The sequence below is a fragment of the Cynocephalus volans genome, chromosome 9 (assembly GCF_027409185.1).
Source record: "Cynocephalus volans isolate mCynVol1 chromosome 9, mCynVol1.pri, whole genome shotgun sequence".
NCBI classification, from domain to species: domain Eukaryota; kingdom Metazoa; phylum Chordata; class Mammalia; order Dermoptera; family Cynocephalidae; genus Cynocephalus; species Cynocephalus volans.
Genome location: NC_084468.1, coordinates 147,762,105 through 147,823,069, shown reverse-complemented (window position 1 = coordinate 147,823,069; position 60,965 = coordinate 147,762,105). Strand labels below are relative to the sequence as shown.

General features: G+C 43.6%; 2 protein-coding genes across 2 annotated transcripts; both read right to left on the bottom strand.

Annotated features, from left to right (window-relative positions):
- Positions 1-4,866: 4,866 nt before the first annotated feature.
- Positions 4,867-41,064, bottom strand: LOC134385842 (putative tripartite motif-containing protein 61). Its single transcript, XM_063107516.1, has 2 exons — positions 40,547-41,064; positions 4,867-5,002 (listed from the first exon to the last, which is right to left on the bottom strand). The coding sequence occupies exons 1-2, from the start codon at positions 41,062-41,064 to the stop codon at positions 4,867-4,869; spliced, it is 654 nt and encodes a 217-aa protein (XP_062963586.1).
- An 11,332-nt stretch (positions 41,065-52,396) lies between these two features.
- On the bottom strand, positions 52,397-52,912 carry LOC134385841 (putative tripartite motif-containing protein 61). The gene has a single exon (XM_063107515.1). The coding sequence runs from the start codon at positions 52,910-52,912 to the stop codon at positions 52,397-52,399; it is 516 nt and encodes a 171-aa protein (XP_062963585.1).
- Between the last annotated feature and the right edge of the window lie 8,053 nt (positions 52,913-60,965).

Here is a 60,965-nt window from a genome sequence, read left to right as displayed (position 1 = left end):
AGCACCATTCTTTCAATTCTTTCTGCTGCTCACCTTTCCCTTATAATGAGGCTTGAAGGTAGTAGAATTGGCATGATTTTGACATGTGATGCTGACTTTGTCTTTGACCTAGAGGAATTTGCCTCACTGTGATTCATCCACTGCAAGCTACCTCCTTTTCAGAATTATTCAAATGGTCACTCATCTGAGTACTGATGAAACAGGTCCTATGTAGCTGTCACACATTTTAACATCCCCTCCTCGCTCATTTCAATCCAACACACTTTAGCAGAACATAGAACTACATACATCAGGCTTAGGGTCCTGCAGGAACTTGAAAAGAAAGCCACTTGAACTGAATTTGGCTTTCCTTTCTAGATACACATGCAAGTAATCTGAGTCTATAGGTCAATTCATTCCTTTTTCCCAGACACTAAGGCATACCTTGACTCTAAATTACATTCCAGATCTTCTGGTCTCTCTCCTCCCTGTGAATGTTTCAAATACCTGTGTTTAAATCACTGCATGGGGTCGGTAGAAATGGGCTGGTAGAAGGTACATTCTCAAACATCCACAGCTCTGATCTTCCTCTGTTCTACTAGGGTTAGGGATTTTTTGACCACTCTATGTTAATCTTCCATCTTTGCAAACTTTACTTTGCAAACATTCACTTTGCCTAGTTCTGTTCCTCACTTTTTCCCTAAGATTGATTTTTGATGCTGTTCAGAGACATTTCAAAAATCACCTTCTATGGTAAGATTTACTATGTGTCAGGCACAGTGGGAAATGCGTTCCATACAGTCACAGATCTTCTTAATGAAATCTTAACAACTGCCTGAATTCATGTTGAGGGAGTCAATCTACCATCGGCTCCAAGTGTCCCTGTTTGTCTCTTAGATATGCCAAGAATCTAAGAGGGCCCTGTGACTACTCCTTATCCAGGACAATTCTCAGGGTTGTGTCTGCAGCAAGCATCCTTGAAAGATGAGGTAAAGTGTCATTTTGGGACAAAGAACAGGCTTGCTATTAAAATGGATTCCCAAGCTCAGGGTTCATTGGCTGTGATACAAAACCTTCTTGTGCACAGCATCTGCTAGGGTCCCTCCACATCACCTCTGTGGGACTTGGGAAGTATGGGAAACTGACACAAACATGATTGATGCTCATGCTGCTGGCTGTGCCAGGAGTAATCAAGTTCTTTGTCTCTGATTCAGGAGTGTTGTGTCTTCTGGTAGTATACAAAAATACTAACAGGCTAATTTATTAGCTTGTAAGTAGGATGAAATCCCAAACTCTGAGAATTTGGAGTTATTATCTTCAATTTATAAGTGTGAAATTTAAATTTACAAAAATTTAGGCCGGCCCGTGGCTCACTCAGTAGAGTGCGGGGTTGATAACACCAAGGCCACGGGTTCGGATCCTGTATAGGGATGGCCGGTTTGCTCACTGGCTGAGCGTGGTGCTGACATCACCAAGCCAAGGGTTGAGATCCCCTTACCGGTCATCTTTTTTTAAAAAAAAATAAATAAATAAATTTACAAAAATTTGATACATTTATCCAAAGTTGTAATACTAACTGGTATAACAACTGGTACGATATTAATTCATTAAGCACACTATCCTTTCTTGGTACTCATATAACACAGTGTACAGCCTTCTAAACCTATATTAAAGAGCTTCACAGTGTTCTATTCAACCCATCCAGATGGACATTCCACAACTCAATATATCCAAATAATCTAACAATGAGAAAATTAATATATATATATATATATATATATATATTCTTTTACATTTTTTCATGCTATATAAGATGGTATAAAAGGATACTACTCAAATTATTAGGTAGTGGTCTCCTACTGAATGAGTGTTTTGTCCCAGTACTGCCACTTAACAAGCTATACATCATCGATCAACTAACTTAATTTCTCTGAGCTATTTCAGAAAGTCAGAAGCAATAACTGAGAAAATATTTAAGGATGTTACAGTGCCTAACCCAGTACAGATGCTCAATAAGTGGTATTGTGCAGAAAAGAGTTAACATTAGCAGGTCCAAGCCTGCTACCCTTAAGAAGGCTCCTTGCAAGAATGGCACTTAGCTCGTGTCTGGGAACTTTGATTTCCTAAGGGTCTCACCATTCCTAAGGGTCTGCTTTCCTTCTAAAAATCTGGAATTTTGATATGAGCTAGGTAGATGTGTCTGCATGACCTGCTCCCAATAAAAAACACCTTGGGCAACAAGTCTCTAAGGAGCTCCCCTGGTATGCAATATTCCACTTGTATGGTCACAACCTGTTACAGAAAGAATTAAGCAGGACCTATGTGATTCCATTGAGAGAGGACTTCTGGAAGCTTGTGCTCTGTTTCCTCCAGACTTCATTCTGTACACTTTTCCTTTTGCTGATTTTGCTTGGTATCTGTTCACTATAAAAAACCATAACTGCGGGTAACACTTTCTGCTGGGTCCTGTAGTCACTTTAGTGACTCACCAAACCTGGGGGTGTTCTTGGGGAAAACAACAACACACATATTATTAGAAAATCCAGTAAAATTTCTAAGTGAAAAGCACACTTAGAAATTTAGCTCAACTGCCTACATTTACATTATGGCACACATTGTTCTATTGTAGTATATACAATAGTACTATTTTAGCCTAAAGCTTCCATATCTCTCATCACTCCTGACTCTTTAATGATAAGAAAAGTTGTTAACTGCTCATGGCAGTGATTTGGCAGAAAAAGTCATGGACATTCTAATTTCCAAGGGGTGATAAGACATCATGTTTTTAAAATTTTAATGTTTTTCAATAGGCTGGCCCATTAGTTCACTTGCTGTGGTGCTGACAAAACCAAGGTCACGAGTTTGTATTCCATATTGGCCAGACACAAAAAAAGAAAACAAAACAAAAATATTTTTCAATACTGAGGAATTTAAAACAAAAATGATAATGTGTCTTTCAATTCTTCCCACTTTCCAATCTAACTTTCCATAAATACCAATGCCATTCCATGAGCTCCTAAACTTGTTTTACTTTTATTATTATTTTTTAAAGATGACCGGTAAGGGGATCTTAACCCTTGACTTGGTGTTATCAGCACCACGCTCTCCCAAGTGAGCCAAGGGCCGGCCCCTAAATTTGTTTTAAAATATCATGTTTAATGGGTACATTTGGGCTGGGTTAATATGAAGAGGAAGTTTTAAGAATTTTGCACAAAGCTGTACAGCCAGTACATTGCAAAATATGACTGGAATTGTTGAAAATAGAAGGAACAACTATATCTCTGTTAAAAAAAGGATATTTCATTTAAAATAAAAAGAGGGGGGAGGAGGATTTCTGCACAGACCCTGGTACCTCCCCTCCCCACATACTCTAATTTCTTCTAACAGCTTCCAGACTCAGGCCATGAAGTGAAAAGAACAGCTCTGTAAGCCATTTTCCTTGTCCAGGATGTAAAAGTTGCCTTCTATTGCAACTAAATCCTTGCACTCGACAAAGACTCTTTTTTAACCAACTCTAGCCAGGCCCTTCTGAGCCCTCTTCTCAACCAGGCCTCAATTTTGGTCTGTAAAGATTTTATCAAAATACTAACATAGATCTAACAATTCAAGGCTGCATCCCTAGGGTGATGCTAGCCCTCATAAAGTTCCTTCTAGAGAAAACCCATGGCTGCCAAAAGAATTTACTGTTTATTCCAATCAACACCTGGAAGAGCAAACCCAGATGTGTTTCACATAGACCAACTACCACTTTCCCATTATTTGTAATTTTTCATTTCTCTGACTCGACTGTCCCCCCCATTCAACACCCACCATTCCCACTTTAAAAAGTCACCTCTGTAAACAAAAAAGTTGAGTTCTGCTCATGGTGAATTCTTTTTCCTATTGCAATAGTGTATTACTGATTAAAATCCATCCTTCCATTTTACCAAATGACCAGCTTTATTTATCTTTGACACCCTCCACCCCCTCAATCGATTCCATAACTCTGTAGCTTTTCAAACACAAATCTAAGCCTATTAGTTTCCAATTTCCAACGCTGCAATAACTTTTCCATACTCAAACAACAAGACTTAGAGAACCTCAATATTAGGAACTCTACTCTCTTTTCATGGCTCCAAATACCTATCATACCTCAGTTGAGAGACAAAAATAAAAGTCAAATCTCAACTATGATCTGCGTTGACTTTTACTTTTGTCAACCTTTGGTTAAGGACACTGGAGGTGTACTGTTCTTGGTCTGAATTCTTCCCTATATTCCTCAAAATTGTACTACCTCCTCTTATTCTTGTGGCTGGTGCATAGTGTGGGCTACTGTGAGATGCAGAAATACTAGGCTGATAAATCTGTGGTAGATTCTGTCCTCTGAAGATTCAATCTCTATTGCTTTAGATAATACTTAACATAACTGAGCCTAAACTTTCTCATCTGTACAATTTAAGTAGTAATTTCCTACCTGCAAGATCCCTGTAAGGACTGAAGGGTGATGAAATCCGCCACAGCGGTGCTGGTACTGCAGGGTGGTAGATCGTCCCTAACCCTCCACCATAATTCTTTGGGGATCGTGTGGCCAGTACCCCAACAGGCCTACAGATCACAACCTCATTGAAAGTTCGATTAACGTGCTCCCACCATCCCCGTTACGACTACATGCGTCTGAACTGAGGCCCGGGATCCTGTATTTCTTAAAAGAGGCTCCACAGAGTCTGAGGAGACCCAGCCGTGGACCAGCCACGACCCCGAGGTTTGGGCACAGCAGATGCTCAGGAAGCCCCCGCCCAGTCAAGCCTCCCTCCAGGCCGTGCTGGGCCTTTCTTGCGGCCCTCCCAGCTTACCCGGGGCAGGTGGACCAGCGGCTCAGGCCCGAGGCTGTCTAGGACCCACAGAGCCTCACGGGGCGCAGGACGGAAACCCCCACACGACCCTGAGCTGGGGGTTCCCGCCTCCGAGGCGCACACTCTGCGGCGCGGTGATTGGCTGGTCCCCGGAAGTGGGTAGGGAAGCGGTCTGCGCATGCTCAATGACCCTGGGTAGGGGGTGGGGGGACCCAGAGTGCGAGGATCCTTGTAAGAGCTGGGGCCCGCTGGCTTCAACTGATCGTTTAAATTCCATTAGCTGCCATTTCAGATTCTTACTATTATTATTCCTATGAATAACTTTAGGTTCAAAGGCCAGTCCACTCTGATTCTAGGCTTGTTTTAAAAACTTTACCACCACATCCTTCTGCCTTGCACAGAGTCGCTCGCATCTCGGTGGGTAACTGGGTGGCTCGGTCCCACTCTGTAGATTATGCCCCACCCTCCCACCTCAGGCTCTCCAAGTCTCTCCTGAAGAAGTGACATTTAAGGTGGATTTTATGGGGAAATTTGAGTTCCTTGGATAAACTTAAGGGTAAAATCTTCAAGGCTGAAGGTCAGTAATTGAGAATTGAGAACTAATGAGAACGAGGAATTAAATGACAATTAAGAGTAATTGCCTCTTAATTCTTATAACTTGGTACATCAGATAATGCAAGAGGCCAAAGTTTGCAAAAGAATAATGGAATCAGCATATCACTTTCCTATGGAGAACTCAGAACCAGCTTCCCTGAAGACTAGTCTATTGTAACGAGGTCTGGGATCTGATGGGTGAGAAGGAAGTCAAATCTTCCTACAATAAGTCAAATCTTCCAAACCCTTGGTGCAGAAGTTGCAAGCTAGATGGTGATGGGTCTACGGTCAGGAGTCTGCCATTTCCAAGATGCTGATTGCATCTAGATTCTGTTCAATGGGACAAAGGAAAGGAAACTAAAGGCATAAGGCTGAATGAGGCGAGATTTGGCCACAAGAATGAACCGAGAATTTGGGTTGTATTGTGCTCTTGACCCTGATTGAGGAAAACGCATCTGCTCTGCAAGGACGAGAGGAGCAGACAGTCTCCAGTTACCCCCGACTGTTGGATACAGGCAGCTGTCTACCAGCACCGAGCCTCTATTGGGAGCAGAATATCCCAGTGAGGATAACGCCAGGGGCCACAGGTTAGCAGCAGTACTCAAGGGACTGGAATCTTTGGCTGGACATAAGCTAGAGGAAGGTACTTTGCTGGCTCATGTATTTTATTTCTAAACTATCAATTATGTACTTTAGAAGCATATATATTTTAAGGTATATTTAACATTATAATATATTTAATTATAAACATTTTACTCTATTATATTAAATGATTTGTATATATTATATATGAATATATATTACAGGCTTCTTATTGAAGAGAGGATGAAGAAAAACTACTGGAAACAAAAGCTAAATCTTAGACTATATTTTTACATTAGAAAATCTGCTTTTGGGGCCGGCCCATGGCTCACCTGGGAGAGCGTGGTACTGACAACACAAAGTCAAGGGTTAAGATCCCCTTACCGGTTATCTTTAAAAAAAAAAAAGAAAAGAAAAGAAAATCTGCTTTTGTTACCAAAACCCCAAAGGTCCATTTGCTCACCGCTCAATAGCCAATAATTGAGAGACAAGTATTGGTGTAAGGAAAGGTAGCCTTTGATCAGGAAGCTGGAAGCCTGGGGAAATGATGGGCTCATGTTCAAAGACCATCTCTGCTTTTCCCAGACTTGCCAAAGAGTTTTATAGGGACAGGTGGTAGGGGGGCTAATTCACAGTGATCTAAGCAGGGACATGCAGGCATAATCATAAAACTGCAGATAAACATCTAAGAACTTCTCGGGTGGGAGCTGATTCATGGTGACCGTCCTCCATGAAGTCAAGTCCCAGATTCAGTCCTTGTTAACCTCAAAAAGATCTAGTTAATAAACTAGTAAAGAATGGCTATCTGGGTTAATAATTTCTTCTATAATTATTCTGTGTACAGTATGAGCAAAAATGATTATGTTCCAGCAATCATGTGAACAAGAATCATTGTATTTTTATTTATTTATTTAATTTTTAAAAGATGACTGGTAAGGGGATCTTAACCCTTGACTTGGTGTTGTCAACACCACGCTCTCCCAAGTGAGCCATGGGCTGGCCCTAAGAATCATTGTATTCTAATGTCCAGCTGCAAGGTATGTGTTCAGGTTATAAGAGTAAGAAAAAAAACCCTTTTTTAATTTAGAAGTTTAACAAAGTGGAGTCACTTCTGTTCGGCCTGTTACACTTTGTGACATAACAGAAATGTTTGCAGGCTGACCTGGAGTCAGGTATTGAAAGTATTCGCAAGAGATATGTAAACTTGAAAATCACAGCAGCGTGTTCACAGGAATTAAACAAAGATAGGTGCAGTCTCCATCACCTTCTCCAGTATGTAGGCCTGCCAAAAATGATCAGCTTATTTGAGGCAGATTTGACACTAGATCATAGACCTTCCACCCCAAACATATTATTCCCTGAAATAGAAAAAGTGTACTATTAGCAATGAGGAATTTCACCTGTCCTCATAATTTGAAGCTGTTTATTTTTTACAGTTTTGGTCTGAGGGATTGAATACTGGTGGGTACTTTTGGCAGGTAGAATAAGAGGCACAGGTGCATGGTCCTCTTGAAACAGAGTAAGGCTAGGCCTGGGAACCAAACTGACTCCATTTTCCCTGCAGAGTACACTTTGTTACTTTTCCACTCCTCAGTCATGATACCCCCAGGGCAAATGATTACCCCCTGGGCTGCCCTGACAAAACAGACTGAGGTAAGAGAAGAAACAGATATTTACTGAGTTGCAAAACCCCTCCCCAAGGCTTGTTTTACCATAATTGTAAAAGTTAGAGATTAACCTTAAGCCCCCTTTAGGAATTAACTTTAAGCCCCCTTTAGGAATTCTCACCTATGCACAAAGCATCCAGGTGACTGCTACAATGACCCTCCTGGGGTGACAATGATGAACATGACAGTGATGAACACCACTGCCATCTTGGATCTACTGAGCAGGCACCCATGATGCAACCAGGAAGAACAGAATGGACCACCTCTAGTGACGCTGGCCTGTACCCCTTAACTCCTTTCTTTAATAAAAGACCCTGAACAGCTCCCCTCGGGGGGCTAGCTTTACTGTCACTACCCCCATTATGCATAAGTCTATCTCCTCTTTTAATAAAGCATTGCTTGCTTTACTGCTGGGTACATTGTTCATTTCTATGACTTTAAAATCCGAGAGCCTAATTTAATCACTGGTGAAAATTGGAAAGCTTTGGGCACCAGAGAAGACTCCAGCTGCAAGAGGCAAGTAGCTACTGGGACTATTTTGCTCCCAAGTCTCTGTTGCTGGTAGATCTCTCCTGGAGTCCCTGGCCTAAATTCTGACAAGACAATATTCTATGCTCTTTACCTTCCTCTGATTTTCTGAGCCCTCTTCTGCTGTTTGGTTGGATTGTATCCACTACTATGCAGGTGCACCCTGGAGGACTCCCGGCTATGCTTTGTTTCTGTTTTTCTGAGCCCTCTTCTGCTATTCTGTGTAGGTGCACCCTGGAGGGCTCCTGGCTATGCTTTGTTTCTCTGATTTAAATCTAGTCAGTACTTTGTTTCTTTATGCCAACAACAGTGAGGAGAACTGCTCTTATCAATTACCGTCAGTGGAATAGGTTGGTCCTGCTGATTGGGACTAGGATAAACTGGACCCCACTGCTCCTCTTTTCTCTTTGTTTGTTTGCTTGGTTAGACGTCTAGTTGAGTACCGGTAATCTGAATAAACCTTCCAATCTTTGCACCAACTCTTGGACTTTCATTTGTTTAATGCAAGAGGGCAACCTGACCCTGGTCTGTAGGTAACACTCTGTATGTAAAGAATCTTTCCCCAGAGATGTTCATACACCACCACCCCGAGGAATGAATATTGGCAATTCCAGCAATGGACTGATATGTCACTATATGGGATTTAGTCCCAGGTGAGTGGATTGGCCATTTTCTGGGCTATGAATTGGAAGTTTTATTTCACAGTTTGAATGGTGGGTCATATTTGTTTACATTGACTGATAACATTTACAGAAAAACTTATGCCTCATTTGTTTTAGACCTTTTGCAAAATTTCTTGCAATCAAACTAGACAAAGCTGAATGATATTCTTCCTGGAAGACTGTTGTGCACAATATACTTTCTTACTATATTCTTGGAGGGTACTTCTAATAAAAAGTTTGTCTCCATTTTTGATATTTGACTGCTGATATCTTTTCATCCTCACCCTTCTCTCTTTCCCTTCTGCCCCACATTGAGGAAAGCTGATAAGTAAGCCAGTATCTCTCCCTTCTTTGGCACAGAGGAGAGAAAAAACGCAGAACAATACACATAGCTCTGTTTAACCAGTAGTGTAAAAACAAACTACAAAGGGATTCTTTGCTTGTATACTTAGTTACATGTGGGTAAGATGTTCCTGAAAGGATACAGAAGAAAGTCATGAATGGTAACACTGGAGAGAAGCCAGGGGACTGGTGGTCTAGGATGAGAGCAGTTTGCTTTTTAGTGTGTCCTACAGTAACGCTGTGAATTTTTACCAAGTTTTTCTGTCCATCGAAATAGAATCTGGATCCATTCTTTGATGTGTGACTGCTGTCTGCTTTTAAACCTCACCCCTGTCTCTTTTCCTTCTGTTCCATATCTGGGCACAATGTCAGGAAAGTCCAGGTGCTCCCTCTTGACCTAGGTGGGAGATTCAACCCACACAAGCCCCTTCATACTCACTCCCACCCCCACCCTGTAATTAAAATAAAACCACAAGCCAGTCTCTCCTTGCTCTAAGGCCATTGTGAAACAGCTTGAGAAAGCTGTCCTGCTGTCCCCCAAAACCCTCATTATGCAATGAATTATGTTTTCATACCCCCTTGGTATGTATGTGGTATCATCTGTCTTTATCTAAACCAGACGTTAGGTGCGAATCTATTCTATCTCTGCAGGGTTATGTTCACTGGAATCCCAATTTTAGTATTGCTGATTAGAAAAAAAACACTTTCTTATTCCTGATTTGACAACAATACACTGATTGTAAGTCCAAAAACTATACAGTTCGCTTACCTCTTGATTCTTTGGACTGAGTTATCTGATGGCAGAGACTCCAGATGGGATCTTGGCACTCCAACTGTCTGGTCAGGACTATTGTCAGAATCCTGCCAACTTAGCTAATTGTATTGCTAGGGCTAGCGCCCACAGACTCTTCAAACCCATTATACAGACTGGGTCACAAACCCCTCGCATGCCTGGCTAGGTCAGCAGACCCATTTTTTTTTCTTTTTAAAGATGACCGGTAAGGGGATCTTAACCCTTGACTTGGTGTTGTGAGCACCACGCTCAGCCAGTGAGTGATCCGGCCATCCGTATATGGGATCCGAACCCGGGGCCTTGGTGTTCTCAGCACCACACTCTCCCGAGTGAGCCACGAGCCGGCCCAGCAGACCCCTTACATGCAGGTCCATTCTAGGTAACTGGGAAATATCCCAGGAGCCACTGGCAGATGACACAAGCTCAGTTTTCAGCAACAGTGGCAGCAGCGGTGGCCTCCCGGAACGTCCTGGTGGCCCTAGCAGCAATAGCTTGCAGCAACAGCCTCCAGTACTAGTAGAGGCCTTCCCGTGCTGCGCCCCCTACAAGGGCATCCCGGGGGTGGGGAGACTGAGGGCCAGAGCCACTTGTCCCTTATACTTAAGTGTGATAACCCAGGACACCTGGGCACACGTGCATATTGACATCAAATGCTCAGCAAGATTCTGAACATCTGAGGGAGCTCTGCCATTTTCCTATATTTTCCCTACACCAACCTTCTCCTTCAGTGCCTCATATCTAGTGAGAGCTCAATGAGTAATTAAATGAGATGCCTAGCTGGGATTCATGAGATCAGGAAGGGGACCTGGCTTAGAACTGCAGATCTGACAGTGTTCAGCCTCTGTGAAAAAGGGGATACCAGGAGCAATGGGTATAACTTATCAGTTCCCAGCCTATCCCAACCCCAAGGTTTTCCTATGAAGCCCCTCGGGAAGCCTAGATCTGCTGTCCCCTTGAATATTAGTGCAGTGTAATGGAGGGTGTGACTGCCTGGTGGAGCCTGTTCTGCCTAGAAGACTTGGGATGAAGAATGATTGGTGTCATCTGAGAGGAAGGCCAGGAAGACACCTGGGAATCACTCACATGTGAGGGTGTTTAGAGGGGAAAAGATCTAAATGCCTCTGACATTTTGTGTGTTTCTCAGTGATCCTGTATCCCCACATCCAGATTTGATCTTTCTTAGGATCTTTATATTAATATATTTAACATCTTAAAAAATATATATTGAACATCTATTTCACATTTCACTTCTTGATGGCTCATTCACTTATATATCCCTCCAACAAAGCGGCGGGGTGCTCACTGTCTATGCACTCTGATTAGAAGCCTGGAACACCAGGATAACAGCACATTCCCCACCAGCAGGGAGCTGCAGTGCAGAGGGCAGTTGCAGTGCATAAGGGCTTTCCTTGTGTCAGGAGCACAAGAGCCCACGCTGTAGAACCAGCTGCTATGAAAGCTTTCAGGGAGTAAAATGAAATGCTGTTTGAAAAGAAAAGCTTCCCATAGTATAATGGATACATGATGCCTTTTCTCTATTTACCTCTGTAGAGGAAATCTTCCTCAATGGACTTTTAATGAACCTTCCTGCTACTTCTGCTGGAGGCAGTCACTCCAAGCTGTTCCTGCCAGGACCTCCGAGACCCTCTGGGAGGCCACCAACACTGCTGCTGGAGGCTGAGCTCACGATGTCTGCCAATGGCTCCCGGGATTTTTCCCAATTATCCAGCATGGACCTGTGTGTGAGGGGTCTAGTGACCCAGCCTGGCATGTGAGGGGTCTGGTGACCTAGCCAGACATGTGAGGGGCTGGTGACCCAGTGTGCCCCTAGGGCTAGGGTTCACAGACCCCTCAAGCCCATTATACAGACTGGGTCACAAACCCTTCACATGCAGGTCCATGAGCTAGATAATAGGAAAAGATCCTGGGAGCCATGGGTAAAAAATTAATAGGCTTTATTTAGAGCTAGGAGCAGCTGCCCTAGTGGCCTCCCCGAGTGTCCCGAGAAACACTGTGGATCAGAGCCATTGGTCCTTTATACTTAAGTCCTTAACCCAGAACACCTGGGCACATATGCGCAATTACATTAGACCATAACCAAGGAAGACCTGGGTTCACATGCATGTTTACATCAGATGCCCAGCAAGATTCTGATCATCTGAGGGGCCCTAACCATTTTCCTATATTTTCCTAACACCCAGCTTGTACAACGGGTTTGTAAGATCTGTGGGTCTAAGCCCTAGCCCTAGCTTACAATTGACTATGTTGGCAGTATTCTGACACTGGCCTTGTTGGGTGCACATTCCCATTCCAAAAGGGAGGAATAGAAAGGAAAAACGGGCCCCAAACAAATCCAAACCCAACGAGGCAAACATTAAGCACACTGGGGCATCTGGGCCCCCAAAGCATTGGGCAGCCTCGCTCCTACAGCTCTGCCAGGTGCAGCCCATTGAGCTGCCCTGGTGCCTGTGGCTTTTCTAGCCTGGCTCTGCACTCTGCCAGCAGCCCCACAGTTTTGGGCTCCTGGCGGCAACCCCACTGCCCTGACTCCACTAGACGTTCCCCCAGTGGGGGCTCTCTGTGGGGGCTCTGACCCCACTCCTCTGTTCCACGTTGCTCCACAGATGACCTCCACAGTGGTTCCACCCCTGCAGCAGGTCTCTGCCTGCATTCCACAGCTTTTTCATACATCTCCTGAAATCTGGGTGGAGGCTGCCTCACGTCTGCTGTACTTAACGTTCTGCTGGCCTGCAAACTCAACATGACATAGACGCCACCAAGGGTTCCGGCTTGTGCTCTCCAGAGCTGCTGAGGCAGGGTTACTCCAGCCAGAGCAGCCAGAGTGCAGAGAGCAGTTTGCTGAGGGCAACAGCACCCCTGGTCTGCCCTCCCAAAAAACACAGTTCTCTTAGGTCTCAGGGTCTGTGATGGGAAGGGCACTCTTCCAAACTTCTGAAATGCCTTCAGGGCCTTTCTCCCATTGTCTTAGCTATAAACATCTAGCTGCCCCCTCCCTGGCTCCTGAATTACTTAAATCAGCTTATGTTTGCCATTTACTCACAGCCTCGGGCAGTTCTCTAGCATTTGCCCACACAGTTCAAACAGCTGCATTCACCCAGTCCATCCAGGAGTGACTGCCCTGCCCCTGTGTATATTTGGGGCTATCCTGTAACTGCTGCCACAGAGACAGGTACATAGTAATGGAGGTTAACTTTTCCACCTTTTTACCAGGTGAAAACATACTTGAAATTCTGCAGGGGCACCCGTCCTCGGGTCATCTGCCCATCTGCCTATGGCACTCTTTTCTTGGGTTTATAGGGCACCCCGCAAGCCATCTGCTTTCTCAGGTTTCTACAGCACCAGGAGAGTCATTGGGTTTAAGTGGCACCCAGCGAGCCATTTGCCTTCAGACAAATGCAACATGCATTTACTACATCTTCTCCAGAACACATCACACCATCCACCCCTAGGTCCCATAACTGCAGCAGCCAGGGGCTCTCCCTGTTTCTGCCACTTTTCCCCAAACCAACCAATTCAACCTGAGTAGATGGGACATAGGCAGTGAATTGGGTCACCTGTGGGTTGCCTACCAGTCCACCCGTTCTCATAGGCTGCTTGTGCTTCACTTTCTGATGAGCAGCAGGTCGTTCCAGGAGACGCACAGTCTCCCCCAGTGAACCATTGCGTCATCGTCCCTGGTGTTGGAAACAGGAGTAACTTCAGCCTCCAGGGCATGTACTTGTGTTTCCAACCCATCTGCTTTCTGCTGCAAATCTCAAAACTGTGCTGCTTCATGGGGTTTTGGTCCATGTTGGCTTGCAGTACAGCAAGCAACAGCCAGACCCCATTCAACAGGAAAGTGGCCACCAGGCACCACATACCCAAGGGTAGCCACATTTCCTCCCCCTCCCAAGGGATTAATGGCTCCTTTACCTGCGTGGCATCCTACCCATGACACCAACTGCTGGGCTCTTTTAGCTGCCCAGAATCCTGCCATGACTATGCCAGTTGTATTGCTAAGTGTCTCTGCCAATTTTACGGCTACACCAATTGTATTGTTAAAGCAATTCATAACTAAAGCCAAAATGTTTCATTATTTTAGTTTCACTAAGTTTTCCAACTGTATTTCTAGGGCTAGGGCTTACACCCTTCAAACCTGTTGTACAGACTGGGTCACAAACCCCTCACCTGCAGGTCCACAAGCTAGGTAACAGGAAAAGATCCTGAGAGCTGTGGGTAAAAAATTAATAAGCTTTATTCAGATACAAGCTCAGGTAGCTAGCAGCAGCCGCCCTAGTGGCCTCCTGGGGCATCCCAAAGGCACTGGCAGCAGCAACAACAGCTTGCAGCAGCAACAACAGCTTGCAGCAACAGCCTCCAGCAGCAGGGGCACTGTGGATCGGAGCCACTCGTCCTTTATGCTTAAGTCCATAATCAAGGACACCTGGGTGCACATGTGCAGCAATTACATTGTCTAATAACAATGTAATTGTTATTAGACAAATGTAATTGTCTAATAACCAAGAACACCTGGGTGCATGTGCATATTTACATCAAATGCTCAGCAAGATTCTGAATATCTGAGGAGCCCTGTCCATTTTCCTTCACTTTCCCTACAAAAAGACTGCAGAAAATGTTTCTACTGTGGAACAAATCAAAATCTTGCAGGGCCCTGGGATAACAGTGAAGATGAGAACAGAAACCAGACAAAGTCTTGGCGAAAACTTGTACCTGACCCATAGTCACGGACTCCTTGTAGCTCATGTACCCTTCTCTCCTCCTTGTCACCTCCCACGTTCCATTCCCTCAACCCTTCCTTTAAAAACCCCTCAGTAAACGTAAATCTTCGAGATGGGATGGCCTACCATCTCCTTCAGCTGAATACATCTGCTTTTCTAACACCAACCATTTGACTTCTGAGTTTTTTTTTCTTTTCAAGGGGGCAGGCAGCCAGACCTGAATTTGGTAACACAAATAATGATCTAAACACTGTCCAGTATTCAACTGACTTCCCCTTCTCCAACATCGCAGATATCTGAAGACTTCTACCTAAATACATCTCTTTCAACCATTGTCAAACATGGACTTTACAAGACACTTAAGAAACTGGTGTTCTTATAAGACACATGTAGACACAGTAGGCAAATGTAATAAAATGCATTTATTGGTGCTGATGAAAAACAAGTGGTACATAACACATTCATTCGGAAATCTTTCCTTTTAGAATCACAAATTATAATTCTTCATTTATTCCATGTTATTCCTGTGAAACACAAATTTTACATTATCATTACATATAGAACTAGAAGTAATATACTGCTGTTGAAAAATAAAATACTAAAGAAATTACACAATATCCTAAGGACATTCAATATTACAGAAAGAAAATATAACAAAATACAAACTAAGCTTCTAAGGAGTTCACCACTCATCTGCCATTTTGCAGACTGTTAGAGAGTTTGATGTAGGTCCAGTAGAGAAATAAGGCCAAAGGTTTTCTGTAAAAGCATCCATGAAAGTATAAATATAAGATCTATTAGTGCAATTGTAAAATGGAATCACTCCCAACTCATAATCCAGAAAAATACCAATTCATGTGCTCTGTGCTCTATCCCATGTCCCACTTGAATGCTGAATTTGCCAGCAGCCATCCTTTGGTGATTGTGATGTCACAGCATTTCTGGGAGAAGAGTCCTTGCACACACCTAAAGAAAATTTACCTGTGCCTCTCACTTCTACTTGCCAGAAATGCCTGCCTGCATCAAATCCTTCAGACCTCAGGGCAGCTGGATTAAAAAGTAAATCTCCTGGGATTTTTAGGAATGTTTGCTCTAATCTGCCCATATTTTACACTTTTTCTGTTTTTTGAGATAATAAGATTGGGGTGGGCAATTTCAGGGTCTAGTGTCAAATCTACCTGAAATGTGCTAATCAATTTTTGCAGGCCAAAATATTGTGGAGACAGAAATTGTCTTTCTTTAGTTCATATGAAATGACTCTGAGGTTTTTAGGGTTTCATATCTGTTCTGGATACTTTCAATACCTGTTAAAAAATCCAGGTCTGTCTGCACACACTTCTGTGCCATTTCACTTAGCAGACTTTCTAGGACAGAAATATAGTCTGATAATTGACCTTTGTTTTCATTTTGTTTTTCTTCAACATCCTTTTTTTCCCATCAGTAAGTCCATTAAGATGGCATCCTGTTCCTCTTCCAGTAAATACTTAAGCTCTTCATATTCAGAATAAAATTTTTCCCTTTGTTTTTGCACCTTCATGATCATGTCAAATGCTTTGAGACTTGGATTTCTAAACCCTTTTTAGCATCTTCAAATTGCTTCTTTAGTGGTTCAAAGTAGCTTTTGAGCTTCCTCCTGTGACTCACTGCAGCTTGCTCAATGGGCATCAGGAGGTGATCCCAGTGGTCAGATGAGACCCTGCTCTGTTGCAGGGAAAGTAAGCATAAATGGTCAGGGTCCCTCAAGAGGTTTGGAGTCTTGCTGAGCATTTGATGTAAATATGCACATGTGCCCAGGTGTTCCATGGTTGTCTAATGTAATTGCGTATGTGCACCCAGGTGTCTTGGGTTATCAGACTTAAATATAAAAGATGAATTACTCTGATCCACAGGACCCTCAGGATGCCCCAGGAGGCCACTAGGGCAGCTGCTGCTAGCTACCTGAGCTTGCATCTAAATAAAGCCTATCAATTTTTTTTCCCATGGCTCCCAGGATCTCTTCCTTTTTTTTTTTTTTTTTTTTTTTTAAAAATGACCGTTAAGGGGATCTTAACCCTTGACTTGGTGTTTGTCAGCACCACGCTCAGCCAGTGAGCGAACCAGCCATCCGTATATGGGATCCAAACCCGGGGCCTTGGTGTTATCAGCACTGCACTCTCCCGAGTGAGCCACGGGCTGGCCCGGATCTCTTCCTATTACCTAGCTCATGGACCTGCAGGTGAAGGGTTTGTGACCCAGTCTGTACAATGGGTTTGTAGGGTCTGTGTAGAGGATTCTTAAAGCAAATGTATTTCACAGGGCCAGGTTTTCCAAAGCCTTGCAGTTTCAAATATTGACCTTTTGGAGGACTGGAAATTTTCCTCAGGCTATAAAGTCTCTGGTGTAAGATAGAGATTTGTGGCACAGCAAGGTTGCTGGCTCAAGGACAGACTAGTTACTGATGGTTATGTAAAGATACTGAGAAATTGCTGTAAGAAGGGAATGTTTGCTAGATCAAGCTTTTGTTGGTGGTTCACTTAATTGCCTTAATGGAATGTCATCTGACTTGTTTCACTGAAAGTTACCAGCCTGTATTGTTAAACTATAACCTCACATATGTTCTCTTCCTGTAACTTCCTGGTCTGGAAAATAAATGCAGGAAGAGAACCCCAATTCAGGGTTAATTTTCCAAGGAAGGGTTGCCTCTCACTTGAGGGTTCTGGGGGAGATTAACCACTTTGGGGCTTCTCACTGCTCAGAAGAGATGGGCTTTGAGTAATCCTTTGCGGCTCTGTCACCCAGGGGAAGTAGGGTGACAAATCTGTGGGGGGCAAAGCAACAGGTCTGTGAGCCCTAGCCCTAGCAATACAATTGGCATAGTTGGCAGGATTCTGAGCAAGTAAGGGAGCCAATAGCCTCTCGGGAGGGGGAGGAAATGTGGCTATCCTTGAGTATGTGGTGCTCAGTGGCCATTTTCCTGTTGACCAGGGTCTGGCTGTTGCTCACTATACTGCAAGCCAATCGAGATTTGCAGCAGAAAGCAGATTTGTTGGAAGCATGGATATTTGTCCTGGAGGATGAAGTGCAGCAATGAGTCATCCCTGCTTCCAACACTGGGGAAGATGACAAACCCAGTTGTGAGTTGGGGAAGACTATGCATCTCCTGGAACGATCTGTTGTGCACCAGAAAATGAAGCACAAGCAGCCTATTGGACCAAGTGAACAACCAGTAGGCAATCCATAGGTGACCCAATTCACTACCTATGTCCCATGAACCCAGGTCGAATTAGTTGACTTAGGGAGACAGTTCTGGCAGAAATAGGGAGAGCCCCTGGCTGCCTGGCTGCTGTGGTTATGGGACCTAGGGATGGATAGTGTGGTATGCTCTGGTGAGAAATGGAAAAGTTGGCCTCCATTACCACACACCCATCCCTGAGGCAGTGGCTGCAGAATAGCCACAGATATGCACAAGGGCTGGGTAATCACTCCTTAATGGACTGGATGAATGCAGCTTTCTGAACCATGGGGCCAAGTGCTGGAGAACTGCCTAAAACTGTGAGTAAATGGCAAACATATGCCAAGTTGGTTCAAATAATTTGGGAGCTGCGGATGTGACAGTCCATGTTTAATGTGAACACCCATGGCCTGGATGATGAATGTTTTATAGGCAGCACGAGAGACAGTGCTGCAAAATGCCCCATCAATATCCTTTGGGTCACTGATGGACATACTGGCCCCATACATTGGTTGTCCTATACATGAAGTGATGACCAGGATGGATGGCCAGTCTGGGGGAAGTGGAGGAGAGGAGACAAGCAAAAGGGGCCTGAAAGGTGGCTAAGACCGAACCCCCAAGAAATGCTTGGGATTTTATCCTGAGGGGACCAAGCAAGACCAGCTGTAAGCAGATGTGGCTTGACTTGCTTGTGGCAGGGGTTGATAGCAAGAAAATTGACTAGCAACCAAATGCAGTCCTGTTTGTCTTGTGGCAACAATTGCACTCTGAACAGCATTTCACTAAATGTCCAGAAACAGGTGGTGAAATATGCCCAATGGATTTAAAAGATTTTTTGGTTGCTCCCATGAAGGCAGAGGGACTGTTCCATTTTGATTAGGGAGCAGGCCAAGGTGCTTATCTTTTGGGGGCAGGTGAGGATGGAAGGCCTCACATTGAATTAGCAATCAGGGACAAATGTGCAGCATGTATTGGCATTGGTGGATATGGGTGCAGAATGTAGCCTGATATATGGCAATTTGGATAAGTTTCCAGGGGCCACAGATCATGTAGATGACTATGGAGGACATATTATTGAAGTCAAAGCTGTGTCATTGCCATTGGGCATAGGATGATTGCCTCCTCATGTATATACTGTGTATGTATCCCCAGTAGCTGAATATATTTTGGGTATGGATGTACTTTATGGTTTACACCTGCAAACAACAGTTGGAGAATTTCAGCTGTGAATACAGCCAGTAAAGCCTGTGTTATGGGGATATGCTAAACATGACCCACAGGTGTTACCTAAGCCAAGATGTGTAGTCAATGTGAAGCAGTATCACCTACCGGGAGGACATGCAGAGATAGGTGCCACTCTATTGGAGTTAGAGAAACTTGGCTTTATTTGTCCAGCACATAGCCCATTTAATGCTCTGGTATGGCCAGTGAAAAATCCTGATGGTACCTGTAGGATGACTGTGAATTATCGAGAACAAAACAAAGTAGTGCCTCCTTTGCATGCAGCTGTGCCTTTGGTTCATGACTTAATGCATCACCTAACGATTCAGCTAGGAACTTATCATTATGTATTGGACCTTGCAAATGCTTTTTTCTCTATTCCAATCTCGGCTGATAGCCAAGATTAGTTTGCCTTTATCTGGGAAGAGAGGCAGTGGACCTTTCAAGTATTGCCCCAAGGCTATCTTCATAGCCCAACCATCTGTCATGGTTTAGTGGTTGGGGACCTAGTCAAGTGGACTAGGCCCAGCACAGTTACAATGTTTCATTATATTGATGATGTCTTACTAACCTCTGATTCTTTTGCAGACTTAACTCAGGCAGCTCCAATGCTGCTAAGTCATTTGGAATAATCTGGGTGGGCCGTGAACACAGCCAAAGTGCAAGGACCAGGGCTGTCAGTCAAATTTTTGGGAGTGGTCTGGTTGGGAAAGATGCGAGTTATCCCAGAAGCTATTATAGATAAGATACAGGCATACCCTTGACCCACAACTGTAGCTCAGCTACAGACATATTTGGGACTTTTGGGGTATTGGAGAGCTTTTGTACCCTATATGGCCCAAATGGCACACCCACTGTATGCATTAACAAAGAAAGGAGCCCTCTGGTATTGGACTGAGGAAGTAGAATAGGCTTACAGGGCTACAAAAAGAGCAATACAGCAAGTACGGTCTTTACAAGTGGCTGATCCCACTACGCCTGTTGAATTAGATATGCATATAACCCAAGAAGGGTTAGGATGGGGTATGTGGCAGAGACAAGACTGATTCCGAACACCTATAGGATTCTGGTCTCAACTCTGGAAAGGTGCCAAAGTGCGTTATTCTATGACAGAGAAATAGTTAGCAGCTGTGTATTCTGCCCTAATGGCTACTGTAGCTATCACAGGAACTGCCAAAGTCCTAGTGAGGATGACATACCCCATACTAGGTTGGCTGCACAAGTGGGCATCCATCCCTAAAGCAGGCGTAGCTCAGACTCCCACTTTGTCTAAATGAGGAGCATATACAGAACAAACAAGCACTGTGTCAATGAGTCCTCTGTCTAAAGAGTTGCACACCGTGCTAGGACCAGTAGAGGTTGTGGAGGAAACTTTGACACAACCCTTACCCATGGGGGTGGAGGCCACACCTTTCATGAGGGACAGGGACCTATCACAGAGCAAGCTTGGTGTACAGGTGGTTCCAGCATGGGCCCCTCAGCATTGTGGACAGCAGTTTCTGTCCAGCCCTTAACCAATATCATGTGGTATGAAAATGGCACAGGACAAAGTAGTCAATGGGTTGAATTGAGAGTAGTATGGGTGGTGATAAAAATGAGCCTGGGCCATTAACCATCTGTACTGACAGCTGGGCTGTGTTCAGAGGTTCCCTTTGGATCTCTCCCTGGAAATTTCAGCAGTGGATGGTAGGCCACCAACCCCTGTGGGGACAAGCCATGTGGCAAGAGTTATGGGATTGGGACATGAGAAGGAAGTAACTCTTTACCATGTCACAGGACGCTTCCCCTTAGCCAGTCCGGGCAATGATGAAGCTGATGCTTTGGCTAAGGTAAGATGGCGGGAGAGAGTCCCAGCCACTGATGTAGCCCAATGGTTACATCGACGAATGCAGCATGCTGGCAGCAAAACCATGTGGATGGCGGCTCAAAGATGGGCCCTGCCTATAAAATGGGAAGATGTAGTTAACACCTGTCGCGTTTGTCCAGTATGTGCTCAAGAGAGTCTACATCCTTGGCAGTTGCCCATACTGATGGGCAAATAACTGGAGGAAGGGTCCCCTTGACTAGATTGCAAGTGGATTTTGTTGGACCACTGCCAAGGTCAGAGAATTGCAGACACATCTTCACAGCTGTTGATACAGCTACTGGTCTTCTGTTTGTGTGGCCTTGTAAAGGACCCAGACCAAGTAAGCACTGTGAAGGTATTGAATAGCCTTACTGCCATGTATGGCCAGCCTCTAGTCATAGTGACTGATAATGGAACCCACTTTACTGGACATGTGGTACAGAAGTGGGCTTCCCAGTTGTCTATTCAGTGGAAGTTACACATGCCATATCATCTCCAGGCAGCGGGAATGATTGAATGGTACAGTGGTTTTTTAAAAAAGGTACTATGCCAATCTGCCCAACCCCCATCCCTGAAGAGGTGGACATGGCAGTTATGGCCGACAGGATTCTAAATGAGAGACCCTGCAGGGTGGGGGGGCCCTCTCCAGTGGAGACTCCAATGCATAGGACTACTGCACCTATGTAATTGCAAGTTACTACTAAGTATGAGCTCTTGAAACCAGGATATGGTGAGAATGGAAATATTCTCTTACCAGCCTCAACCTGTTTGCAACAAGGACAGACAGAACAATGGGAATGGCCTTGGGAACAGAAGTCTTCCATATATGCTGGGTAGGCCTAATAGAGCCTTGAGGGAAAGGGTTAGAAGACTTGTGAGTTTCAACTTGGGTGCCAAGTACCTGGTCTCCCTAAGTAAAGGTAACGTGATAAGATACCTATTCCTGTGACCATCCTTTCTCAGGGTGGCAAACTGGCATGTGTTCTACCAGAGGCGCGAGAACTCCCCCTACTGGTACCAATAACCATTTTGTCTTTTTGCCCATAGTGTTGTGGCTGTAGGCATCAGAGTCGACTGGGCACGTACATACATTTGTGTGGCCAATGTATCAGCTTGCTCAATATGCACTGAGCTTCCCTTCCCATCAGTGTGGCCGCAGGATTCCCGTGATTTTCCCAATGATGACTACTAACCAGACATGTGTACAGAAAGGGTTTTCGTGGCTAATAGTTGAAAGGATAGAACTGCGGGACAAGCCTTAAGGCATATTGAACAAACAATAGATTACAGGGATGGAAGGGTCATTTATCCTTGCTCGGGGAACATTGTGGAAGATTCTGAACATGTAGATTGTATGGTGAGGAACCCTGAAGGGGTGTATTGTAGATAAAGTAAATATAAACAGTCAGGATAACTTGAGGGGGTTGGAGTCTTGCTAAGCATTTGATGTTAATATGCACATGTGCCCAGGTGTTCCTTGGTTATAGTCTAATGTAATTGCGTATGTGTGCCTAGGTGTCTTGGGTTATTGGACTTAAGTATAAAGGATGAATGGTTCTGATCCACAGTGCCCTTGGGATGCCCAAGGAGGCCACTTGGGCGGCTGCTGCTAGCTACCTGAGCTTGAATGTGAATAAAGCCTATTGATTTTTTTTCCATGGCTCTCAGGATCTTTTCCTATAGATAGCTCATTGTATTAGTCCATTTTGTGTTGCTATAACAGAATATTTGAGACTGGGTAATTTATAAAGAAGAGAAGTTTATTTGGCTTATGATTCTTGGACAGCTGCATCTGGCATGGGCCTCAGGCTGCTTCTACTCACAGCGGAAAGTGGGGCAGGCAGCCAGCGGGTCTGAGCAGATCACATGGCAAGAGGAAGTGATGGAGTTTGGATGTGTTGTCCTCTCCAAAACTCATGTGGGAATTTGATCTCCAGTGAGGCAGTGTTAGAAACTGATTGAGTCATGGGGGTGGATTCCTCATGAATGGATTAATGCTCTCCCTGGGGGAGGGGGGATTAATGAGTGAGTTCTCGCTCTATTAGTTCCCACGAGAGCTCAGTTGCTTAAAAAGACCCTGGCACCTTCTCTCTCTCTCTTGCTTCCTCTCGCCATGTGATCTGCTTGTACCCGCTGGCTGCTGCCACTTTCTGCCATGAGTAGAAGCAGCCTGAGGCCTGTGCCAGATGTAACTGTCCCAGAATTGTAAGCCAAATAAACCTCTTTTCCTTATAAATTACCCAGTCTCAGGTATTCTGTTATAGCAATTCAAAACTGACTAAAACAGGAAGCAAGTGAGAGGATCCTGTAAGAGAGAGAAAGGAGGTGCCAAGGTCTTTTAAACAATCAGCTCTCATGGGAACTAATAGAGCAAGAACTCACTCACTATCCCTCCTCCCCCAGGGAGAGCATTAATCCATTCATGAGGGATCCGCCCCCATGATTCAATCAGTTTCCAACACTGCTGCACTGGGGATCAAATTTCCACATGAGTTTTGGAGGGAACAACACACCCAAACTCCATCATTCAGGGACCTGCAGGTGAGGGGTTTGTGACCTGCAGGTGAGGGGTTTGTGACCCAGTCTGTACAATGGGTTTGTAGGATCTATGATCCCTAGCCTAGCAATACAACTGGGGACACAAGAGCTCTAGGTCATTCTCAGAGAAAAGAGCCTGACTGTGCTGCTCACACAGGGTTTTCTCTTCCTGTCACCTCCTCTTGCTCCTCCTGGTGGGAAGCTGCTTAACAATGTCAGTCATGTGGCATAATTAGCTGTTCCTCTTGAGACTGTTGTCAGGGCAGTGATGGAGGCAGATGGGATAGGGGAAGATGTCCTGCAGGTCTTCCCAGCACTGGTGAATGCAGGAGTGACAGAAGTTGTGCTTGCAGCCAGTGGTCATTGGGTCCCTCAGGTAATCCAGGCAGATGACAGCTGGTCTCTGCTTGGAGCTGGAACAGGGAGGCTACAGAGGCCATTGTGTCATGAGAGTTTCTGTCTGAGTAATCTCCCTTTATTTATTTTATTTTATTTTTTTAAAGATGACCGGTTAGGGGATCTTAACCCTTGACTTGGTGTTGTCAGCACCACAGTCTCCAAAGTGAGTGAACCAGCCATCCCTACATGGGATCCAAACCGATGGCCTTGGTGTTATCAGCACCACACTCTCCCGAGTGAGCCACGAGCCGGCCCTGAGTAATCGCCCTTTAGAAATGCCTCCTCCAGGAGCTAAGAAATGTGAGAAGCTGTTGATTCTTCAACCTTCTCTCACTTTTCTGGAGGCTGGTATCTAGGAAGCTAGAGTCCCCCAAGTGACCTTCTGTCTCCTTTTCTTTCAACTCCAGAGGAAGGTTTCAAGAGGAGCCACAGCTCTCCAGCTACTTCCTGATGTTCCTATGTCCTTCTCATGTGTTCCTGGCCCACATGAATTGAAGGCAGCTACAAGTCATCTTGTTCAGGAAAGAATCATAAAAGTAGTGCATTCTTTGTTTGGACAAGAAGATAATTCCCATTTTAAAAAAATGTCCAGCCAAGAATTTCTCATAACACCAAGGTCAATGTGTTCAGATCCCTGTGCTGGCTGGTCACCAAAAAAATAAATAAATAAATAAAAATAAAAAAGTCTTATTCCATTCTGAGATGAACAGTATTCCAGGTTCCTGACATAATAAGAGAAGTTACTACTAAAGACATATTCCACTAAAATTTAGAGAATTAGTGCTGGCCCCAGTCAGCTCAGTTGGTTAGAGCTCAGTGTTGTAACATTGAGGTTGTAGGTTTGAATCTCCACACTGGCCAGCTGCCCACCTCCCCTCCCCCCCAAATTTAGAGTCAGAAGATAAGAACTTCACAATTCTGTGACTCCAAATTGATAAACAGATCTAGGCAATTATTGCCACATCTACAAACATCACAGAAAGTGAGAAACTCAGACATTATAGGCCTCCTGAAGTGAGCACACAACAGCCAAAAAGAAAAACAAAATCCAGAAACCTAAACTAAGATCTATTCAAGACTCTACGTCCATCTACCTATTTACAAGACATCCAGGAACAACAAACATTGTTAGGACCACCTCAGCATGCCATTAGTAAATCCAAAGTCTTGGAAGCCACAGGAAAACCCAGCCTGTTTCTTCAGCAAAGAAAAGCAAGACAATGAAAACACGCAGGAGGAACTAGGGATCTATGTAGTGTTAAAAGGCATACTACAAATACATCTACCTAATTTGGTTCCAATTTCAAACACTGCAGGTATCTGACAGTTATACTAAAATTATTGCTGAAGGGCCAGCCGGTGGCTCACTCGGGAGAGTATGGTGATGATAACACCAAGGCCACGGGTTTGGATCTCTATATAGGGATGGCTGGTTAGCTCACTGGCTGAGTGTGGTGCTGACAACACCAAGCTAAGGGTTGAGATCCCCTTACCGGTCATCTTTTAAAAATAAATAAATAAATAAATAAAATTATTGCTGATTATTTTAAGTTACAATAATACAATAATTCAAATATTATCATTTAGGAAATAAGTAATGAAATATTTAGAGATGAAATCATAAGAATTAGAGCATGGTGTTATAACACCAAGATCAAGGGATCAGATTCCTGTACCAGCCAGCTGCAAAAAAAAAAAAGTCATAAGTTGTCTAGGGATTTACTCCAAAATAACAGGGAGGGGAAGTTCATGGAGTTATAAAGAAGATTAGCAATTCATTTAAATTATTGAGGTTGGTTTCTCATTACATGCAGGTTTTTAAAATAATGTTCTCTCTACTATTATGAATACATGAAATAGTCTACAGTTTAAAAGTTACCTTTCAAAAGGCTGACCTTTTGATTTCTGTTTCAATGTGTGTCTTGTTAGGGCTAGGGCTCACAGACTCGTCAAACCTGTTGTACAGACTGGGTCACAGGCCCCTCATATACAGACTGGGTCACCAAACCCCTCATATGCCCAGCTGGGTCACCAGACCCGTCACACGCAGGTCCATGACCTAGGTAATTGGGAAAGATCCTGGGAGCCATTGGCAGATAACATGAGGTCATTCCTCAGCTGCCTCGGCAGCAGCAGCAGCAGCAGCTTACAGTAGCCTCTAGCAGATCCAGCAGGAGCAGCAACAGCAACAGCCTCCAGCAGCAGTAGCGGCCTCCCTGTGGCCCGCGACACTGTGGATCAGAGCCATTTGTTCTTCATACTCAAGTCTGGTAACCGAGGAACACCTAGGTGCCCATGTGCATCTACATCAGACAATAGCCAAGGAACACTTGGGTGCTCGTGCATATTTATATCAAATGCTTGGCAAGATTCTGAACATCTGAGGGGTCCTGACCATTTTTCTTCACTTTCCCTACAGTGTGTCAGTGCCTCCTTCCAGCCACACTAGTCTTTCTCTTCCTCCTGTCTTTGAGCCTCATTTCTCCCTCTTTCTCCATCTCAAAGCTCTCTGGTCCCTTCTGTTGCCTTTCCTCTTCTACTTCACAATTGTCCCCAATCTTGCCATACTATTTTCACTGGCAATGTCATCTTCTTCCCTGATTCCACTCCCTTAATCACATAAAAATCTGCCAAGTACATGTTAATTAGGATTGAGGAATGTTAAAAGAATAAATTCAGGCAAATTAAATTTTAAAAAGTTTAATTTGAGCAAGAAAAGAAAAATAAAAATGACTCATGAATTGGGCAGCCCCTAGAGTCAGAACAGATGGGACTACAGCCAAAAATGCATGGTCAGCTAGATTTACAGACAGGAAAAGGGAAGTGACAGCACAGAAAAAGGAAGGGAGGTACAGAACAGTTGACTTCCTGCAATTGGCTGACATTCAGCTATCATCACAGAAGCACACTTCTAAGTGAGGTTTTCAATTGCTCTTGTGCTTATGTACTAAGTTACATGTGGGTTTGTATGTAGAAGCTCTCAATGAGAGTATGGAGGTTTTCTGAGGCCAATTTTATTTAGTTTGATTTAACAGGAAAGTGCAAGGCCAGGCATTATGATTCCATCTGTTTGTGCCATGTGGGTTGGATCTCAGGCCTAGTCTCAGACCCCCTGAGTCATCTGGGGCTGGTTCCTTGATCCCTACCCACCCTTTCATGGTTATGAAAAATAAGGAACACTAACCTCAATTTCCCTTTTTATTTGGTGGAAGGAAAAACACAAATATAGATATATTTCCTGGAGAATGTTTTTTAACAATAGGCACTTGGTGTGGAATAGAACTCAAGGTATTCTAAAGATGGTTTATGTTTCTCTTGCTCCTGTGACTCTCTAGGTGTAGATATGCTGATTATGCAGTACACCTGGCACATAATTAGATAGCATGAAGAAAAATCAATATGAGGTCTCTTACAAGTACAATTCTGTGCTTGTTGTATGATAAAGAAAAGAACTTCTCTTTATAAGATGTAAGTGTAGAGTAGGCATAAAGCAAATGTACTTCACAGGGCCTGGTTTTCCAAAGCCTTGCAGTTTCAAATATTGACCTTACAAAAAACCAGGAAATTTTCCCCAGGCTATTTAGTCTGTGTTGTAAGATAAGAATTGTAACACAAGGCTGCTGGTTCAAAGACAGACAGGTTACTGATTGATATGTAAAGTTACTGAGAAGCTGCTGGAGGGAGAAAGAATGTTTGCTAGATCAAGCTTTTGTTTCAGGATCACTTAACTGCCTAACAGAATGTCATCTGACTTACTTTTACTGAATATTACCAGCTTCTATTGTTAAACTTGTTAAAACGATGTCTCTTCCTGTAACTTCCTGGGCTAGAGAATAAATGCAGGAAGAGAGCCCCAATTCATGGTTAATTTCCCAAATGGAAGAAATGCCTCGCTCTTGAGGTTCTGGGATTTTAACGCCTTTCTGGGGCATCTCACTGCTCAAAAGAGATGGGCTTTGAGTAATCTTTGGTGGCTCCGTCACTCAGGGGAAAAGGGGTGACAAATCTGTGCAAGGCAAAGCAACAAGAGTAAAAAGTAAATCATATGAGTGAGAGTACTACAATATCATGTATAATATATACATATATATTAATATAATTGTAGTGGATTGGATTATATCCACCCAAAACTAGCTGAAGCTTGAATTGTGTCCCCCAAGTTTTATGTGTTAGAAACTTAGCCCTCACTGTGACTGTTAGGAGGGTGGGAAATCTTGTTATGGTGATTGAAGGGTGGAGCCTTAAAGAGGTGGTGAGATTGTAGGACCCTGCAGTAGTGAATGGATTAAAAATGGTGGTCAGGGGTGTGGTTCTGAGGGTTTTAAACGAAGAGGAGAGTCTGTCTTTCTCTCTCTCTTGCTCTCTCTGCTCTTTGCTCTGGCGTTTTCACAATGTTGTACCCTGCCATCACCGTTGCCACCACCAAGACCTTCACCAGCTATGTTCCCTGGACTTTGGACTTCCCAGTCTCAGAAACTGCAAGCAATAAATTTTGTTTTTTTTTTAATAAATCACCCAGTTTCAAGTATTTTGATATAAGCAGCAGAAACAGACTGATACCATAATTATGTATAATGTATACATATATACTAATATATAACAATAAAAACATTTAATTATAATTAAATATAAAAATATACAAAATTTAAAAATATATATTTAAATATGTTTCTAAAAATAATGATTGATAGTTAAAGAAATAAAATATATGACCTAAGCAATGTTCCTTCCCATGTGGTTACTACCCCAGCTTAGGTCCAAGCAAAGGTTCCGGGCCGTTCCCTGAGTCTTGCTCATCTGTGGCCCCTGGTGTGACCATCACTCAGATATTCTGCTCTCAGTGGTAGCTTGGTCTGGGGTGGGGAGCTGCCCTGTATCCACCAGTCAGGGGTTATTGGGAACTCTCAACTGTTGGCCTTGTAGAGCAGATGTTTCTTCCTCCACCCAGATCAGAAGACACAATACAGTCCCACTTCTTGGTTCACCAATATGGTGAAATTAAAATGCATTCAGGCTTCAAAGCCTTTAGGGTGTTTCCTTTCCTTTGTCCCATTGTACAGTCTCCAGATGCAATAGCCTGGGGGGAAAAGACAGGCCCCCGGGGCAGTTCCCACCTTCCTCTGATGGCATTTTCTGTGCAGGGGCATGGAAGATTTTACTCATTGCTGCTGGTTCCCACCTCCTTCTACTCGTGAACTGAAACTCCTCTCTCTAATCTAATCAAGGATCTGTTTTCCGGTTGTGTTGAATGCTTTGAGAAGTCCACCCCCTTATTTTTCTCTCCCAACTGCTGCTTTGCTGTCCGATCTTACCTGGATCCTTCTGAGGTTGCTTTAATACAGTTTGCCCTTTAAAAGACTTCTTTCCAGGGCCGGCCCGTGGCTCACTCGGGAGAGTGTGGTGCTGATAACACCAAGGCCGTGGGTTCGGATCCCATATAGGGATGGCCGGTTGCTCACTGGGTGAGCGTGGTGCTGACAACACCAAGTCAAGGGTTAAGATCCCCTTACTGGTCATCTTTAAAAAAAAAAAAATAAAAATAAATAAATAAATAAATAAATAAATAAAAGACTTCTTTCCAGAGGTGGTCATTGACTCTGTTTTGTGGATTCTCAAACTCATCAGGCTCACATGCAGCAGACAGCCTCCCGGCAGAAACATCACTGGTTCCTCTGCGCTCATGCTGAGGTGCAAGCTCTGCAGGTGTGTTAGAGGGGAGGGGCTGTGACTGAGCAGCTTCAAAGCACCTGTACCAGCCCCCTTGCCTATGCATAATCTATCAGAATTTCACTTCTGGAGAAATTGGACATGTAGTATTTATTTATTTATTTATTATTATTTTTTAAGATGACCGGTAAAGGGATCTCAACCCCTGACTTGGTGTTGTCAGCACCACACTTTCACAAGTGAGCCCTGGGCCGGCCCTGTACATGTAGTTTAAACAAGTCCCGATGGTGAATCTGATATTTTATGAATCTCTGGGTGTGGTATATGAAGAGATATATTGGGTCTTATTCTTCGTTCCTGGCACAGAGCTCCCCAAATCCTTGGAATTTTGTTAGTGATAGGAGACTCTCTTTTATTATTCTAATGAGGCCCTTTTGAGCACCCCTGAGTTTATGCTAATGAGGTGGGTGGGGCCCCTAAATAACCTCAACATAGGGCTGCCCTACAGAAAGACCAAGTGATTGGTACTTTTCGCCCCACCCACAGACTTCCAGGAGGCTGGGGTAGTGGGGAATAAGCTCTATAGAAACTCTTCATCAGTGAGATTTGATGAGCTTTTGGGTTGGCGAACACATTGAGGTGCTGGAGGGTGGCCCACCCTGTGAGGGAGTGGAAGCTCCATGCCCACCCTGGCCCCCCACACCTTATCCTATACATAGCTTCCATTTGACTGTTCCTTTGTGCTTTCCTTTATAATAAACCAGTGAATGTAAGTAAAGTGATTCTGTCAGTTCTCTGAGCCATTCTAGCAAATTATCCAAACTGAGGAGGAGGTTATAGGAACCCCCGATATGCAACCTGTTGGTCAGAAGCATGGGAGGTCCAGCTGGTGACTGACATCTTAAGTGAGGGCACTCTTGTGGGACTGAGCCCTTTAACTTGTGGGGCAAAACACTGACTTTGTGGGATATAACACTGACTCCAGGTGTGTAGTGTGAGAATTGGATTATATTTGTTACCGAATGACAGGTTTACTTAAAGAGCTCAATTGGCTTTATTGTGATTCTAGAATTGGGCAACACATTATTCCATAAAATAGAATAAATTTTCCTAGAGCTTAGCAAAGGAAGTCGATTTTATAGATGGAAAAAGTCTGAAGAAAGCAGAAACAAAGAACAAAAAGTGGATTGGTCACTTCAAAGTTACTTTCCTTGTAAGGTGTGGACAGAAGACAATAGAAAAATAACTGACTAGATAATATCAGGCTACTTCAGGCTATCTGATTTGTGCAAGGATTAAAGCAGAAGGAACTTCATTATCATACGTATTAAAAATTAAAACTGGCCTGTTTGGGAAACTGGCTGTTATCTCTTCTCCTGACTTCTTGGAAGGTCTAACTACAACTTAAGTGACATGGAACTTAGCATGTGTGACTCAATTTTAATGTTTCATCTGGTCTATCTGGGCCTCCTGCAGAAATTTAGTCCAGAACAATGGACTCAGATAATTTTATTTAACACATTGAAGACACCTACCTAGCGTCAGAGAATTGGTGGTGTGGGGAAACCTCACATCTGGTGTCAGCAGCGTTGTGTGTGTTGAGAAACAGTGTGCTTAACTAGACTCAGTAATCTCATCCTAACACATGGTTTCCACTACTACCTGCGGGATGGCACTGCGGAATGTACACCTCCACACCTGGGTTTTTCTCAGGATCTTTATATTAATATATACAAGGTTAACTTGATTTACCACTCATTGAAAGTTTATTTCTTTATACATTCAACAAGTATGCTGAGTGCTTGCATTCTGTGGATGCTGAAGAGCAGCCTGGAATACGGTGACAGCAGCACATTCCTTCCATCAGAGAGCCTCAGTGCAGAGGGGGGAAGGATGAGCAAACAAATGAGGGGTTTGACCTCTGCTTTGTGAGGGTGACGCTCCATTCAGGGGAGAGGAGGATTTTCCTTTAATCAGGAACACAACCGTCTCCCCTCCAGAACCATCTGCTGTGAAAATTCTTTAAAATGACAATGATATACTGAATTGATGGGAACACTTCTCATGTGACAAAGCTCCCACAGAGTTCCTGTGGGCTTGTCACTTCTCTTGAGTCGAGAATCTCTATCAAATATCTTCTTGCACATACTTCCTGAATAGCCTATGAATATGGGACCACATATTGGATGAGGATGTCTACATGTATTTAAAAAAAATAATTGTACCCTGTATGTTCTGCAACTACTTCTTTTTCTTTCAATATTTCATCTTGGAGGTTGTTTATAATAGCTTGAATAACAGAGAGAGACTCTCTAAAAAGGAGTTTAATTGGGAATAAGACATTGCAATGGGAATGTCATGGTAAATTATGTCACAGTAAAGTATGTGTGTATTCAGAGAGTTAAAGGAAAACAAAGGATTTCGGAGGAAAAATGGTGGAGGATTACATAATGGTTTTGGGATAATTATCCTTGACTACAAGGATCAATAACAAAGTTGATGCCAGTCTCTGGTTGGACAGACTGTTACTCAGCAGATGTCCCCCCAGAGGTATTTTTTGGGTAAGGTTGAGATGGCCTTTGTGCAAAGTTGTGGTTTTGCAGAGTCCTTTGTGATAATTCTTGTTATCAGGAATCCATGCATGAGAACTCTCCCCCTGCATGGCCTTTCTCCAGCTCTATTTGTCAGGGCATTTTTTTTTTTTTTTGACTTTTTCGCGACCAGCACTCAGCCAGTGAGTGCACTGGCCATTCCTATATAGGATCTGAACCCGCGGCGGGAGCGTCGCCTCGCTCCCAGCGCCGCACTCTCCCGAGTGCGCCACGGGCTCAGCCCGTCAGGGCATTTTTAAAACAAGTGACCCCATTTTGATTCTGAAAACTTTCACATCCATACGCACATACGTACTTTATTTTAAAATAGGTTGCAAACTTGGGTAAGTCTCTAAATGGGCAAAATCATAAACATGATAAATGTTTTTTTAAGAACTGGGGCTATCTATTCTTCTTTCTTATTATTTGTCCAATATAGTTTTTTCAACTTCTTTTTTAAATTTTTTTATTTTATTTTATTTTATAATTTTTTTAAATTTTTATTTTGTCGATATACAATGTGATTGATTATTGTGGCCCATCACCGATACCTCCCTCCCTTCTCCCTCCCCCCCAACAATGTCCTTTCTGTTTGCTTGTCGTATCAACTTCAAGTAATTGTGGTTGTTATATCTTCTCCCCCCCCCACCCCCGGTTTTTTTTTGTGTGTGTGTGTGTGTGTGTGAATTATATATTAATTTTTAGCTCCCACCAATAAGTGAGATCATGTGGTATTTCTCTTTCTGTGCCTGACTTGTTTCACTTAATATAATTCTCTCAAGGTCCATCCATGTTGTTGCAAATGGCAGTATTTCATTTGTTTTTATAGCTGAGTAGTATTCCATTGTGTAGATGTACCACATTTTCCGTATCCACTCATCTGATGATGGGCATTTGGGCTGGTTCCAACTCTTGGCTATTGTAAAGAGTGCTGCGATGAACATTGGGGAACAGGTATACCTTCGACTTGATGATTTCCATTCCTCTGGGTATATTCCCAACAGTGGGATAGTTGGGACGTATAGTAGATCTATCTGCAATTGTTTGAGGAACCTCCATACCATTTTCCATAGAGGCTGCACCATTTTGCAGTCCCACCAACAATGTATGAGAGTTCCTTTTTCTCCGCAACCTTGCCAGCATTTATCGTTCAGGGTCTTTTGGATTTTAGCCATCCTAACTGGGGTTAGATAGTATCTCAGTGTGGTTTTGATTTGCATTTCCCGGATGCTGAGTGATGTTGAGCATTTTTTCATATGTCTGTTGGCCATTTGTATATCTTCCTTAGAGAAATTCCTGCTTAGCTCTTTTGCCCATTTTTTAATTGGGTTGCTTGTTTTCTTCTTGTAAAGTTGTTTGAGTTCCTTATGTATTCTGGATATTAATCCTTTGTCAGATGTATATTTTGCAAATATTTTCTCCCACTCTGTTGGTTGTCTTTTAACTCTGTTAATTGTTTCTTTTGCTGTGCAGAAGCTTTTTAGTTTGATATAATCCCATTTGTTTATTTTTCCTTTGGTTGCCTGTGCTTTTGGGGTCGTATTCATGAAGTCTGTGTCCAGTCCTATTTCCTGAAGTGTTTCTCCTATGTTTCCTTTAAGAAGTTTTATTGTTTCAGGGTGTATATTTAAATCCTTAATCCATTTTGAGTTGATTTTAGCATATGGTGAAAGGTATGGGTCTAGTTTCATTCTCCTGCATATGGATATCCAGTTATCCCAGCACCATTTGCTGAAGAGGCAGTCCCTTCCCCAGTGAATAGGCTTGGTGCCTTTGTCAAAGATCAGATGGAAGTAAGTGTGTGGGTTGATTTCTGGATTCTCTATTCTATTCCATTGGTCAGTGTGTCTGTTTTTATGCCAGTACCATACTGTTTTGGTTATTATAGCTTTGTAGTATAGCTTAAAGTCAGGTAGTGTTATGCCTCCAGCTTTATTTTTTTTGCTCAACATTGCTTTGGCTATGCGTGGTCTTTTATTGTTCCATATAAATGTCTGGATAGTTTTTTCCATTTCTGAGAAAAATGTCTTTGGAATTTTGATGGGGATTGCATTGAATTTGTATATCACTTTGGGTAGTATGGACATTTTCACTACGTTGATTCTTCCAATCCAAGAGCATGGGTTATCTTTCCATCTTCTTGTATCCTCCCTAATTTCTCTCAGCAGTGGTTTGTAGTTCTCATGATAGAGATTTTTCACATCCTTGGTTAACTCAATTCCTAAGTATTTTATTTTTTTGGTGGCTATTGTAAATGGGCAGGCTTTCTTGATTACTCGTTTTGCATGTTCACTATTGGAGAAAAGAAATGCTACGATTTTTGTGTGTTGATTTTGTATCCTCCTACTGTGCTGAAATCATTTATCAATTCCAACAGTTTTTTTGTAGAGGTTTTAGGCTGTTTGATATATAGGATCATGTCATCTGCAAACAGGGACAGTTTGACTTCATCTTTTCCAATCTGGATGCCCTTTATTTCCTTCTCTTCTCTGATTGCTCTGGCTAGTACTTCCAACACTATGTTGAATAGGAGTGGTGAGAGTGGGCATCCTTGTCTAGTTCCTGTTCTTAAAGGAAAAGCTTTCAGCTTTTCCCCATTCAGGATGATATTGGCAGTGGGTTTGTCATATATGGCTTTAATTATGTTGAGATACTTTCCCTCTATACCTAACTTAGAGAGGGTCTTTGTCATGAATGAGTGCTGAACTTTATCGAATGCTCTTTCAGCATCTATAGAGATGATCATATGGTCCTTGTGTTTGACTTTATTAATATAGTGTATCACATTTATTGATTTGCATATGTTGAACCAACCTTGCATCCCTGGGATGATTCCCACTTGATCGTGGTGAATAATTTTACGTATGTGTTGCTGTATTCTGTTTGCTAGTATTTTAGTGAGGATTTCTGCATCTATATTCATCAAGGATATTGGCCTGTAGTTTTCTTTTTTGGTTATATCTTTACCAGGTTTTGGTATCAGGATGATGTTTGCTTCATAGAATGAGTTTGGGAGATTTGCGTCTGTTTCAATCTTTTGGAATAGTTTGTAAAGAATCGGTGTCAATTCCTCTTTGAATGTTTGGTAAAATTCTGCTGTGAATCCATCTGGTCCTGGGCTTTTCTTTGTTGGGAGCCTTCTTTTTTTTTTTTTTTTTTTTTTTTTTTTTTTTTTTTTTGTCGTTTTTTCGTGACCGGTGCTCAGCCAGTGAGTGCACCGGTCAGTCCTATATAGGATCCGAACCCGCGGCGGGAGCGTCGCCGCGCTGCCAGCGCAGCACTCTACCAAGTGCGCCACGGGCTCGGCCCGTTGGGAGCCTTCTGATAACAGCTTCAATCTCCTTTATTGTTATTGGTCTGTTCAAATTTTGTACATCTTCATGGTTCAGTTTTGGGAGCTTGTGTGTGTCCAGAAATTTATCCATTTCCTCCAGATTTTCAAATTTGTTGGCATACAGTTGTTTATAGTAGTCTCGAATGATTCCTTACAACAAAACTACGTTAATGTTGAAAATAATTTTTAAATAGCATACTAAAATATATTTTCTGTTTTTACTTAAAAATAAACTGGATGTTAAAAATAACACGAATAATTATTTTTAAAAATAAAAAACTGAATATCAGGACATCACAGATGAGTTGTGATGTATTTTCTTTCTTTCTTTCTTTTCCACGGCTGGCTTGTCCAGAGATGGAACCCTGCACCTCGGCATTGTCTGCACCATGCTCTCACCGAGGTAACTAGCCTACCCATGACCTATTTTAATGCATACATCTTAATTTTTATTCTTACCGTCAATCTAACATGTCATCATAACGTTTTTTACTTTATAACAGAAAATCATTTTTCATATAAAATGTAAATTAACATGAAGATCATATGTCATGCTAAAATGGGAAAGAAAAATGCGTATTATTAAAGATGTATTAAAATATATGATTAAAATCTAAACAGTCTACAAATCTAAAATAGAAATTTTATTCTCTTTTTATTTAGCCTTTAAACATATAATTTAATAACTTCGTAAAAGGAACTTTTCTCTTTTAAATGAAGGGCTATGTAACCACACAAATAAGTCATGTAAACAGGACCCACCGCAGGACACACTGAACACACCCTTCACACAAGCTCACGACCAGCAGTGTGGTCTCCTTCAGTGCAACGCATCAGACTCCAGCGCCACAGCCCCGGCCCCAGGGCCTTCATCGCCCAGGCTGGGGGCTGACCCATTGGGGAACCTCAAGGACAGCTACTCTTCCAAGCAGATCCCATCTTCCCGCTGGGCTGAGTGAGCTGCTTGCCTCGGTCTGAAGAGTGTAAATCTCTCCAGCCCCCTTCCAGCCTGGCAGCCTGCCCAGGAGTGCAGGGCCGACAGCAGCCCACCTGCTCAGGGACACATGAAGCCCAGCACGCTTGCAGACTTGCTCTCTCTTGTCCATTCCCACAGCTCCAACCCTCCAAGCCCCCATGGCCTTGGTACAAAGTGTGTTAAGGGCGACCCCACATCACTGCGGAACTGACTAATCCCAACATACAAAACACCACCCTATCACATACTATATGAAAATGTTCAAAATATGGGGCGGGGAGGAAGAAAAATATATTCAAAATATTTTCGAAGTGTCTAAGTCCTCAATATTGTATTTTACTGTGAAAGGTTTTGGGAAACGCCCCTGGGAAACACTATCAATACAAAAAGATACAACGTTGAGTCTTTAAACAATGCACTATCTATGTACCTCATTTAGGCAAGGAAGTACAGAGCAAATATTTACCAAAAATGAGAGAGATCAGTATGCACGGATATTAAATTACTTGTAAGATATATCACTAGATAAAAAAGGCAAGTTGCGGAACACATAGGATTTGGGAGAAAAAAGATCGTGTTTATATAGCCTTAAAACAACTTGAAGATACACAAGAAATTCAAAGTTACATACACACACGATCACAAAAAGAAATTGCTGACAGAGGTAACCACAAGTAGAAAAACTTGGAAACACCATAAATCTTTTCCTTACAATCAAAAATACGAATGTTTGGATTTGAATTTGTTGTTCAATGTATCCGTGCTTTCTCTCAGATATTTCAGGGCAATGTGTGCTATTGCCACAGGGAATTTAGGCAAGCCAGTGTTTCTTTTCTTTTTGGCAGCTGGCAGTACAGGGATCAAACCCTGGACCTTGGTATTATCAGCACCACACTAACCCACTGAGCTAACCGGCCAGCCCTTTTTTTCGGGGGGTAGGAGTAGGGGGCCAGCTGGTATGGGGATTAGAACTCTCAAGCCAATGTTTCCGATGGTTAAGATCATGTATATCTCTTTGACCTCTATTTTATATTCAGTAATGACAATAAGAGTATACGGGAGACCTTGTTTAAATTTACAGGAGTTTCCTGGTTACCTAATTTGAGGTCAAAGATTGATTGTGCCCATGAAGGTTTCCCAGTTGCCGCATTACAGCAGATACTGAAGTTCAATCATCACCTGGATTATAGAAACAGAAAAGCCCTTATATCTTTTGGACCCTGCTTCCATTTTGGAGATTTTGTTGTGTAGATAATTTTAGTGAATTTTAGATTTGCAGTTGGAAATTAGAAATGGAAACTCTGTTCTGGTTTTTTTTGGTTCTCTCCCTGATTCTGTTTCTTTGTTTCTCTTTCCATTACCTTCCTTTTTTCTCTTTTTTTTTCTTACTGCAGAGAACCTCACATGAGTATCATGAGAGTTCTGTGGCCACTACTGGTTTACTGAGTTTATGAATCCTGGGCCTAAGTCTGGTTGGAGTTACCCCTTCCTTGTACCACAGGGGTGCCTTCAGTACCTCTCCCTATAACGGTGAGGACCAGGGTCTTCATTGTAACAAAGGCAAAGGCAGTAGCAGCAGAAGCAGCAAAGATGTTCTGTCGAGTCCTAGTTAGCCATCTGATTTTAGGAGTGTGGACCTCGATTGCTATGATTTGAATGTGTGTTCCCCCCAAACTCATGTGTTGGAAGCTTAATCACCAATGTAACAGTGCTGGGAGGTGGGGCCTAATGGTAGGTGTTTAGGCCATGAAGGCAGAGCCCTTATGAATGGATTAATGGTACAATAAAAAGGGCATTCGGCATTTTTTTTTGTCCCCTTCTGTTCTGTCATGGGAGAAACAATCTTGCTCTTCTCTAGAGAGGATGCCGCCTTCAAGGTGCTGTCTTGGAAGTGAACACTGAGCCCTTACCAGACAAGGAACATGCCAGTGCCTTGATCTTTGACTCCCCAGCCTCCAGAAATGTGAAAAATAAATTTCTGTTCTTTATAAATTAGCTAGTTTCAAGTTTTCTGTTACAGCAGAATAATACAAAATGAGACATCAATAATTCAAATCTTCAAATACTGATGGAGCTTCAAGTACTAACTTTTCTTGAACTGTATGAGTGACCACCCACCCAATGGACCCATAAGTGGCACAAATGTTCTTTCCTCTGAGTGCTGTATAGAACAGGGGCCAGTGGCTGATTGAGTCACACAACCAATCTGTCACAGTTTAGGGTCTTCTCCCTTGAACCTATATCAGTCACAGCTTATGCCTGAATCGAGACACAAATTCATTCTAAGACACAGAGATAGGCCTGGACTGAGACACAAGACCCAGAGCCACATGAAGAATGACCTGAATCTAAACTCCTTTCCCTTATACTTTTAAGGCTATATAAACACACCAATAATTTTCAAAACTTTTTTTTTTTTTTTTTTTGGCAGCTGGTCAGTACAGGGATTGAACCCTAGACTTTGGTGTTATCAGTAATCATGCTCTACTCAGCTGATCAAACTGGCCAGCACCTTATCAAAACTTCTAACTTAGGTTACTTAAGTGTCTAGCAGACCCTCAGCAGAACTCAGTAAACGAAGCACAAAACAGCCGAGCTGGTAGTGCAGGCTTGCCATCGGGCAGCAGAGCCCATTAGCAAACCAAAGCAAGAGGAGAAGCCCCTGATGCTGGTAGCCAACTTCTCCGTAATCATGGTCACAATGCTAATTGTTGGGGTCAGCTTAAAGACCCAGGGTCACCACCCACATACATTTTTTTCAGTGTTGATACTGAGGATGCCACATACCAAGAGGGGATGAAATGATTTATTATTCGCATGATAAAGTTTATGGGGAGAGCAGAGTGGTTACTAAGTGGTTCTTACAACAGCTTGAGAGAGCAGGGAAAAGACACAAGGCTGGGGTTGCTAAAATGATTACAGGGTAGGGCTGGTGTGAGGGTGTGGTCCCTCTCAGGGCCTTGCTTGGTTTGAATGTCTCACCTGTGACAAAGGAGGAAGCACCCAGGCTTTCTCATCAGCTTGCCCAGATATTGGACAGAAGAGGAATATTAAAAAGTGAGTCCAAAAAAATTCCAGCATTCAAACGTCAAAAAGAAAATCACAATCTTTATTATAAGTCCTCCCCAAAACACCAGAAGGAAATATAGCCACATGCAAAATGGTCCTCCAAGTAGTTAATCATTCATCTCTGAAGATACTCATGGTAAGAGATTTTGAAGAAGGTGTAATAGAGAAATAAGGCATAAGCTTTTGTGCAAACACATCAGTGAAAACATACAAATGTGATCTGTTATTTAAATTATAAAATGAAACCTCTCCCAGCTCACAGTCCAGAAAAATGCCAGTCTGCATGATCTGGACTGTATCCCATGTAGCACATGGACTTTGGGACTGCTGAATTTGCCAGCAGCCGTTGTGTGGGGATGGTGACATGAGAGCATTTCTAGGGAAAGATTCTTTACACACACCTAAGGACCATTGACCTGAGCCTCTTACCTCTACCTGCCAAAAATATCTCCCAGCATTAAATTTCTCACAACTCCGAACTGCAGGATATAAAGGAGATGCCTGAGGATTGTGAAGAAAGTTTGATTTTAACATACTAAACATCACGCTTCTTCTGTCTTTTGAGATAACAAGACTCGGGTGGGCAGTTTCAGGATCTAGTGTCAAATCTACCTGAAACGTGCTAATCATTTTTTGCAAGCCAAAATAGTGTGGAGGGAGACTACAACTTTCTTTTTGTAATTCATATGAAAAAACTGCTGGGGTGTCTATGTGTTCAGACCTGTTGTTAATACATTTAATATCTCTCAGTAAATCTAGGTCTGCTTGCAAACATTTCTCCGTTATTTCATGTAACCGATTACTTAGCGTGGATATATGGTTTGAAATCTGGCTTTGGTTTTCCATTAATCTTTCTTCACAATTCTTCCTTTCAGTAAGTAACCTAGCATAAATTGCACCTTGCTCCTTTTGCAAGAAACACTTAAGTTCTTCAAAGTCATAATGTAATTTCAACCTCCAATTCTCCATCTTCCACCTCACTTCAAAAGATTTTGACTCTTGGACTTCAAATCTCATTTCTGCATCTTCCACTTGCTCCCTCAGGGGTTCAATGTAGCTCTTGAGCTTCCTCCTGTGACCCGCTGCAGCTTGCTCAATGGGCATCAGGAGGTGATCCTGGTGGTCGGAGGAGACCCTGCACTGGGGACACAAGAGCTCCAGGTCCGTCTCACAGAACAGGTCCAGAACCTGACTGTGCTGCTCACACAGGGCTTTCTCTTCCTGCCATTTCCTCTTGCTCCTCGTGGTGGGAAGCTGCTTAACAATGTCAGTCATGTGGCACAGCTGGGGGTTCCTCTTGAGGCTGTTGTCAGGGCAATAGTGGAGGCAGAAAGGACAAGGGAAGACATCCTGCAGGTCTTCCCAGCACTGGTGGATGCAGGAGCTACAGAAGTTGTGCCCACAGTCAGTGGTCACTGGGTCTCTCAGGTAGTCCAGGCAGATGGGGCAGCTGGCCTCTGCTTGGAGCTCGGCCAGAGAGGTTGCAAAGGCCATTGTGCCTTGAGGGTTTCTGTCTGGGGAATATCCTTCCAGTGGGTCTGGTTCTCCAGAAAGTACAAAAAGTGGGAAGCTGGGACTCCCCAGTATTCTCTCTCCTAATGGGAGCCTGAAGCCTATCTGGGTTCCTAGGAATTTATAAGCCAGCAAGCCTGTGTCTGATTCTTTCCTTTAAGCTGTAAGAGCTATAGTCCCACGACACCTGCTGATCTCTTGCCACTGGATCCACCTTTACTCAAATGTGAGCTTGTCTATTTAGTTGTCTTTTTTTTAAAAAAAGACACAACTTCAAGAAGCAACGGAAATGAACGACCTCGTAAGGAATTCCAGACTGTGGGACACTCGACACCACAATAAACCAGGTATCTTTAACATACAAAACAAGAAAAAAGAATAATGTGTATTAAATCTATAAAGATCATATATATCAATCAAAGAGACTTACCTCATTTTTTCCTGACTTAAACACAAACATTTGTAAGAGTTACAAAATATATATGACAATTGAAATGGTGGAAATCTCATAATAAGAAAATCATTACTTATTACGTCTGATTATGATACTATAAACGTATTGAAACAAGGTTCTCTAAGTGAGACATTCAGAGCAACAGTATTTATACGTAAAATTCTACATGGTCTATTGTTTGCTTCTTAAGTTTGAGAAGTAGAGGGATTGGGACATAATTTTGTAGATAGATACATGGAGTTTATTGTTCTAATTTTGGTACTGTGTATTTGCTTTAAATGTTATCTAATAAAAAAAATTCTTAGAAAGGGTAACCATTATTGGTAACGAGTCACTGTCCCCAAGCCAAGACAGCCTCTCTCTTACTCTCTTCTGGGAGCCTCTTCTTTCACTTTTGCTACATTTCAAAGCTCTACACTTTGTCGTGTGTCCTTTCCCTCCTCTCACAATTGACACAGATCTGCAGGCATTCTTCTTGCACTGAAGCTCCCTCCCAGTCCTGACTCCTCTAACGCCACAGAAATCTCCCAAATTGAGATGGATTCATTTGCAGCAAGAGCGTGGGTTCCATCGTCTAATGTTATGGGGTCACTGCCCACAACCACAGCTGGCGCTTCCTACTTTCTCTCAAGTGCTACATCCTGTGAACTCGCCTGCATCATCCGCGATGCTGGCCAGGTCCCTTCCAAGCTGATTTGTCCACATTTCCTCTGAGTGGCCTCCTATAGCACCCTGGCTAGGGCAGTTTCCCCAGTTTTGTCGTCACGGACTGGGGTGAGGTGTCCTCGCAGGATCATCCCATGCCTATCCTGGACCTGCAAGGTAGTGACCCCCAGCTCCACCCTAGACTCCTGACCCTTCACTGGGTCCCAGGTCACCTGCTCACGTGGTCCGAGGTGAACTCACCTGGCGCCTGTGCTCTCCCTGGGTCCGGCTCTGCCCGTCTATATGAGCTGCCCTTCTGTCCCCAGCGTGGGCGGTGGTTCCCTCGGCAGCAGCTCGGACTGACAGCTCCTCTCGTCCTTGCAGATCGGGCGTGTCCTCCTCGGTCCAGGCCAGAACAGGCACCAGCACAACCTGTCGCTTCACCGTGAAGTCCTGAATCTGGCCCCTTCAGGCCTTATGAGCCTGTAGAGTGTGTCTTTTCTGTCTTCCTATTGGACAGACTCCAGATGCCATCAGCATTCGGGAGATGACAGGCTCCTGCTGACATTTCCCATCGTCCTCTCTGATGGCATCTTCTGCACAGGAGGTGGGTGTGGAGGATTAGACTCCTCCTGTTTCTTCTCCACTGAAACGCCCTTAATTTCATCAGTGATTTGTTTTCCGAGTTAATTGAATATGTGAAAAGTCCTCATCTTGGTTTCCTCAGGATTCGCTGGCTAGTCTTGGCCGGATCTTTCTCAGGCAGCTTTAATTCCTTCTTTCCCTTAAAGAATTTCTTTTCAGAACTGGGCCTTGCCTGTTTTCTAAATTTAAAAAGTCATTTTAGTAGTTTTCAACCTCTATAGGCTCAGACACAGCAGCCAATTTGACCGTAGCAACATCTCTCCTTTTACCGCACTTGCGGCAGGAGGAGGCTTATTGGGGTGCTGGAGAGGAAAGGGGACCAGGCCTGGGCAGTGCCGAGACCGAGGTAGGAGCAGGCATCCCTAGGTGCCATGAGTCAGAAGTTGCCTCTGGGGTACCTGGGCATATAGTGCGAGTGAGTCTCCCCTGGTGACTCTGGCATCACATGGTTTCAGCTACTACCCAAGAGTGACAGTCTCCACCCCGACCCCATCTGTGCTTGGATCTTCGTATAAATGTACACATCGTGTATTTGACATCCCTTTACGGACGGCTCATTCACTCGTACGTTCCTTCACCAACCTTCTCCAGTGCTTGCGACCCACGCACTGTGACTGGAGCCTGGGACACCGTTCCCTGCCTCTCGGCCCAGGATCGAGCAGTGAAGTTGACCCACAGCCTTGATTACTTATCAACAGTGGGGATTCTGAGCTTGAGGGGATCAGCCAACTCCAAATTAATAGATAAATGTGTATTTTCAAAGAAATTTAATCTGCAATGTTGTTTGTTTCACTTGTTTGTTGACTTATTTTTTGGTGACGTTGGTGTTATCAGCACCACACTAACCAGCTGAGCTAAGCAGCCAGCTGCCCGAACCCCCCACAAAGGTTTTCAAGGACTCTGATACTCTGCTGCTGAAATGCCTGTGCAAAAGTCACTGTCCAGGAGGCACCTCAGCCTTTCTAAATAATGAATAACATAGAGAGATGTAGTTTCCCTAGCTGATATCAAGACTTATTATAAGATCTTATCTGGGCCCAACAATACAAAAATAAATGATTGAAAAAGGTAGAGCCGAGAGTCCACATCCGTGCTTATTTGGGACCCTGTGTCACCATCTTCCGCGCCACGTCCCCCATCCAAGCCGCACACGACCTCACTCAGACACTGCTGTACTGCACAGTGCTCCCACTTCCACCCTCCCCTCTCACTGCATGTTGTTCACACAGCAACCAGAGCCACCTTTTTTTAAAAACTTAAAAAAATTTTTTAATTGTACGTATATTGTCTATGGCCATCCAACCCTGAACATGTCTAATTTCATCTAACTGTGTACATACATGGAGCACAGTGTGTTGTTTCAGTACATGCCTATGTTGGTTGATGATTCACTTAGGGTACATAGTGTACCCATGACCTAAACATTTGCTTTTCTTCGTGGTGATTATGGTCAATATACTGTTTTCCAGCTGTTTAGGAATACACGATATAATGTTATGAAAGCAAATCAGATCATGTCACTTTTCTGCTTAAAGCCGTGGTGGGTGCTCATTACACAGTCTTCACCTTCACTGGACCTGGACAGGATGTTCTGCAAGTAGCTGAACCCCTTCACACTCCCTTCAGGAGTTATAGGGGACCCCACAGCTCCACATCCTTGACCATGTTTGGTATGGTCAGTCTTTTAATGGCAGCTGTCTGAACGGTGTGAAGTGAATCTCACAATTTTTTCAGTTCACTAGTTACTGATGGTGTTGAAATTCATTTTATATATCTATAAGTCATTTATTCCTCCTCTTCTGAGGTTCCTTCTGCGCTCTACCCATTTTCATAATTGGTTTCTTTTTCTTACTGACTCTTAGGGAATCATCATATGCTGTGGTATTTCTCTTTCATATCTCCCAGCAGAGGCACCCTGACTTTGACCCCTACCACTCCACTGAACTTGCTCCCACTAATTCATCACTGCTTTTCCTGTTGTCTTTATGTGTCAGGAAGGTGACGCAGCTGACTGGCCTGTGCCAGTGTCTCTCAGCCTCTTTGGCAGATGGCTCTTCCTTCACTGCTGCTTCCCAAGGATCTCCCCTTGGCTGGGGTTCTCCATGTGTTTTCTGCATGCACTGGACCCACATGAAGCGAAACACACTCCCCAAAGTAGCGTGTCACATGATAGCACTGTGATCCCGTGACAGGGGGATGAGTGCGGATGGGCCAGCATTCAAGGGCCGGGATTCCAGGTGTCCCCAGGAGGGTGCATCAGAACCTAGAGTCACCATGTGGAGGGAGGACAACAGGACTTGCTGCTGGGTTGAGTGGGGAGTAAAGGAGTGAGAGAAAACAAAGGTGCCTTCGAGGTTTCTTGCTTGAGGTATCAGGAGCATGGAGGTTCCACAGACTGAGATGGAGAAGACTGGGGAGGGGCAGGTTCTCGGCAGGGAGAGTTGGGGACAAATCAAGATTCCTCTTTCCGATTCATGAATCTGCAGATGCCAGCTAGAAATCCACGTGGAAGCCTCCAGTAGACAGTTGCGAACAGAAGACTGATGGCCAGGAAAAGCCAGGCTGGAAGAGTCATCCTGAACCATCATTCTAAGGGTTCCTTAAATAATGCTTAGAGGGAATAAAAGCACCTAGGGAAGAAAGTTAAAGAGGAGAAAAGAGGCCCCCAGACAGTCTGTGATAGTATACTAATCAACAAATAGTCACATACTGACACTCAGTAGTGATCAAGAAAACAAGCCAATCAAATGACCATTTCCCCATCAGATCAGAGAAAATTAAAGACCCATATGATCCACTTCGCGAGGATGGGAAGAAGATGGATTCACTGTCAGTGGAAATGTTAGTGGGTTCAGACTTTCTTTTTTACGTTTTGAAAAATTAAAGTGCAATATGCAAGCAATTAAAAAGTCACCGTTGATCATATTAGGGTAATCGGCATATCCATCACCTCAAACACTTGTGACGTCTCTGTCTTGGGTACATTCAAAATCCTCTGTACCAGCTACTTCAGTTAGGTAGTAACGTCAGAGGCTGAACAGAAGTGACTCCATTTTGTTAAACCTGTGAATTTCAAAGCTTGCTGTCTCCTGGAACCCAAACCACATAGTCTGCGCCTAACTGTCAGAACGCAGTGACACTCGCTCTCACATTGTCCACCAAATAACCAGAGAAAATCTATTAATCCAGATGGCTGTTCTTTACTAGCTTAGCAACCTACCCTTACTTGAGAATAAGAGGAACTGAACCCATGGAGAATGAAGGACGACGCTGGTCAGCTCCCACCAGGGAAGTTCCTTGATGATTATCTGAAACACTCATGCGTGTCTGCTCGTCCCTGCTTGGTCACCATGAATCAGCTCTCCTCCACAGACCCCTATAAGACCCTTTAGCAAACCTGGGAGAGATGGAAATGGTCCTTGAGATGTAAGCCCACCATTTCCCCAGGCTGCCGGCTTCCTGATTACCTGTCCTGGCACTGGCTGTCGTCTCTCAATTACTGGCTATTGAGCAGCCAGCAAACCGACGTTGGGGTCTCAGGAACAGTACTTTGCTGTTTCTAGTCTTTCTACCTTGCTGTGGAACACGAGGCCTTATTCTTCCTATCTTGCTACGATTTTGGATCCACTGACCACCCTCTCTGCTTGCCCCTCCCACTCCCTTCCCAGTCTCTAGTGACCACTGTCCTACTCTCTCCTTCTTTGACATCAACTATTGCATGTGTGAGTGAGGACATGTGGTATTTCTCTTTCTGTACCTGGCTTATCTCACTGAACACAATTTTCTGCAACTTCATTTCCATTCCAGCAAAGGCAGAATTGCATTCTTTTTTTTTAATGTATAAATGTACCCAAATATCACATTGTACTCCATAAATAGATACAATTATCATGGGTCAATTAAGAGAAAATAAATTAGAAAGAAAAAAATTCAAAGACAGAAGTAGATTAGTCGTTACCAGAAACTAGGGAAAGGAATGATGGGAATTTGCTGCTTCATGGGTGAACAACTTATGTTTAACATGACAAAAAAAACTTGGACATAGAGGTAACAAGCACATAGCACTGGGAATGTAATTAGCTCCATGGAATTCTATGATTTAAAATGGTAAAATGGCAAATATCATGTTACGTATAATTTACCACAATACAAACATTAGATTAATTGTGAAAGAGGAAAAAAGTGACTATTCCCACATGCAACATGACACCGACATTTAATACAGATATTTGTCAATATTTCTCAGTAAAACTGTCACATATTTGACCCAGGAATTCTGTTTCTAGGCCCTACAGAGACACTTCAGAAAGACCTGTTACGTATCTATGAGAAAGAAACTGGCTAAACAATGATGCATAAGATCTTCCCACAGGTTTAGAAATGAGACAGAATGACATGTACTTAAAGTTGCAACTGCGAGGTGATTGGCAGCCTTCAGTGAGATGCTTGACTTGATCTACTGCTCAGTGCAGACCACGTTGCCATTATTTCACGCAAGACCGTGCTCTTGGTGTTTAAACATTTCCCCCTCATCCTTGATCCCATTCCCAAGCTCTGCCCCCAGATTGCACCCACTTAAACCCATTTCATTTGTCTTTAGATAAGGATACAGTTTTGTAAACTAAGAACTTGGATGTAAGTCTGTTTAATTTACTGATAGGTTAGTTTTGTCTGTATATACTTGGTAGGAATTCTTAACCGTAGTATCATATCGGATCTTTTATTACATTAATTTTCTTTCTTTTTCCTTCAGCTGCTGGCCAGTGCGGTGGATCCAAACCCTTGACCTTGGTATTGTAACACTCTCTAACCAAGTGGGCCAAACAGTTCTTGCTTTTTACTTCGTAGTGTTCAATATGGTATTGATCTTTGCTTTTACACTGTCGCATGAGTGGTATCACTGCCTTAATTGTCAGTGTGTGTATCTTGTTGCCTACAACCTACCAGTATTCACCAATAACACTATATATCCTTTTAGTGATTCATTTTATCAGATTTGCAGAAGAATACCACATATCTACAAGTTATTATTCCCTAGAAGTATCCAGTATACACTATTTGTGATTCACATGAACACAGAAATGTTTTCAAATTTTTTTCTCAATTAATTCTTTTTTTACATTTTATGATGGAAAATTGAAAACTTATGAAAAGTGGAAAGAACAGGATAATAAAGTGCCATGAAACCACCATCCACGATTTTTATCAATATTCCAACTTAAAAACCAATTTAAAATTACTTTGTGTGTATACTGTATAAAAACAAAGTACTGATATTATTTTTCCAAACATTTCATATGAAACGAGGAAGCAGGGCTCGCTGGTTAGCTAAGTTGTTTACAGCAAAGTGTTATAACACCAAGGTCAAGGGTTCAGATCCCCTTACCTGCCAGTCACCTAAACAAATGGAATAAAACGAACTCACGATGCATCTATGGGCAAGAGCTAGTTTGGGCACCCTCAGCATTCATCTCTGGAAGAAAGACCTTTCAGCAGGTAGCCGACCTGCAGGCTCCAGGTGGAAATCTTTTGTCTTTCTCCACCTGTGTTGCTTACTTGGTTCATCTAAAAAGAGCGAATAACTACAGAACCTGCCCTACTGGTTATTCTGAGGACAACTCCACAGTTCTGAGATCAAGGCAAAGATACCGTGGTGCTTACTGTAGTGACGGCAGAACAGCTCCCCCAGCCCCACATGTTCTTCCCCTGCCCATCCCACTTGCAGGAGACACCTGCAGGCTTCGGTGGGTGGAGGACCGGCCCCTGAGACCCGCCTGCTGTGTGGTCAGTGGGCATCACACATCGCTAGGAAATCCAAACTAGGGTTTGGCTCATTTCAAAACACATGTCCTTTATTTCGGTTTCCAGTCCCTCAAAGAGCCTTGTCCAGAATCACCTGATATATTTGCAAAAAACACAGATATCCAGATTCCACGCTGTCCTAAAGGGTCAAGAAAGCGGGTTAATTATTATGTGTGTGTGACTAAGTGCCCAGAGGTGCTGCTCTGATGGCAAGTGTGGAACGTCTTCCACGATGTCCCTGTGAGGGACAGATTGTGTGTAAGTGGGGAGTGGAGAGATTGGAGGTGGTGGACTCCATATCTCTGGTAATCCAGCCCTATGGGAACTTCACCTTCCATAACGTAGGCAGCAGGCCTGCTTACCCAGAAAGGTGTATCTTCAGAGTCCCGGCCTTGACTGGATCCTGGGAGATGCCTTCTGTAGCCTTGGAATATCTTGCCTGATTAAAATGTGTGTGTATTCCTGAGGCCTGGGACCATGTTGTATCAACGTGACCTCGAGGGGCTAGAGAGTGAGTGGCTAAGGTCAGTCATGCTGGGCTCCATGCCTATAACTGACCCCCTGATAATACCCTGGACACCAAGTCTCAGGTGAGCTTCCCAGGTGGTTGCAATTGGCCTGGTTCACACATCCTTGCTGGGGGTATGAAGAGCTGTAGGTGGGATGCCGGTGAGAGGAGCAGGTCGGGCTGGTTTCTACTGGCTTTCACCCAATATGCCTGTTCTTTGAGTTCATCTAATGAATCATCCCACCAGAGGGTGGTCTCAGGAACCCCAACACAGGGTGTTTATGTAACACTTGGTCTACTTACCATACACATTTTCTAAAATGCAAAATTCTGAATGCTGTGTATCAGTGGTGAAGGTAAAAGTGATATTAGCTGGACCAGTGCAAATCATGGGTAGAAAGAGTGGGAAGATAACTTAATACCAATAATCTTTTAGGTGGCACCTACTAGACACCCAGCCTGATGCTCATACTTGTTCCCCAGTGTCCTGCTTAGCTTGTGTTGCAATAACAAATATGTACCATACTCTGGGTGGTTTAAACAACAGACATTTATTTCTGACAGTTCTGGAGGGTGGGAATTCCACAACCTGGGTGGCAGCATGTTTGGGTTCTGGTGAAGGTCCCCTTCTGGCCTCGCAGGCTGACTTCCTGCCGTATCCTCCAAGGTTGCAGAGAAGCTCTGGTGTCTCTTTGTCTTCTTAGAAGGGCACTAGTTCTGTGCTGGGGACTCCACCCAATTACTTCCCGAAGTCCCCATCTCCTGATACCATCACACTGGGAGTGAGGGCGTCAATGTATGAATTTTGGGGACACACAGATTTTACCCATAACACCCAGCAGTACTTTTGTCTTCAAGTAACTTGTACATATACATATATATAGTATAGGTACAAAATTGAACTCTTCACATTCACCAGCTGTGCCTCTTGAGGACATCCCTTACCCGTCCCGACTCTCTCCCGTCTACTACAGAGACAGCCTCCTGCTGAGAACGCGGGCCTCGGTCCTATGAGAATTCCACCAGAATGCACAGAAACACTTAGTTCAGCACGTAGAAAACAATCATTCTAGGAGTTTCAACAATATTATCATTAAGAGACCATTGCAGAAAACTATATAAATGAAAGGACAAAAAGAAAACAAAATTGCCCATTGTATCAGTCTGTTTCTGTTGCTTATAACAAAATACCTAGAACTGGGTAATTTAGAAGGAAAACAAAATTTATTGCTTACATTTCCAGAGGCTCGGAAGTCCAAAGTACAGGGAACACAGCTGGTGAAGTTCTTGGGGGTGGGGACAGTGACGGCAGGGTATCACATTGTGAACGTGGTGGAGCAGAGAGGGACAGTTCCTCAGGCACTGTCCTTCTAAGTCCTCAGAGCCACACCCATGACCACCATTTTTAATCCATTTACCATGGCACACTCCCCCAATCTAATAACCTTTTCAAGGTCCCCCTTTTCAATGACCATGACAGGATTTCCCACCCATTTCACAGTCAGAGTGGGGACCAGGTTTCCAACACAAAAAACTTGGGAACATAATTCAAGCTTCAGGGAGTTTGGGGGACATGATTCAACCCACTACACCCATCGTCCCACACTTAGTTTTACATTCTTTGTTCCATCCTCACAGGTGTGTCCTGTACGCGTGTGTCTGTCACACAGGATTGCTCTGCACATACACCGCCTTAGCTGTTATCTCCTCTCGCTGCATGTTATGGAGGAAGACAACTGGAAGCTTGTGGTGCTCTCTCCTGGGCTCTGCCCTGTGTCCTTCTCTCCATTGCTGATGTTAATCACTGTCCTTTCATCACTGGAAGTGCATCAGCTTCTCTAGGTGCTGGGAGTCCTGCCAGCATATCACTGAGTGTGAGGTTAGTCTTAGGAACATGCCCCCGCAACACTGTTCAATTAATTAACTTTTGTGCAGGAGCACACGAGGTACAAGGACTCTTGCTAAATACATGTCTTCCAACTACTCGTAAGCATTCGCTTCAGAAGAAGCTCCAGAAATGTAAACTTAGAGGACACATGACAATGTAAAATTGGGAAATATGATGAAACACATTTCTTCTCTGGAGGAAGCAATATTCACAAAAAAGAATGATAATTCTGAAGCCCTCCCCTTTGAAAAGGCTAAAGTATCGATTTGTAATCGATTTCCTCATCATCCCTATAAAATCGAAATTATTCAAGTGATAGTTATTTTTTGAAACAGAAGAACAAAGAAATGAGTTTCTTCTTATTATTCCAAAAAAAAAAAAAAATCACTCAAATTCTTGCAAAGGCATTGATGGCAACAATTAAACTAGAATAAAACAATGTCCTAAAACACTTCCATGGACTCAGAATAAAAAGAAACAGTGCAAAGTGTCTCGCAGGTCACTCAGCATTCATCTGTGATGTCACAGATGGTAAGAGAGCTTGAAGTAGGCCCGGTAGAGAAATAAGGCCAAAGTTTTTCTGTAAAAGCATCAGTGAAGGTATAAACATGAGATCTGCTACTCATATTGTAAAAGGAAAGCTCTCCCAAGTCATAATCCAGAAAAATGCCAATCCGTAGGAGTCTTCCTTTGTCCCGGGTGCCGCCTGGACTAGTCCAGTGCTCAATTTGCCAGCAGCCATCCTTGGGCCGTGCTGAAGTGACAGCATTACCGAGGAATGATTCCTTGCACACACCTAGGGCCCAGTCACCTGTGCTCCTGACTTCTACCTGCCAGTAATGCCTGCCTGTGGCAAATCCTTCAGCACTCAGGACAGCGGGGTAGGACGTAAATCTCCTGGGATTGGAAGGAACATTCTGTGTTCTCTTTCCATAGGCGACACCTTTTCTGTCTTCTGAGATGATCAGATTGGGATGGGCAGTCTCAGGATCTAGTGTCAACTCCGCCTTAAACGCGTCGATCACTTTCTGCAGGCCGATGTACTGTGGAGGGAGACAGCTGCTCGGGGTCTTTAATTCACATGGAATCACGGCTGGGCTTTTCAGGTTTTCATATCTGCTGTAAATGGTCTCAATACCTGTCAGTAACTCCATGTCAGACTGTGCACACCTTTCGTTCATTTCACTTAGAAGACTTCTTAGTGTAGAAATATGCTGAGAAAGTACAGTGCTGTTTTTACTTAGTTTTTCCGTAACATCCTTCTCTTCCATCAGTAAATCCAAAAAATCGGCCTCTTGCTTCTTTGCCAGTAGCTGCCTGAGCTGTTCCGATTGAGAGTGCAACTCCCCCCTCCAGTTTTCCACCTTTGTCCTCAACGCAATGGAGTTGAGAGTTGGGCATCTCTCCCCATCTCAGCATCTTCTGTTTGCTTCGTCAGGGGCTCGATGTAGCTTTTTAGCCTCTTTCTGAGAGAAGCTGCAGCTTGCTCAATGGGCATCAGGGGGTGATCCCGGTGCTCAGATGTGACCCTGCACTGGGGACACAAGAGCTCCAGGTCCTTCTCACAGAACAGGTCCAGCACCTGACTGTGCTGCTCACACAGGGCTTTCTCTTCCTGCCGCCTCCTCTTGCTCCTCGTGATGGGAAGCTGCTTAACAATGTCACTCATGTGGCACAGCTGGGGGTTTCTCTTGAGGCTGTTGTCAGGGCAGTGGTGGAGGCAGACGGGACAGGGGAAGACGTCCTGCAGGTCTTCCCAGCACTGGAGGATGCAGGAGCCACAGAAGTTGTGCCCACAGTCAGTGGTCACTGGGTCCCTCAGGTAGTCCAGGCACATGGGGCAGCTGGCCTCTGCCTGGAGCTCGGCTAGGAAGGCTGCTAAGGCCATCGTGTGGGGATGGTTTCTGTGTGAGGAGAGTCTTCAGAGAGGTCTGATCGTCCTGGGGCCAGGGAAAGTGAGAAGCAGATACGTCCTCAGCTCCTACCCTCCTTCCTGGACGTCAGCACCTCGGGAGACACGGGCTCCTCAAGAGTCTTCTGCCTCCTCCCTGCAGTCTCTGAAGAGGCTTTGCAGAAGATCCACGGACCCAGCCAATTCTCACTGCGCCTGCCCCCTTCTCCTGCGGTCGTCAGCTCTCCACCAGAATGGGACGTTGGCTGTGGCGTCTCTTGGGTAAGGAAAGACCAACAGCTCCAGGGCGCTACGTGATTTCTGTGAACAAGAGATACTGTCACGTTAAAAGGAAACTTAATCAGATGTTTATTGTTTCTCCCTTATAGGAAGAGCACCTCGAATTCCCAAGTAGTTTATCAGGAGAATATTTTGAAAGGGTCTAGAAATTAACGCTATCACCATTTTGAATTGAATTTAGGCAATGACCACCAATGGCACTAACATGACAAAAAGAGAGAAAAACAGGCATTATAGACGATCTGATGGGAGGCTATTATAGTGTCTTTCAGGGAAATTTACTGAAAATAATTTTTGACCTAAAATCTGACCAAGAAACAGAGTCTTATGACCTATTAAATATAGAGCAGCCATGAAGAGTCCAGCCTGCTCAACCCCCTGTCTCGTTGGGCTGATCATCCACAAGAGTAACTACTAGACGCCCTACCCCACCCCACTTGTTTTTAGATTGTTGAGAACATAAATACGAATACAAATCTCATGAGAACTTTTGGTTAAGATGATAGGGATAAGTTATGGCAGAGATTCAAGAATTCCCTAAAATATTTGCATTTTTCAAGTCTTTCACGTCTACTCCAGGTGACCAGCGGACACACCAAGATCTAGGGGTCACATGCACAGCAAGACTTGCACCAATCTCCCCCTCCCCAACTACATGTGTTAGTGACAGTCTCTCCACAGTGAATCTGGTCAGCACTTCTCCTCCTCAGGGAGGCTTCCCAGACATCCCTGTGAGCCCAGTTCCCCTTTACCCACCAGCAACACCACGGAGAGGCGCCTCACCTGGCCAGTGCACTCCCTGTCTCGGGGATGTGGCCTCTGCTGTTTGATGCCTCCTGGGGCTCGGGCTGTATCTGAATGACCAGACTCACCCACGCCCTGCTCTGCTCTTGGCTTTGCACTTTTGGGGGAGCTGCAGGTGTGTCCCCAAGCCTGAGTGGTGCCGCCGGCACTGTGCTTTCAGGACTGAGGGTTCCTGTCCATGCAGTGAAGACGTGACTTCCTCCATCCGAGTTGACCTGGTCAGCTCCTCCTTTCACTGTAATGGCTGAATCTGGCCCCATCAGCCTTATAAGCCAGAGGGATGTTCCTTTCTTTTGTCCTATTGGACGGACTGTGGATGCAATCAGCAGGTCTCCAATAACAGGCTCCTGACCACACTCCCAGCTTCCTCTCTGATTGCATCTGCTGCACCCACGGCGGGATGGGAGGGGCTGAGGGGACGAGACCCTAGAAGATGTGACTCAGGGCATCTGTTCTCATTCTATTGCTTGTCCAGTGGAACTCCTCTAATTGAATAAGTGGTCTGGTTTCTGAGCCTCTCTGGGAAAGTGACTGTCCTGGAAGACTTCAGGTAATTCTGATGAAAGAACAGGTACAGATGGCAGATTTTCTGTAGAAGATGTCAAGACTTATTATGAAATCTTGCTTATTGGCCCAGAAATAGACGTGTCTCCGAAACGAGTTGTAGACCCCAGAGTACATATGCTTCTTTATGTGGGAATCGATCGCACCACTGCCACCGTGCATCGTCCGTCCAAGCCACCTAATTTCCTACATAAAATACAGCAGTAGCTGTCACGGGTCTCCACACCTCATCCCACCCTCTTACAACCTGTGCTCCACTCCACAATGAGGATAACCTTTTAGACAGCAAATCATATCATTTCACTTTTAACCTTAACACTGTGGTGCTAAGTACACAAATCTTCAACTGTACTCGACATTGACAGAATGTTTCACGTCGTGAATCCACTGACCCTCTCTTCACCAACTTATATGGCATCTTCTCTGTGTTCTCAGAGCACCTATGTCTTTCTCTGTACTCTGTCAAAACACCTGTATATCTAGATGTTGACGGTATTTTTTTTTCTTTTTTTTCCTTTTTTTTTTGGTAATTCTGTGTTTGAAAATATACATATACTTGTGTTGCATTAAAAATAAAGAAATGAATAATATTCATGTCAGCCCTATTTTAGTTTATAAAAAAAGTGTAAACAGAAACAGAGGAGAAAGAGTTAATGAAGTGAGATGGGGAACAGTCTCAAACAGATCTACAGATGAGTCCGTGTATTCATCCATTTCTGTTGCTCATAACAAATTATTGCGAGTGGGTACTTTGTAAAGGAAATTAAATTTATTGCCTCCAGTTTTGGAGGCTGGGAATTTCAAAGTCCAGGGAACACATCTGGTGTGCTGCTTCTTTGGTGCTGACTCAAGGTATCGCATTTCAGGAAAGGCAGGATCCGAGGGATAACTAAGTCTCCACGCTCTCTCCTTCTACAGCCCTCGCAGCCACGCCCACTATTCCAAGAATGGATCAATCTATTCACAAGGGCACGGTGGTCCTCATAATGCAATCACCTCCTCAAGGCCCCACCTTTCAACTACCACAGTAGCATTTCCCACCCTCTTAACACTGTCACAGTGGGGGTCAAGCTTTGGGGGAACATTCAATCCAAAGCAGTTCAGGTGTGCCCTTCAGTAGCAATGTGTCCTAGAGAAGACAGGAATTACAATGCAAAAAATGTTTGTTACAAATATAACACACTAATGTAAAGTATTAACATCCAGCATATATAATACATTTTACACATTAATGAGAAAAAGCAAATAATGAAGAAAAATGGACAAGCAGCATTGAAAAGAAAATTCACTGCAGAGGGAAGACAAATGCCAATAAAATTATCTGCTAATTAAAGTACCAATGAGATCAGATGATAATATTTCACAGTCCACAGCCTGGGAAAAAATTTTATTTTTATTATTTATTTATTCATTTACTTATTTATTGAACCATATTTGATTATACATATTTTGGGGATTCAATGTTGACATATATTGATCAAATCTATATTACTGGTCTGCATACAAACCATATGATCCATTAAGCGAGGATGGGAAGAAGATGGATTCACTGTCAGTGGAAATGTGAGTGGGCTCAGACTTTTGTTTTTAAGTTGTGAAAAATTAAAGTTCAATTCACAAGCAATTAAAAAGTCACTGTTGATCGGATTAGGGTAATCAGCATATCCATCACCTCAAACACTTGTGACATCTCTGTCTTGGGTACATTCAAAATCCTCTGTACCAGCTACTTCAGTTAGGTAGTCATGTCAGAGGCTGAACAGAAGTGACTCCAGTTTGTTAAACCTTTGAATTTCAAAGCTTGCTGTCTCCTGGAACCCAAACCACATAGTCTGCAGCTAACTGTCAGAATGCAGTGACACTCGCTCTCACATTGTCCACCAAATAACCAGAGAAAATCTATTAATCCAGATGGCTGTTCTTTACTAGCTAACCAGCCTAACCTTACTTGAGAATAAGAGGAACTGAACCCATGGAGAATGAAGGACGACGCTGGTCAGCTCCCACCAGGGAAGTTCCTTGATGATTATCTGAAACACTCATGCGTGTCTGCTCGTCCCTGCTTGGTCACCATGAATCAGCTGTCCTCCACAGACCCCTATAAGACCCTTTGGCAAACCAGGGAGAGATGGAGATGGTCCTTGAGACGTAAGCACACCATTTCCCCGGGCTGCCGGCTTCCTGATTACAGGTTACCTGTCCTGGCACTGGCTGTCGTCTCTCAATTACTGGCTATTGAGCAGCCAGCAAACCGACGTTGGAGTCTCAGGAACAGTACTTTGCTGTTTCTAGTCTTTCTACCTTGCTGTGGAACAAGAGGCCTTATTCTTCCTATCTCACTATGATTTTGGATCCACTGACCACCCTCTCTGGTTGCCCCCTCCCCCTCCCTTCCCAGTCTCTAGTGACCACTGTCCTACTCTCTCCTTCTATGACATCAACTATTCCATGTATGAGTGAGGACATGTGGTATTTCTCTTTCTGTACCTGGCTTATTTCACTCAACACAATTTTCTGCAACCTCATTAATGTTCCTGCAAAAGGCAGAATTGCATCTTTTTATTAATGTATAAATGTACCTAAATATCACATTGTACTACATAAGTATATACAATTATCATGTGTCAATTAAGACAAAATAAACTAGAAAGCAAATAAATTCAGAGACAGAAGTAGAGTAGGGGTTACCAGAAACTAGGGAAAGGAATCATGGGAAGTTGCTGCTTCATGGGTGAACAGCTTATGTTTAAGATGACGAAAAAGACTTGGACATAGAGGTAACAGGCACATAGCACTGGGAATGTAATTATCTCCATGGAATTCTATGTTTAAAAATGGTAAAATGGGAAACATCATGTTATGTATTTTTTACCAAAATAAAAACTTTAAATTAATTTTGAAAGAGGAAAAAAGTGACTATTCCCACATGCAACATGACACCAACATTTAATACAGATATTTGTCAATATTTCTCAGTAAAACTGTCGCATATTTGACCCAGGAATTCTGTTTCTAGGCCCTACAGGGACACTCCAGAAAGACCTGCTTACGGATCTATTAGAAAGAAACTGGCTAAACAATAATGCATAAGATCTTCCCCCGGGTTTAGAAATGAGACAGAATGACATGTACTTAAAGTTGCAACTGCGAGGTGACTGGCAGCCTTCAGTGAGATGCTTGACTTGATCTATGGCTCAGTGCAGACCACGTTGCCATTATTTCACGCAAGACCGTGCTCTTGGTGTTTAAACATTTGCTCCTCATCCTTGATCCCATTCCCAAGCTCTGCCCCCAGATCGCACCCACTTAAACCCATTTCATTTGTCTTTAGTTAAGGGTGCAGTTTTGTAAACTAAGAACTTGGATGTAAGTCTGTTTAATTTACTGATAGGTTATTTTGGTCTTAGGAATTCTTAACCGTAGTATCTTATCGGATCTTTTTTTGCGTTTATTTTCTGTCTTTTTCCTTCAGCTGCTGACCAGTGCTGTGGATCTGAACCCTTGACCTTGGTATTGTAACACTCTCTAACCAACTGGGCCAAACAGTTCTTGCTTTTTACTTCGTAGTGTTCAATATGGTATTGATCTTTGCTTTTACACTGTCGCATGAGTGGTATCACTACCTTAATTGTCAGTGTGTGTATCTTGTTGCCTACAACCTACCAGGATTCACCAATAACAATATATGTCATTTTAGTGATTCATTTTATCAGATTTGCAGAAGAATACCACATATCTACAAGTTATTATTCCCTAGAAGAATCCAGTATACAGTATATGGGATTCACATGAGCACAGTAATGGTTTCACATTTTTTTCTCAATTAATTCTTTTTTTACATTTTATGATGGAAAATTGAAAACTTTTGAAAAGTGGAAACAACAGGATAATAAAGTGCCATGAAACCATCATTGACGATCATTATCAATATTCCAACTTAAAAACCAATTTAAAATTACTTTGTGTGTGTACTGGATAAAAACAAAGTACTGACATTATTCTTCCACACATTTTATATAAAACAAGGAAGCAGGGCTGGCTGGTTTGCTAAGCTGTTTACAGCAAAATGTTATAGCACCAAGGTCAAGGGTTCAGATCCCCTTACCTGACAGTCACCTATACAGATGGAATAAAACGAACTCACGATGCATCTATGGGCAAGAGCTAGTTTGGGCACCCTCAGCATTCATCTCTGGAAGAAAGATCTTTCAGCAGGTAGCCGACCTGCAGGCTCCAGGTGGAAATCTTTTGTCTTTCTCCACCTGTGTTGCTTAGTTGGTTCATCTAAAAAGAGCGAATAACTACAGAACCTGCCCTACTGGTTATTCTGAGGACAACTCCACAGTTCTGAGATCAAGGCAAAGATACCGTGGTGCTTACTGTAGTGACGGCAGAACAGCTCCCCCAGCCCCACATGTTCTTCCCCTGCCCATCCCACTTGCAGGAGACACCTGCAGGCTTCGGTGGGTGGAGGACCGGCCCCTGAGACCCGCTTGCTGTGTGGTCAGTGGGCATCACACATCGCTAGGAAATCCAAACTAGGGTATGGCTCATTTCAAAACACATGTCCTTTATTACGGTTTCCAGTCCCTCAAAGAGCCTTGTCCAGAATCACCTGATATATTTGCAAAAAACACAGATATCCAGATTCCACGCTGTCCTAAAGGGTCAAGAAAGCGGGTTAATTATTATGTGTGTGTGACTAAGTGCCCAGAGGTGCTGCTCTGATGGCAAGTGTGGAACGTCTTCCACGATGTCCCTGTGAGGGACAGATTGTGTGTAAGTGGGGAGTGGAGAGATTGGAGGTGGTGGACTCCATATCTCTGGTAATCCAGCCCTATGGGGACTTCACCTTCCATAACGTAGGCAGCAGGCCTGCTTACCCAGAAAGGTGTATCTTCAGAGTCCCGGCCTTGACTGCATCCTGGGAGATGCCTTCTGTAGCCTTGGAATATCTTGCCTGATTAAAATGTGTGTGTATTCCTGAGGCCTGGGACCATGCTGTATCAACGTGACCTCGAGGGGGCTAGAGAGTGAGTGGCTAAGGTCAGTCATGCTGGGCTCCATGCCTATAACTGACCCCCTGATAATACCCCGGACACTAAGTCTCAGGTGAGCTTCCCAGGTGGTTGCAATTGGCCTGGTTCACACATCCTTGCTGGGGTATGAAGAGCTGTAGGTGGGATGCCTGTGAGAGGAGCAGGTCGGGCTGGTTTCTACTGGCTTTCACCCAATATGCCTGTTCTTTGAGTTCATCTAATGAATCATCCCACCAGAGGGTGGTCTCAGGAACCCCAAACAGGCTGTTTACGTAATACTTGGTCTACTTACCATTCATATTTTCTAAACTGCAAAATTCTGAATGCTGTGTACCAGTGGTGAAGGTAACAGTGATATTAGCTGGACCAGTGCAAATCATGGGTAGAAAGAGTGGGAAGATAACTTAATACCAATAATCTTTTAGGTGGCACCTACTAGACACCCAGCCTGATGCTCATACTTGTTCCCCAGTGTCCTGCTTAGCTTGTGTTGCAATAACAAATATGTACCATACTCTGGGTGGTTTAATCAACAGACATTTATTTCTGACAGTTCTGGAGGGTGGGAATTCCACAATCTGGGTGGCAGCATGTTTGGGTTCTGGTGAAGTTCCCCTTCCCGCCTTGCAGCCTGACTTCCTGCTGTATCCTCCAAGGTTGCAGAGAAGCTCTGGTGTCTCTTTGTCTTCTTAGAAGGGCACTAGTTCTGTGCTGGGGACTCCACCCAATTACTTCCTGAAGTCCCCATCTCCTGATACCATCACACTGGGAGTGAGGGCGTCAATGTATGAATTTTGGGGACACACAGATTTTATCCATAACCTCGGCTGTACATTTGTCTTCAAGTAACATGTACATATACATATATATAGTATAGGTACAAAATTTAACTCTTCACATTCACCAGCTGTGCCTCTTGAGGACATCCCTTACCCGTCCCGACTCTCTCCCGTCTACTACAGAGACAGCCTCCTGCTGAGAACGCGGGCCTCGGTCCTATGAGAATTCCACTAGAATGCACAGAAACACTTAGTTCAGCACGTAGAAAACAATCATTCTAGGAGTTTCAACAATATTATCATTAAGAGGTCATTGCGGAAAAGTATTAAAATGAAAGGACAAAAAAAACCCCAACATTGCCCATTGTATCAGTCTGTTTCTGTTGCTTATAACAAAATACCTAGAACTGGGTAATTTAGAAGGAAAACAAAATTTATTGCTTACAGTTCCAGAGGCTGGGAAGTCCAAAGTCCAGGGAACACAGCTGGTGAAGTTCTTGGGGGTGGGGACAGTGACGGCAGGGTGTCACATTGTGAACGTGGTGGAGCAGAGAGAGACAGTTC

Excerpts from the sequence above, each read along its gene's own strand:
- LOC134385842 (XM_063107516.1), bottom strand. The coding sequence starts at position 41,064 with ATGGCCTTTGCAACCTCTCTGGCCGAGCTCCAAGCAGAGGCCAGCTGC. Across the intron at positions 5,003-40,546 it reads TCAAAATCTTTTGAAGTGAG|GGTCATTGAGCATGCGCAGA; the intron begins GTGGAAGATGGA and ends CCCCCTACCCAG.
- LOC134385841 (XM_063107515.1), bottom strand. The coding sequence starts at position 52,912 with ATGGCCTTAGCAGCCTTCCTAGCCGAGCTCCAGGCAGAGGCCAGCTGC.